This window comes from Choristoneura fumiferana, chromosome 8, assembly GCF_025370935.1.
Source record: "Choristoneura fumiferana chromosome 8, NRCan_CFum_1, whole genome shotgun sequence".
NCBI lineage: Eukaryota > Metazoa > Arthropoda > Insecta > Lepidoptera > Tortricidae > Choristoneura > Choristoneura fumiferana.
The window spans coordinates 14,167,833-14,239,921 of record NC_133479.1 but is presented as its reverse complement, the minus strand read 5'-3'; the positions used below and the strand labels follow the sequence as shown (position 1 = coordinate 14,239,921).

Genomic DNA, 72,089 nt, shown 5'->3' with positions numbered 1-72,089 from the left:
TAATGTTAAGGCTGATTGTATGTCTAGATTGCCAGTTAGTAGTGATCTTAGTGTAACTACTAATACAGCTAAAAAATGTGATTACATACATTTTGTAGAGGAGCAAAATGTTATTGATTTAAATATTGTCAGGTCTGAAACAAGAAAAGATCCAGTTTTGAGTTCTGTTTATAATATGATTAGATATGGTTTTCCTAAAAGTGTTACTGATGAATCCATTAAGCCATTCCTCAAAAGAAAAGATGAGTTGTATATTGATCAAAATGTAATCATGTGGGGTTATAGAGTTGTTGTCCCAGAAAAATTGAGATTAAAGTTGCTGAAAGAATTACATGCAACCCATGAAGGCATTGTGAAAATGAAGACAAATGCCAGATCATATTTCTGGTGGCCAGGGCTAGACAATTGTATCGAAAACATGGTAAAGAATTGTAACATTTGTATGTCAGCACGACCTGAACCACCAAAGTCAAATGTCATTTCATGGCCAAAATGTAGTATTCCATATGAAAGGGTTCATGCTGATTTTCTGGGACCAATTGACGGTAAAATGGTTTTACTAATTGTAGATTCATATTCAAAATGGCCAGAAGCATTTATAATGAAGAGTTTAGAAGCTAGGCTAACTGTTGAAAAATTTAGGGAATGCTTTAGTAGATATGGGTTACCATGTATTGTGGTAACAGATAATGCAGCAACTTTTTGTAGTAAGGAGTTCTCAGAGTTTTTACAAAAGAATGGCATAAAACATCAGACATCTGCTCCATTTCATCCTGCTACAAATGGTCTTGCTGAAAATGCAGTTAGAAATTTTAAATCTGGATTACTGAAAACATTGCAAGAAAAAAATCACGTGTCATTTGAAACATTGATGAACCGTTATTTATTTCATTACAGAAATTCTGTTCATAGCACCACTGAAAGTGCCCCGGCAACATTAATGTTTCAAAGAAAATTGAGAACTAGATTAGATATACTAACAAACAAAAATTGTACTAAGGAGGAAAAACTGAACAGTTATGGAGGACAAAGGAATGTAACTTTTAAAGAAGGGGAAACTGTTTATTGTAGAGACTATAGGAATCCAAATAAAAAAAGATTTGTAAAAGCTGTAATTGAGGAAGTCTTGGGAAAAAGAACTTATCTTTGTAAAGTAATCAATGAAGAGTTAGTTTGGAAGAGGCATCTGGATCAGATAATAAGTTGTTCTTCCCAAGACAATAATGATCAAAATGATGACCACAAAAACAGTAGAGATAATTATGATTTTAATGCATGTAGCAGAGAAAAAGTTATTAAAGACTTTGATAATTCTAAAGGCATGCAAGTGCAGAGTGAAAATAGATTACCTAATGAAAATGTACCTGGAGAATTAGATACTGAGATTGGGACAGATCAAAATTTAAATGATGTCATTACACCTACAGTACCTAAATCGCCAGTGGAAAGTAAAACTCCTCAAACATGTAGTAAGGATAATGATGTGGTAGTTAGAAGATCCTCAAGAATTGTTAAGCCACCCCAACGCCTAAATTTATAAGGGGAGTATTGATATGTATCGGAACGCACAGGTTTTGACAGCTAGAGAGAGAGAGACTTTTCGGCAAACAAGCACATGGCGTGTCCTGTATTTTAAAGTGTTTTTTTTTATAGAAATAAAAGTTATTAAAGCAGTTTCTGTTTATATTTTCTTGGTGCTCTGGGCCAGGGGCTCAGGACACAACAGGCAGCGTGACAATATTTATTAAACTTTAAAAGGGATCTCGCATATGTACTTATTTTTTACAACCTTGCTCAAAATGAATTATTGTTTACGTTCAAAAACCTTGTAGACATTTTATTTAACTAATTCAACTAAAAGATAATTTATTCTGTGGTCTGGGCATCAACAAAACTTAAGGCTTCACAGGTTGAAAGAGATAGCAATTCATGAGAAGAGATAGCGTGACAGAGACGCAGACATTGGATTGTTCTGTGGGAATCAAATCACGATTCATACCCAGCCGTGACAGGATCTCGGGACTGTTCGTATACAGCATGTTTTGGTTTAGTAGAATAGGTTTTCGAAATAAATAACTTTAACTAGTAATTAAGACACCTGATCATTATTCAATTTGAGCGTGCTAATGTGGAAGGAAAGCGAATTTTAGAAATGTCACACAAGCTTATAAAAGAGCAAGCGCACATTGTGATTAAAAAGCCAAATAAGTACATGACAACCAACTTAATTTTCCCAACTCAGACTGGAACGAAGTGTTGAAATAGGGTTATTATTACAGAGATTGTGGTTCAAACAAAGATAACCACAAGTCACCACATTCATCTCACCTATAAAATGTTATCTTAGATACCTACTCACCTAACGTAAGTAAATTTTACTTTAGTAAATGAAAATACCCTTCAAACATAAAATTTAATAACACCTATACGTGTTATTAAAAGTAGAAGGGCCAAGAAAGTGGCCTATAGGTAATCGATGCTGAATGAAAATACACACAAAAACATTCCTATTGTTATTATTTCCCTGTATTGCACCATTCCTAAAGGATTATTGTCAAATTTTGGATTTAATTAGCATCCTGTAAACGGCTATCGGAATCAGTGCGGCGAGCGGTGAAGGCCGCGAGCAGGTTCGGATGCACCTGAGTATTTCACGCCGCGACGAGCTGGCGCCGCCGGCCGCGGCCCTAACAACACGTAGACAAGATTCCAAATTTAAAAATAAATACAACAATACGACTACTGAAATTATAGTTTTTCAGAATTACATTTCTGTAATATACTGTAAGTACATTTCTGTATACCGTTTTGCAAATTGATGGTCTATTGGTCATTCATTACACAGTTCAATTTAAATACCTATCTAGTCTTTCATCGTCACAGCTTGTCACTTGACGGTATAGCTGAATTTATGCCACTCACACAGAAATTAGTAAGAGTATTTCATAATACAACGCACAGGACTTATCACGCTAACACACACGAGTAATATTTACCTCGACGTTTCGGCAACATTACGGCTATGGCTGACTTATTTATCTGGCGATTTTTAACAGCTGCAATATGTTCCTTAACCCTCTCAGCCATTGTTCTTTTCGTCTGTCCGATATAGGAACTACCACAACTACAATCAACCTTATAAACACCCGGTGTTTGGAAGGGAACGACATCCTTGGGTGTCCTAATATGCCTCGCTACTGTGCGTGGTATTTTGACTATGAGTGAAAATCACGAAAGCTTAATAAGACATTATACTTAAGTATTTCATAATTTAGGATCCGTAACTCCCCAGTGCACAAAAGAGTACCCACGGGGTTAATATTTTCCACTCTACTTAAAAACTTGGTGATCTGATTTAATATTTCCAAGGTAGTTGTAGACGATTCTAAAGGCACGTAATCCCTGCCGCCCACTCGGTAGTGTCGTGCGTGTCCCGTAATGGTATTAGCGCATTCCGATGGCGGCGACCGACCACTCGATTGTCATTGTCGACTCTCTGCTCTGCAGCAGACGGCGCGCTGTATACCACGATACAATGCGAGGGTATTCTGGCAAAACAGAATAAGTGTAAAAATAAATAAAAATTACATACATAGGCATACTCAATTTTTTCTGCTTTATTTATCTAGTCCTAGCAAAACCGTACAAGTAAATAAATATTGTGCACTTATCCGGTTCTGCCAGAATACCCTCATTATGCTTATTGGGCGTAAACAATTAAGCACTCCTGTGCTGTGCCCCGTTCAATTGCCAGACGCAGAAAAACACTTTTAGGCTATAAGCAAATGCTCCGTGATGCAAGCTTCGACGCTTTAAAAATTTAAGTACTTAATTAAATAGTCGAAAATAGAAGTTCATTTTACCACCAATTTCTTAGAGTAAGTTGAAGGATTTTTATCTGCAAAATTTGAATTAGATTGGGAATGAGTAAGTGATAGTCTTAAACTTTTTATAGACTTAAGTAGTTATTATTTGTACCTAACCACTGACTGCTTAAAAATAAATATATATCTGCAAGAGACGTGGAGTGCGCATTTTCATAATTCTTCACTGCCACCTGACTTCCACAGGTACCACCGACGCACATGTGCGTTCAAGATGTATGAATAATTATGACAGCGGCACTGGGCGAAGTTCCGAAAACGCATATATTTATTTATTATTCAATTTGTTTACACGGTATTAGGTACAGCGAATCAATACACCATCGGTGGCAGTGAATGTGTTATACTTACCTACCTTATGCAATATCTATCTCACAATCAGTGTACACAACGTTTCCTTAAATACTTGTCATCTCTAACTTTACATAAAAATAGGCAATTTATTAGGAATCGAGTTGTTACGGCCACTGATACCTTGTACTTATATAAGTAACTATAGAATTGTAAGAATCTACACTCAGAAGCCTTGGCCTCGTTATGGAGTTGAAGAGAAATGTGCTGTCCAATTTTGCTAAAAACTCAGGTATCGTTTTAATATACTTACATATAAAAGTAGAGTTGGATCGTTAGGCCCAGCCCCGTGAAACGGTTTATTTTGGAAATAAAACCACACGCTATCAAAAGTAAAAAACCGTTTAATATCTTCAAATAGCCCCAAGTATCACCAAGAGTGCTCATTTAGGTGCGTAATGTCCCTCATACAGTCGCCGCAGCAGCTGCTCCCGTGCCGCCGCCCCGAACGGGCGCATGGCGAGACCGGAGTCCACGCGCAGGCAGCGCGCCGGCGCCGGCGACGCCGCCAGCCGCTCACACCGGACCGGCAGCAAACCGTCTTCGGCAGGAGTTGGGTCCCTGGAAACATAAGACAATAATTTATTGAGGCGTTACTTTGCGGAAGTCCATATCAATGAACTGAAATAATTACTTTGCTCACCCGCGGCCTAAGTCAGGTAGGTTTAGGTCGCGGGTGAGCAAAGTAATTGTTTCAGTTCACTAACATGAGACAACATAAAATGAAACTTTATTGCGATAGAAAAATTACTAACGAATTCAGTTCTAATTTTATGGACACCGAGTTAAGTTACTATTAGCGCTTACCCAGAGCTCATGTAAATCATCAGATTTGGCAGTCGAATTTCAATTCTGTGATTTTACTAAATTCCCATATGAATTCTCTAAAATGAGGGCTATAGCGTATGAATTCGCCACTAGAGGCGCTAGTGTAGCGTGATGTCTCCGAAATATTAAATCTCGTAGTTTTTGGGTGAGCTACGCTTTATAATTAGAATAGTTTTGTGAATATTTTGCGATATCTGAAATTAATTATGGCAAATATGCGTTCCGGGGCAATGAATGTCTGTGTTTTGAGACAGTTTTGTCTTTCGGAAACCTTTGTCCTCCCTTTTTTCCGAACAAAACGGGAACTATGCAACACTCCACGTGCTCGATATTTTTATGGTACGGTTTTAAGGTGTATTAAATATGATTTTAATCTAAACTTTGTTTTCACGCCCGTAATAACAGACTTTGAAAGCCATACTTAAAAACCTCACGCAACAGTGCGCCATCTAGTGAGACAAAAAACGATAGCCCTCATTGAATCGCGATTATCATTTACGTTGTATGGCAAACACCCGTGCTAAAAATTTGTCTCTTAGCAGAGTAAACTGAGTGGTAAAGGTTTTACATGGATCTCGTAAAAAGTAACCAATGTGTTAATCTAGACGTCGAATTAATTTAAACCATTACATCGCCATTCGTATTATATCGGCCAGAAATAAGACTAATGTCCAATGTCTAAGTAAACAGATTACGTATAGTTCACGGCTTGGGCACTAGTGCCCTGGTTTTGATGTGTGTTGGTCATTGTCATTCATTATGTATTACCAAAAAAAAACAAAGTGATCGTTAGTGAAAAAAATGTGTTCAAGGAAATTCTACAAAAAAATGAAACCTTACCCGTATTTTGCAAAGTTAGTAAACATCGCAACCATCCGATCTCGAACCAATTTGTCTGTCTCAGAAATGTTATCGACCGGCAATAAGGCAGATGACATTATGTATCCGCCATCGTCGCCGTGGCACGCTCCGGGGGACTTGATCCCAAGCTTTGTTTTAAGGTAATTTAGTTTACCGTCATATGAGAACTCGTACAAGTAAACAGGAATACTTTTCGCTAGTAATACAGCAGAAACATACACTCCGCCAATAAAATCTATATCTGAGAAAAAGTCTATGGCGTATTCGTCGTCTTCTCCGTAGCGGCTCTCAGATTCTGAATAGACAGACTTTAATTCAGCCTCTAGGGCAGCCTTTTGAGCATCATCTACTGCAAACGGCAGGTGATCTAAAAATTTCTTATTCTGCTTAAATTTTTCCAACACGTGTGGTGAACAAAATTGCATCAAGAGGCCCTCGCGCGAGCAGAAGCCGGCCACGACAGGGACGTGGGCGAACTCGCCGCGGGACAGTAACTCATATGGAGATCTGTCTATAAACGGTTCCCAATCACCAGGTTTCTCAACTGTCGGCACAAAACGAAACAGAATGCCCCCTTTCCAGTCAGTTTCAGCCGCAACAGCCGCCACAGATGCCTTAATTAAGTCCTTATAAGGTAGATTTTTTAATAGTTGGAGTACTTTATCATCATCGGTGATATTATTTTCTTTTATTTGAGGTATTTTCATTATTACGTCTCTCATATGATCATTGCGTGCCCAATGTAGCAGAGATGAACCAGATTGCTTGAGAGCTTTATGAAATAGACCTCTGGCCATGGGCGACAGCAAGAGGTACTCGACCGACGCACCGCCGGCGCTCACTCCAAACACGGTGACGTTGCCAGGGTCTCCGCCGAATTGGCTAATATTTTTCTGGACCCACTTGAGCGCTTGGACTTGATCTTTGAGCCCCATATTACCGGGGGCACCTTTGCAATCGAGAGATAGAAACCCGAGGATGCCGAGACGGTAGTTAAAGCTAACTAAAATTACGTCGCGTTCAACGAGGTAGTCGGGCCCATGCTTGTCGGGGTCCGTGCCATCTCCATACATGAACCCACCACCGTGAACAAACACCATCACAGGTAGTGTACCCTCTCCTTTCCCCTTATTTGGTAGCTCAGGGGTGTACACATTTAGGTACAGACAATCTTCGTCTCCAATAACGACCTGGGTCGCTCTGTCGAACTGAGCACAGATGTTACAGGTCTTTGTAGCATCCCGTACCCCCTCCCACTGCTCTGGTGGTTCAGGTGCCTGTAAACATCCACATCGTATTCTTAAGCTTTTATCAAAATAGATTTCGATGTCGAAGTAACATAGAATAAATGAGGAGTGTCTTTTCTAAAGGGCATTATTTCCACTTTGAACTTTTTTTGGGAAATTGGGGAAAACAAATCCACGGTTTCCATTAAGATATTATTACCTTATTTTCGATATTGTATTTAAGTAAGTTGATATAAATTTTATGGCACTACTACATACATTGCTTTATCTACCTCTATAATTACGTAAATTAGTATACATTTTCAGAGTTAAGCTCTTTTGATGCGAACTTTTGGAATTAAGCCGTTTTGTTGTAACAAACCTATTTCGTTAGGTTTTAATTAAGCGATTTTCGAATAACTTACTATTTCTTTCTATTACCCTTCATCCAATTAAATAAGAATATTATATTGCTTCTATGGCTAATGGTTTCGATATAGCGATCATTGTTAAATCTAAAAGTGATTTTGGTGTCATAATCGTAATAAAAAAATTATACTACTTTTGGCAAATTCCAATGAACATCACGTTTTTAATGTTTTTTTCCTGTTTATTTTTTAGTAGTAGGATTTCGTATTTTATACGGAATCTTCCATAGTTTAGGTATATTTTATACCTTAGGCTGCTATTTACTCTTATAATTCTCAACCAAACTTAACCGTTATAGTTTTCCTTGATAGTTTGATATACTTACTACCATCCTGAATTTTTTCTAGTTTTTCCACCCACAGTTAGGGGGGGCGCTCGATTTTAATGAAAATTTGCACTTTAAAGTTGAATATTTCGCAAACAAATCACTAAATCGAAAAATCGTCTGAGAAAACCCCTAATGGTTAGACCTATCCAACAAAACCCCACACTATAGGGTTGGATGAGAAAAAAAATCACCCCCACTTCACATCTATTGGAGGTAGCCTAAAAAAATTGTATTTTTATTTTTTATTGTACCATTTTGTCGGCATAGTTTACATATATATTCGTGCAAAATTACAGATTTCTAGCATTGATAGTCCCTGAGCAGACAGACAGACAGACCTTGCGAAACTATAAGGGTTCCGTTTTTGCCATTTTGGCTCCGGAACCCTAAAAAGAGAAAACTGGAAATAAGCCCTTTTGAAAAGACAAACGTAACATCGTATCATGGCCTTTTTTTAATTCAATTAGGTACCTATCTATCTACCTAATGTTTTTGCAGATGGTGCTTTTATGGTGGGTTCGATTCCCGGCCGGGGCAGATATTTGTATGAATAATACGAATGTTTGTTCTCGGGTCTTGGGTGTTTAAGATGTATTTAAGTATTCTGTTTTATTTATCTATATAAGTACCTATGTTTATCCGTTGACTAATGTCCACAGTACAAGCTTTGCTTAGTTTGGGACTGGGTCAATTGGTGTCAAGTGTCCAATGATATTTATTTATTTATTTAATATTAGATTATAACTGGAGTTCCTTAAGGTGGAACGATTTCCATACTAATGTATTAACACAATCATGTGCGCTTGAAAGAATAATTTGAAATTAAAATCACATCTGTTGACTTTTATTTTGTTCTTTATTTGAGGCATTTTTTATTTACCTAAAGAAAGCTTTTGATTAATAGCTTAATCTAGATGATTATTTTAGTTATTTTTTGTCAATATGTGAGTGGACGGCGACAGTATCGTACGCCAACGGCTCGGTTAGTAGTGTGTGTTTCAGCTACGTTGTCAACTCGCTGACAATTCGATGCTAAGCGACGTTGCCAGATTTCGTTTGATTTGTCTGATCAAAATCACATAATTACCATTTTGAAGCTCGTTTAACTTTTTTTTTAAATATTTTTACTGGCCATAGGTACAAAGTCCGTCAATCAAAAGACTGAAGTGCAACAAACAAATGCATTGCCAATTCTTTGGATTTCCGACAGAAATTAGGAAGAAAATCACATAACATGAACGTATTAACAAATAAGTACGGAAAATTGCATTAACGGATTATAAATTAGTAGTGATAAAATCAGATAAAGGCTGCATGGCTTGTGGCTTTTTCCATAAATAAAAAAAAAAACATCAAGTCAAATGTCAAATTCGTCAAGTCATAATTTTTTGTTCGTTTGTTGTCATTGGTTGTCATGACATTTTAAACTAATGGAGTATTTTTTTCCTAAATTAAATTATCGCAATTTGTCCTCGAAATTGGCGGGATTATCATTATCTATAATCTATAATGTGAATGCAGTTATATTTTCAAGCATTGAACTGAATTATAATTCACATTGGAAACTATGAAGCCACGAACTTTGCGAAAAAGTTACCTACATAAAGCATCAATACTCTGGTCTCGAAAAAGACGCATTATAAGGAAATTAAAAAGTAAGTACAGTAGAGGCTGAGTACAACATACAACTTCCACCACCCCCGTGGGTACCGTAGGAATCGGCTGAGGGATAATATCAGAAGATGGGCAGCAGCGTTTTCCAAGCAACCCCACATCATATACTACGCTCGCCAACCCGCTTATCAATCGTGGCGAGTATTGGCAACACGGGAAAATATGGGGGAGGCCTAAAGTCTCTGTTTCCATGACTGTTTTTTTTTTCAATTCCCCAGCCCCTTGGTAGCGGACTAACTTTTGAGCCTCATATCTCGGTAATTTTGGAGTTCAGAGAAAAGTTCATTTGACAAAATATGCTTCTTCAAAATATGTTTTATTTTCATAATAAAATATTTAATTACAGAGTGAAAAAACACTGTCATAACATACATTGTGGGCTGGTAAGCTGTGTATGAGACTGGCGCAAGACTGGAAAAGTGGCGTGAAAATGCAAGAGGCACTCAGCAGTGGTTGTATGTGGGCTAATTTAATTGACTGATTTAAATAAATAAATAAAAACTGACTTAGTGATGGACTTTTTTTATTTGTTGTTCAATAGAGCCTTCGATTACTAGGTACCCAACCAATTAAATTTGAAATAAAAATAAACAAGTCTAATTTCATATTTTCACGTGTTTTTCGTTGAAGGAAAATATCGTGAAGAAACGTACACACACCTGCTAAATAATTAATGGTGTGTGCTATATTTCAATTCACACTGGGCCTGCGTTGAAAATAACGCCCAAGCCCTCATTGTGAGAGGAGGCATGTGTATGTAGGTATGTATAGGGATAATGATTATGACTAATTTTCTCATAGTATGTAAACTGTATTGTAAATGAAAAATAAATAAACAATCGTTGAGTTACGGTCAAGGAAACTGAGTCACGTACCAGGGTACCTATGTGCTATGTAGGGAACCTATGTGCTACTAATGTCATGTTGACATCCCATACACCTGCCAAAAAAATCACAGCGCAAATGAATATGAAAAGGTTCCACTTGGGTTCCACTCTGGTACGTGATTCGGTTTCCTTGACTTTGTAAAGGTGCACTTATCCCTCGAAGGGATCTCTACCAAGCAACCCTTGAGTGGATGTGAGGAATTATAAGTCTCATAGTACTTACTGTAGTTGTGCTGTGCATATTCAGATTTACCTAAAATTTTAAAAAAAATGTTTGTGCCTAAATTAGGTCTTATAAATTTTTAGCTACACATTTCAATAAATATTAACATCATTAACTAAGAACAATAAAAAAAAAACAAAAAAAAACTAATCTTACAACGGGTTTGAACCCGAACTTCCTAAGCTGTGGGTAGGGTAAACTCTAGCCTTATACAACTAGGCCAATCTGCTCTTTGATCATGAGAGCGAAATTAACAAAGACTTCTGTTTACAACAAATTACAAGCATGTGTGCGAAAATACCTCAGTCGAAACTGCAGCGATCAAGTGAAAGTATTTTCTAAATTAAAATACATCTGAAACTTGGTACGATATATCACAAATTTCACGCTATTGGCGGTATTTACATTATTTTATAAAAATATCCACGATTTCATTCCTAAAAAAAATAAAATACGTGGAATTTGCACACTAACGTCATCTACTGGCGCTGTAGTGCCTAGCTGACCGTGACAAACGACCTTAAATGTCAAAAATACGTTGATTCAACCACTCAAGGTGATTAAAATTTTAGTTTTAAATATGATTTGAAATTAAGGTTATGTAAGAGATTTGGACCCAATTTAAGCATTTAATTTAGGTACAGAAATATAACTTGCACTAGTGTGACTAGTTTACTGGAATCCGCGAACCGTGACGAGAATATCGGCCGCGCAGCCCTTTGGTGTGCTACTGCATGCATTATTTGTACCAGTATTTATAACACTGTCTCTACTGAACTACGATCACCGCTGCCATTTACAATAAAATATCTGAAAACAATTATGCAATAAAATATAGGTAGCATAAAAATAAAAATATACGCTCGTTACGTTAAACGTGATTAGATAAACAGTAAGGTAGGACTTACCAAAAATCTCAACTCGCCTGTAGGTGGCTTAGCGTACGGAATTCCCATAAATCCATAATAATTCTTGTTATTTAGTGTCTTTTTTTGATATCCCTGTAACTTCCCTTGGCTAATTTCAACTATAGGACTTGTCATTCTGATTGATTGACACAGGAATACAAGCAATAACCAGCAATAACCACTGTGATAATGTGATTGTAGCAGCAGTCTGTCTGTACTGTAGATTTTGTAATCAAGCTCCGTGGAGACCGAAGGCAAACCCGAACCTGATTGTTGCTACGGAGGGAACTTACTGATTTTCATCATGTACACTAGATGGCGCTGATATCAATTTTACATTTTGCGTATTTTTGCAATAAAGATCACAAATTAACGTGGCGAAAACCAGAACTAACGCGACTATCTTAAAGGTAGTCATTCACGATGAGTCGTGGTTCTTATTACAATGTCATTAATGTCTAATTTTGACAAAATCTCGCGTCTTCGTGGATGGCACTAAGTATAAAACTCTACTTTTACAGTTTGCCGTGCACTTGCATGTCGCTTCGCTGTGTATGGACCCGGTTAATGGGTCCATATCGGCTCGCATACTTATTGAAGGTCCGAATGTAATGTTCGTCAGAATTATCGTTTGTCATAACTCTTTTTTCTCTGAATCCAATAATTGTTCAAAATTTTTATAAACCAAACCTTACCTAACCTATAGTTTTTTATAGAATGACCATTTAAATTATTCAGAAAAATTCAAGGTTTCAGTGGGAAAAAAATATGACAAACGATGTTTCGGACAAAAAATACGGTATGACTAGCGAAGAGTATGCGAACTTTGGCTTTTTATATCATCGAATATTACAGTGCAGAGTCCGCTTAAATACCACGTACTTGCTCTCCGTGAACTTTTACAAGGAATTGGTTTAAATTCATATTTGTTTTATTTCAACGAATTTATTTGGAGAAATAACTGGAAATTTTTGTCGGGCACGCGAAATTATGAAATGGTAATTACTTAGGCGGGTTTACACTATCCCTGACGATTGTGTTCTTATTTAGTTTGTAATTGACTAGAGCAAATACGTTAGGTACTTGAATAACTTATTAACAATTAGGTAACTTAACTCTACCACACCGGTTCCGAAATACCTATACGTACCAATTGTGAATAAATCCGGCAAGCAACTCAACAAGCAAAAGCAAAAATTTAAATATAAGTAGCTCTACCTAGTATTTTATATGTAGTTCTATAAAAAAAATAACTTTAAAGCTACTTTCGAACAACAGCTGACCATAAGTAGGTATTATGCTATTAGGTCATTACTTAGTTAGTAGTTGGTAGTTATAAAGAATGTTGTATTGAAATAAATATCTAGAGTTAGACAGTCAGTGATAATGACGCTATTATTTAACACCCACTGTCTCTTAAACAGCCTATACCTAATGCAAAGCCAAATTTTAACCAAGCTCAACAGCTTATTTTTACCACATTAACTTTCTTCATAAAGTAAGATAAGTAAAGATTAGTATGTAACTGGTTGCCTTTAGGTAGGTACTAAATAAACAAATGCGACATGGTCTCAGCTGTGCAAACGATTTGTCGTACGGAGTGTCACTCACTAGATGACCGCAGCCTCCGCCGGATGCACACCTGTGAGGGACTCTACTTTTTATCCCAACGATATGATAATTTAAGATGTTCAGTTAGGTATACCATACCAAGGGGTTGTATAGCTAAACAGTCACACCAAGGGAATTTTGAGTAGCCTGTAGGTACATAATCCTAATTGGAATGTTGACGTTGAAAGCGAAGCTTCCTGTGTTCTACTAAGCTGTTTTATGAAGGGCGGAGTTCAGATTATAAGTTACTAGCGACGCGCCCCGTCTCTACGCTGCCCGCCGACACCTTCCTCTTGGATCGGCCTGTCTATTTTTGAAATTCCTAAAAACACAGACAACAATTCTTGAGTCTTCCACATACCTACTTAGTGCTACGTGCGACTACTTACATATAGTCTCCATCGTTCGACAAAGATTCCTTTATACACGCAAGGAACTATGTATTTAACTAAAGAAAGGTTCATCTTTTCATGGAAAAGGACCAGTTACTTTTGCTTGTTTGTGTAGTTAAGTGTGGTGGTTTAAGGTAGGTTAGGTACTACTACTACTAGGTATTTATTTATATTCATAAGTGCTTGTTATAGCCTAAATTGTATAAAGATATTTTGATTTTGACTTTGAATGTAAACCCCCTACCCTACTAAGCTGTTGGTCAATTAGCAAAAATATTTGTTAGAGGCAGCAACATGAAGAAAGATGTTCAATCGAAAACTTCGTGGTTTTAGTAAATATGTAAAGTCAATAGTTAAACGGCTGTTAGAATTAATAGAAATGATAACCATTTAATATAATTGATAAACAGAGAAAGGAGAGTCGCAGCAAGAAAGCCGTAAGCTTAAATTTTGATGTGGCTATGTACAGTCAGCATCAAAAGTAGCTGGTTACTTTTGTACTTTGTCGTTTTACAGCCACGTACTTAGCGCCATACAAAATTGACAAATGTGTTAATGTGACAGAGTAAAAAAGTAACCAGCTACTTTTGATGCTGACCGTACCTATAGCTGACAGTTATAATTACAACACTTTAGCTGTGTGAAGTATCTTAACCGTTTAACCCTTTTCTTGGCAAGTTGAAACAAGTGTACTGAATTCAAACAAGTGAAATGAATTCAAATGCCTTGTTGGATTCTTGTAGAGCTAACAAAAATAACTTGAGAAAAAAACACAAAAAGATTTTTTAAAGTTATGGATCATAATATGAATGGCAAGAAAAGGGTTAAAGACAGATCCTGAAGTGAATATAAATATTTTTTACACAAGAAATAAGTACACAAGACGCATTTTTCCGAAAACTGTAGATATCACTGTCACAAATATTGTCAATAGATATTATTAATGTTAATTTAAAACAGCTCGAGTAAATATTGAGATGAAATTCTCAGCATGTTTACACGCCGAAATGAAGGCTTTGTTTCGTCTCCATAATTAGAACGCTTCACACTAAACTGATTCAAATCCTGCGCCTGCGCCGAGATAGCCGGATGCGCACCTGTGCGCGTCGTGAGAACCAACCACGATTTGCTCCCGCGCCTATCTACACCCACCGAACCATACGACACTCCAAAATAATCCTTGTTAACCCTACCATAAGAATCAAGAGTATATATTCTCGAGCGCAAAAGAGGTTGGTCCATTTGTACATAAGGCTGTAGAACCTGGCTGTTTGTTGTGTTATTTTGTCCGCTTTGAACATCCGCGTACGGCTATTATCGCAACTTTTTACTGTAATGTAACCATGCTCCAAGTGGGAAATAACGTGATTACCTCGCTAGATGGTTTTTAAGACTATTAGGTTTTATAGCTTCCAGTAATATACGTATACCGACCTTCTTGTAACTCATTATATGTGACCTTTACAATACAATAATTTATGTACTACAATGACTCTTTATAGAAAAAGTAAGCAATACAGAGAGAAAATTACAAGGTAAGCAACTTACATAACTTTAACGTAACTATTGATAACTTTCCAAACGTAGGAGGACTAGCATATACATATAATGGGCTGCACTGTTTTCAGCATTGTGCAAAGCTATCATCTCAATCAATGTTTTATCAACGTAGTAAATATGTTCTAGTCCAAGAATAATATTCATCATCTCGGTCTATTATGTACCTATACATTCCACTGCAGGGTAGCAGCTAGGCCTAAGCTCTTCTTGGAATGAGAAGGCTTGGGCCGCAGTTCTCACGCGGGCCCTGTGCCAATTGAGAACTTCACACTCACTGATGTTTTCCCTCATCGTAAAATTCATGCAATAGTAATTTTAAATTTATTTTTTCTTAAATTTGGAAATACCCAGACCCTCTTCTTGAGAGGCCATTAGGCAAACCATTAGGACACCATTATTTATTTTTGAGATGATTTAAATGAGAATAATTATTAGATCTCGCAAATTCTACCCGAAAGGATTTTCAAGGAAAAGGAATCAGTTTTCTAATGCAGTTCTTTGTGCCGATGACATGGTCACCCTACAGTGAACACGTGAGCTGTGTGCAAAATTCACCTCGGCGGCCGTGTGAACCGTCTCTTTTTGGCCTTTTTGCATTTTTCCGCACTAAACCTACAAACTCTTTTTACGGGTCCATTGAATTTGCTTTGTCGATTCCCTAATCTTTCCCTCGGCCAATTATTTGTTATTGAATAAGTATAAGTTATCAATACAGCAAAACATAGAGCGCACACATTTTGGTTACGTGAAGCTTTGTTGATATTATAATAATCACTTTTCAATCACTAGCAATGCAGCATCTAATCTTAATGCCAGTTAATGCTTAGACCAGTGCTGGTTTTCAACCAGCGATATGCTGAGCCGGGATCTTTTTATAGCGGCAACACTTCTTATTGTTATTTTTACTAATTATGTGTCATTGCTGTTATAAATAAATTATTTTCTTTCTTTCTTTCTTTCTTAATGCAATATACCTATATTATGAAGGAAATCTAGAAACCAATCTGTATTTCCTCAGGAGTCTAGATAGGTATGCTCAGTGTTTAACTAGATTAAGGGGCTGTTTCACCATCCATTGATTAGCGTTAACCGACGGTTAAATGTGATGCCGTCTCCGTCTATTCGAACAAAACAAATAGAGACGCCATCACACCTAACCGCCAGTTAACACTAATCAATGGATGGTGAAACAGCCCCTAAATGAAAAAACCTTTACAAAATATCTATCTAAGTAACCGTTGAAAACATTTTCATGGAGAGGATTATATCGTCTACAGTGCCAATAAATGGTTTAGTCCATGCGGGATCATAGACTTTTCAGTTTGGGGCCAAAGAGCCTAGCAGGCTGAAAAAGGGTAGGCACAATGACTAGCAACTTACCATGGCGCATCAGGGCGCCACGGTGCACCGTTCTAAGACCAACAAATTGTACTAGGCCAACCAACTAAAAAAATAAAGTAAATAGAAACAGCTCTTTAAGGGGTGACATACCTGTGTGGTTGTCTATTGGTTTTTTTTAGAGAAAGGTATCTGAAAATTCTACGCAAAGTAGAATTAGTAGTCTTATATTAAACCAGACCGATAGATATATGAATTAGACCGTGATCAGCCATTAAAAATGTAGAACCTGTCACCCGAACAATACCAACAAAGCCTTCGCTGTAAACAATAACCCTCTTTCATGTTGCCGCATAATCAAGGCGGCCATAAATCGCGATGCGCGACACACGCATGCGTGTGCGCCCGTGTACGTACACGGGTTATTGTGCGTGTGTGCGTGGTGTTGTGTGAGTGTAGTGGCCAGCGCGCAGGTGTGCCCGAGACTGGCCGGCGCCGGCGCACATTCCAGAGGCGGTCACGGCGCCGCAGCAGTGCGCATGATGCGGACATGACTGTACCGGCCAGCATCAAATATATGGACTGCTTGGACCTCCGCCTACTCTGGTCTAGGTGGAACTTTTTGGTCGCTGGTATCTTCATGTGCACTATGCATTCACATTCACATGTTTCTATACAAGATTTTCTGATACTGACTGTACTTGTGGTGTGATTATTAGGAACATTTGATTTCGGCGACCGAAACAATCGATTCATGTTTCATTTCAAATTTAAATAAGGTAAACGTATGAGTGTTCGTCACTGTCCCAATAGTTGGCATCTTTAATCTTATGTCATTAGCGAAAGAAATGACAACAGTGTGCCATCTTTTGGGCATTAGCGTGTCGAGCACTCGGACGTTTACCTTATCAAACGTTTCTATAAAAATCAACGCATGATAACTTTTGTCCTGAAAAAAAAGAAAGGGCGCGCGAAAAACTAATTCTTCGCAGTCGCGGCCATCAGCTAGTAAGTATGTAAAACAAACTGCATTATTTTGTTAGTGGATATAAACAGATTACGAACAACGAAGGTAGGCTAATTTCGTTCGTTCCAATCCTAATGGATTCGATTCTGAACTAGGCTGCGCTTTTACTTTTACATTACTTACTTTAATATCTACTCAATTAATTAACTACTATGTATACAAACTCATATTTGAATTTACGAATTGTAAGCTCCATCTGTTGGTAAAATAAGTGACGTAAAGTTTTGTCGTTGATTCCGCCATCTGTTGTCAGTTTTTAGTACTATTAGGAAAAAGTTAGTTTTGCTACTCATCAGCAGATGTCTTCTGAAAGTAATGTAATTTATAAAATCTTCTACAGATATTTAATGATATATATTTGTTTTTATTGTTGTAACCTAATTAAAACTTTATTTCAATAATATTGTTTAGATAAATGTCAATAAAATATGAAATGGCAACCCATAAAACACATGGAGAATGAGGAGTGAACTATTTCCTTCCGCCCGTCAAAGTTCATTCGCTCATCCACCGGGCCGGCTTCCAATCCGAATTTTCTAGATTCGAGAAGATAACCAAAAAATTTTTCTGCACTTCACTTGTTTCATTTCTGACATTATAAGAAAGCACAAAAATGGCAGCTGCAGCGAAGCGATTAATTCCCCTGTTGGATCGCGTTTTGATTAAACGAGCTGAGGCGGTAACAAAGACTGCAGGCGGTATCGTGATCCCCGAAAAGGCACAGTCCAAGGTTCTGCAGGGAGAAGTGGTGGCTGTGGGGCCAGGATCCAGGAAAGACAATGGCGATTTCGTCCCTCTGTTGGTGAAGGTCGGTGACAGGGTGCTCCTTCCTGAATACGGCGGTACCAAAGTTACTCTCGATAACGAAGAAAAGGAATACCACCTCTTCCGGGAGTCCGACATACTGGCGAAGATCGATAACTAAATTAGTGCTAGCTTTAAATTTTACGTGGTTCGAATTGGTTAGTTATATATTTTAGAAACTCGTAGTGAATGAACAAGATATGATTGTGTAATATGTTGGTTGCTGATGAAACTCGGACATAATGTCTCCGTTGCATTTCTTATTATAATACTGTTACAAAAATGTCTCTGAAGTTTTAATTCCAAATCCCATCATTACTTTCAAATTGTTACAATTAATTACAACTTAAATTAACATAACTGGTACACATTAATAAACAAGTGGCTTAATCAAATGCAGTGTCAATAATAACATGGCATACCATGTGATACCAGTTTCCTTGCTAAAGCTCTAGATCATAAACATTCAAGTACCTGAATTTGTATCAATCGCTTGTGGACTTCAAAGCACAGAGCACCTAGTAGAGAAGATAACACTAGAATGTAATAACAGTGAATAACACTAACAACTTTGTTGCACCTAACTTTCCCATATACACATTATACCTACATAGCTGTTAGCAGGGCCAGCCTAAAGAAAAGACCAAGTAGCTAATTGAGGGACACCAAGAGTAAATTCTGATTTTCATTTTCAAAGGGCACTGCAAGAAATAGTCATTCAAAGGATGCCAAAAGACTTGCACAAAAGTAGAGCTGGCGCTGCCAACTAGTCACTGGAACTGAATAAAGAAAACAAGTTGTTTCAGTTCAAATTTTATTTATCACAGTACATTATAATTTCATTACGATAGTGTTGTTAGTAGAAATAAGTTAACACTGCTAAAAATTATATTCATTTGCACTTTGCTTCAATTATATCTCTTACTACACAAATAAAAAACTGAGAATTATTTTGTTGAGGGTTAAAAACGACTTTATAACCACAGGATGGAGGCGAACAGACTGGGTACTCTCTAATGTAGAACTTGTTGTACACATGCAGAAAAAATTATACATTACATTTTGTGGTACTCAACCAATGTCTCACTTCTTAATATTTGTACCTAATGCTAATTGGTTTTGATTCAGAAAGTATTAACTGTATTGTATAATATTAACACATGGGTGCTCATCGTCACATTCATCATCTCTTTCTGTTCTTATTCGAAGCCGAGTGACAGAATGAAAACTTGGAAATGAATGATTGTGCTTCCAAGTGAATTTGACTGGCTCAGATTTTGTATACAAAATCTGTCATTTGATTGGGATCTGGAGCGTCGGAAACCTCTGGTCTTAAATACTATTCAATTGTAAATCTGTCTTCAATTTACAATTATCAATCACCAAGTAGTCTGAAAAAACACTGAAAGCTGCTATCATTTCATAAAGTACTATTGACAAAATTTTATTATGCAAGTTCACATTCTTCTTATAAGAATGAGCATTTACGTAACTCCATAAATATACAAAAAAAAAACCTGGAGGGGCTTTGAAGTGTTTCAACCACCATTCCTGTGTTATGAAAATCATCTCATACCTATCACTAAAAATTTCCATCACCACCACCATAATGTGGTGTGGTGTGTAGTCACAGAATTGATTAGTTTTTTTGGTAAAAAAAAATCTATTTAGTCTGTAGGTTGTACTTATAGTATCAAAATAGTACATTGTGTCTTAAGGGTGGTAAATAAGGAATTACGAACGAGAGTCTATTAGAAGGCCGAAGTCGAAGACTGAGGGCTTTAATGAGTCGATGTTCGTAATTCTAGTACCGCCCGTGCGACATACAATGTTTTTCATCACATTTCACATTCGCGAGTAAAATTTTATATTTCTAAAAGAAAAAATATAATTCTTCCAAATATTGGCGATACCTTAGGCTGCGCTCTTGGTAGCGCCGCTTTCCCCCTCCCCCTCCCGCAGCATGCGCCGCAACGTGCGTGTGCATGTGGTCCTGCAGCAGCGCGCGCATGACGCAGCAGCTTCAGTACGGGCACGGACTCATTTACCGCCCTTGGGCTTCATGAAAAGAAAATTTGTACGTGCAATGACTCATGTACCAACCACGGGTTTCATGACAAGCACATTAAGGTTGAGGGTTTTATTTGGGGGGTTGCAACCAAGGTAGCCTGCATGTTTCTACACTGTTTACGAGCAAGTGTGATGAAAAATATAAAATACATATCTTTTAGATGAAGTGTGTTGCCTAGCAAATGTTGCATGGTGTGATGTCATTTGGAACTCGTGTGCGGAACTATAAAATTCCTGTATCTAGGGTTACCAGATGAAAAATACAAAATTCCAGAGAATAAGCCTGATTTAATTGAAAATTCTAAAAATCCTGAGATTTCTAGAGATTTCCAAAATCCAGCCGGAATCCTGAGAAGAATCTCAAACTCCTGAGATCTCAGGACAAATCCTAAGATAATTATGGTAAACCTACCTGTATGTATCTTCATAATTTTTTCTGTATTTGGCGAAAGGAAAAAATATGTTTCCAATATTTTTCATAATCTAACTGACAAACAAATTTTTTTTTATGATAGGTAATGTAATTGTTTTTAGATTGTTATAGATTTTTTTTATAACACAGGATATGGTAATTGCAATGCTTCTCAGCCCACCCATTTTAAACCCATACAGGCAGAACCAAAGCATACACTGAATTAAAATATCACCTAAAGCTAAATTGACAATGCAAAATAAACTCAGTAATATGCTTACAATGTAATAAAGGTACATAATAATGGCATATCAAAACTTGATTAAAATGCATAACTATTGTAGAGATATAGCTGTGCGACGCACTGCCGCTGACAGTGCGGGGTTGGGATCGGGAGGCTCTGTCAACAGTTGTACTGATGTCCAACAACCATCTTCACATGACTGACGAAGAGCCTCCATGGCAGCTTGCACCCGCTGCCCATCCTCAAATGTAGCAGCTGCTCTAACAGGCTCCTTAATCCAATCCATTTGTTCTTTAACAGGCAAAAAAGCTTCCTTCAATGCACTAATCATTTTACATAAACCTTTTATGTAAGGCTTAGGCACAACACTTGAAGCACAACTAAGATCTTCTACATCCACATAAATAACCTCTTCTTTCTCATGGCCTCTTTTGCTTTCCTCTTCATTATTTTTTATTGAATTAGATTTGTGCAATCTGCCATGTAGATCACCACCTCTCACAACTAAATAGCCTTTTTTGCTGCACATGTAAATCTCTTGGTTGAAGCAGGGTCCCGGCAAATGGTTGTTCAACGTAGCTGTCACTAACAATCCTTTATCCATTTGCAACTGAAATGTGCAGAAGTCTGGTGCTGTTATTTTTCTTATACCATTTACTTTAGCAGTCTCCTCTACAAATGTTTTCAATACTCCATGTACTTTCACAACTCTCTGGCCAGTTAAAAATGTGACTAAATCTATAACATGGCTACCAACTAAAGTGAGAGTGCCGCCTCCCATTGTATCATCACACAACCAATTATAAGTGTCTCCCAGAAGTGAGCCCATTTGTACTCTCACATCCATCAACGTCAACTCATCTGGGCATCCAAGATAGCCATCGTGGATGTATTTTCTCATGTGGCTGAATGCAGGCAAGAATCGTAGTGAATGATTAATAATTGATATAAGAGTGGGGTAATACTGAGCAGCCCGCACCATTTTAAGAGCCTCGGCTTGGCAAAGTCCGGCGGGTTTGTCACAAACAACATGCTTGCCTATACCTAAGGCTTTTACGGATATTTGAGCATGTAGATTAGGCGCACACACAATGAAAACGAGGTTCACATTCTTCTTCAACAGGACATCATCGATTTTATTGGTAAAGAAAGGTATTTTGAGTTCTTTGGCCACTGTTTCGGCCTCTTGCAATGTAACTCCCCATATTGCTTCAACGGCAAATCCTTTCTCCCTTAAAAATGGCACTAGAACTTTGGCTACTGAGCCGGTTCCGAAAACTCCTATGCCCGGTAGCATCCTAAATTCCTAACGGTTGTATGTAATACAACAATTATTCACACATGACTGCCGCGCACCGAGACATATTTAGGGTAGCTGACCTGTTTTGCTTGTTTATCATTTGAGCACATGTGAATCAAAATTTTTTACTTGTTTTTATCGATCAACAATAATATAGGCCCATAGGGCAACTATCGACTTTTTTCAATAAAAAATTGTAAATACGTAAATACTGTCAAAAATGACAATAAAATAGAAGTGTCAATGTCAGTAAGTTTGTTCCAGGTACCGGAATCTGGCTATTATGATAGTTATTACGGGTTTTAAAAATTAACAGTAAATTGAGAAAATAACGTAAAGGAAGCGTAAAGGTACTACGAGTAAATACTACAACTATACAAACGTACAAAAAAATCCGTGATATGGGACATAAGACATAAATAATAACGAGGCCAGAGCCGAAGCGTAGGAAAATACCTTTTCACTTCTCATGCTCGTAAAGTTCGTGTTTATGCTGTATCTAGGCGACATAAAATGACTTTTTATGCTCTAGTGTATAAAATAAAATTTTCGTCTAAGACCAACTTATGACCAAGGTAATCAGGTGTCAACAGCCACAAACAACAACAATATAAAACTAAAAATCATTCAAATCAATCGTAATAAATCAGTAAAATAAAAAAATTTAATTATTATAATAATGCATAAAAAATAAATGGTACATGGAAAGTGAATCATTGTTTCCAATGTTGCTATTTCATTTCTTCGCATCGAAGTGAAAAGCAGAGTGTAAAACTCGAGCATTAAACCGATTTTCCCCTCGACGTGTCTATCTACCCTCGCCGTACCGGCTCGGGTGGCTATATGAACGCCTAGGGTAAAATGGCTCGTTTTATGCTCTTGTTGTACAATCTACTATAGACTAGATAGAGATCCTTCCTCTTTGGAAAATACATAAGGGCTGAAGTTGCTGAAGCTGTGATGTTGAGTTCAAGTTCTACTCAACATAGGTTTAATATAAAAGTAGTAAAAATTAAATACAGGTTGACTTCAAATTGGTAACACAAAAATCATCAGATCCTCAAAAACTCCTACATTGATTAACATCGAGTGACAGGGCACAAGACAGGGTATGACCGTTAGGTTTTAAATCTCGATTTATGGCATAAACCAGATATATATACAGCATAAGACAGTTCTTGTATGGATCTGACAGGACTTAAGCCCACTTAAACCTAGATTAAAAAGACTGCAGCTTCCTTAAGCTTAAGTGTAACCACACTTCGGAACTTTAATTATTTGTTTTACTTATTAAGGTAACGGCGCCTATTACCGTCGTACTTAAGGAAGTTTTCAAATGAGTCCCAAAAATTAAGGGTATCAAAGCTCCTTAACAAACGAGAATATTTTTTTTATTTAAGAGCGATTATTGAACTTTCAGTGTCTTAACTTTTTGGGCTCGTTTTAGTTATTAGTATTTGATAAAATAATTATTGAAATCAAAATACCCAAATCTTCTATTACCGTGGTAATGGACAGGCTGTGATTCCATTACCGCGAATTGAGCTTCTATTACCGAGGGTATAAAAAACGGCAATTTTCTACCATCGGTAAAAGGAAACCGACACATGTTTTGGAACTTAATACCGAGGGATTAAAAAAGGATAATGGCTTTGGTTCTGTATAATATATTGTACATCAAATATTTTTCGAGAAAATTTAAATAAAAAACTAAAGTATGATTCGAATAGTGTATCCAGCCCATCCATTGTATTTTATTATGCTTATGCCACCAGTTATAGTTTGATGTATGCATGCTGAGTAAAAGTCACAACTTTATCAAAAAAATCTGCACTTACGGTATCCTAAATGTGAATTATTTTAACAGAAAAATAAAATGTCACTCGGTAATAGGGACTTCTTTAAGAATCTATTACCGACCCAAAGACAATTGAATGGGTCGGTAATAGATTCCCAAACATTCTATTACCGAGGGTTATGCGATCATACCATCGTTAATTGGCTTAATTTGGAGTATTGTAAAATCTAATTCCGACCTATAAAAACTATAGGATAGAGTTGTGTTTGAATTACAAATCAAATATACTTATTACATCCTTGGCATATAACCAAAATTACATAACTGGTAAGTAAATATAAAATTTCATCGCAATATTTAAACAACTTGGCAAAATAACGGTTTTTATAGAAACTACAAATTCAGTACTGAAGTTTTTGCTAAAAATTAAGAGTTTGTTAATACTTTTCATACCACGGAAATAGTTTTTTAAAAGCGTGAATAGATCAAGATTGGAATAACTGTAACAAATTATATAAACGATAATTTATACCAAAAATAAAGCTTGAAGAACCAAAACTACCACTTTAACTATTACCGTGATATACCCCGGTATTACAATCAATAGTTAAAAATGGCGCCTATCGCCGCTGTATTTTATTTTCCATTTTAATCGTATTTCCGGGCCCAAAAATGTACAAAAGTATTCAGAACTTGTACAAAAAACTATAAAAAGCCATTTAAAAACCATAACATTAGTTCAATTGCCATAACTATTTTGTAAAACACTAAATAAGATTCGAGTCTGCTTGTATGTGGTGTCACGCGTTAGTATGGCAAATCCTCTTCCGTCGGTGCCATTTCGGAAAATCACGAATTGCGAGATCTTTGATTGATTCACATACACTAGCGCTAATAGATCCGTGAGTCGACTAAATAAGCTTTTATCTTGTAAAATATATTTTTTTAAGAAATCTATCGGTTTGGTTATAAAATGCGTATTTTAAATTGCCGCGGTGATGGCCGTCGATTTCGATACCCCCGGTAATAGGCGCCGTTACCTTATAAAATTCGCGAAAAATAAATATACTTAGCTAATTTTAACGGATTACAAATGTATGGGCAAAAAACTTTTCCCAAAGTACTTATCACATCCCAAAATGTTTTACTCAAATTATCACTTGGCAAAAAATCATTTGCAGCATTGCAGCTAAAACAACTTATTGCAATTTTACAGTTAGTAAATTTTTTTTGGCCAATTTGTGTTTCAAATATAATTACTTAGTCATGTTTCAGATTACCAAGTATTATTTAGTCAAATGTATCGTTTCGCATAAAGCACTCTTCCCAAAATATTGCATGGCATAATAACGGCATGGCACAGCGCACGATTAACACGCTCAGGGTTCAATGCAATAATATATTCAGGATGCTGATGAAGCTGCCGCGACGCTGCATGACGGCTTCCATCCATGGCATCAGCAGGAAGAGTGGCGTCTCTGCTGAGCAGAGGGGCTAGGTACTACGAAACTCGCCAATCGAAGTTCGTATCTCACCGTCCCTTTCACTCGCGTATTAAATGACATAAGCGTCAGCGGGGCGGCAACATACGAAGTTCGAGTTTTGTACTTCGTGGTAATGGGCCAGAGTGCGCGGCAGCTCCAACACCATCCTGAGCATGTTTGCGGACCGCCTGGACTGCCCCATGACAAAGCACTGGGTAGACATCATCACTGGACAAATCAAGTGATGATCTTTACCCAGTGTTTCAATTGTTGCATTTGATATTGAAATGATGTAATTTAATTTAATTTTAATTTGAGTTTCAATTATTTAATTGAATGTAGGTAATTTAATTTAATTTGGTTTGTTTTATTTAATTTAATCTTATACTTATTTATGTAAAAATATGGGTTACCAAAATGACCTGAAATAAATGTTTTTTTTATTATTATTTTATAACCTACGCACACGGGGATGCAGTTTTAACCTAACTTAACCTACTTTTCTGGTAGCAGTTGGTTTGTGTGGTTGGTTCGGGTGCGAACTGTCATTTTGGAATATAATATTAGCCAAAAGAAAACGTTTGTTTATTATTAAGCAAACGTTTGTCATAATAAAACTTGACAATGTAAAATTATGCTAAATATGATATACTAGCTTTTACCCGCGGCTTCGCACGCGTAAACTATTCGGTGTGGTAGCTGCAATTTAAATTTTCGGGATTTTACAAAATTCCCCTGGAAATTTCCAATATTTATATCGTGGTCTTCATTGAGGTTGTGTTGTGAATGACTGTACAAAATTCAAGACTCTAAACCCAGTGCTGAAGTTTCAAAATTTTTCCCTATCCAAATTCAAATGCAAAATTCAAATTCAAATCATTTATTCAGTAAATAGGCCTTACACTTCATTTTTTATACTACCAGCGCTTTCGGAAAGACCATCATTGCCAAGAAGAATGCGCCGCAAGAAACTTGGCAGAAAGTAATTTTTTCAAAATAAAATAATTAGAAATAAAATGCTTAAAAACTACAGTATACAATTAAAGAAAAAAATACGAAATAATAATAATAATAATAATACAGGGATGTATGGGGTCCCTGAGTTACAAAACTATACCGTGGGAATATCGGGATAAAAAGTAGCAAACTTATAATACCTATGTGTTATTCCAGACATACGGCTACCTACATCCAAATTTCATGCCTCTAAGCCTAGTGGTTGTTATTTCGACATTTTATTCCTAGGTATCCCGTGGTAATATCGGGTCAAAAAGTCGTCTATGTGTTTTTCTAGACATCCAGCTTCCTACATACCAAATTTCATGACTCTAAGCTCAGCGGTTAATATTTCAAGATTTTATCCCTATCCCGTGGGAATATCGGGATAAAAAGTATCCTATGTTTTTCGCCAAATTTCATCCAAATCCGTCCAGCCGTTTCAGCGTGAAAGAGTAACAAACATACTCACTCACTCACTCACTCACAAACTTTCGCATTTATAATATTAGTAGGATGAATAAAATGCGAAATGTTTATAATATGCTAACGATTCGTTTGGGAAATGAAACTACTGCGATAAGTTTTTTGGGAAGTTAAATTTGCCGAAAAATATTTTGCCGAAACGGCAAAAACCACACCAATTTTAACAGCTGGGTTAATGTATTTAGTTTGTATTACCAATTTAAAGTCACTCTGTATAAATAGACCGGGGCGGAGTGTTTGTTCTGGCGGAATTTTCAGGGGACGCTACTTAAAACACATTAATTATTACATTAGATATTACTTAGGTACCTACCTACAACGAAAACTAGCCATTAGGTAGGTACCCAATCTAATCTTTGGCAAGAAAAGTTATTGTTTTCGTTGGAATATAATTGAGTAGGTAATTTATTTTCCTTGTAAGTAGGATAAAGATTATTATTTGTTGAGAAAACAGTATAGCGCAAGTCACAAATACTCGATGGTGCTTAAGGCGGCGGTTAAACTCAATGCCGTGATATCAGCCACCTGGACTCAGTAGGGTTGGCACAAACACATAAATAAGTACTTATTTGTATAACTTCAAGGATAAATTTTCACAACTGTTATAGTAATTTACATCTCTGCAGGAAGGTACATACTAGTCTGCAAGTTGATAATATGGATAGGTATTTAACTAAAATGTAAGCAAAACAACGTCAATTGGTGTCTTAAATATTGAAATTCCCCCATTAAACTATCTTATACATTTATGTATTGACATACACTAGTCTAGTTTGTTTGTTTTCTTCATAAGTAAAATGTTTAAAATGCTTGAATGTAGGTATCAAATGTGGCAGCTGAAGTTTGTTAACATTTAGTTAATTACCTAAACGTTCCAAGTATAATTTCTAGTTTTGCAAAAGCTTCTTAACTTCTTAAGGTGTGCTACGGATGCAGGCGGTCGGTTTCTGAATGTGTAGAGTAGAGAGAGTGCGGAGGAGATGGAGTATGGCCGGTGTGTGTTGGTTTGAATAAACATTGACATCGAAAAACTGCAACACATCACATGCAATGCATATTTTCTTATAAACTCTACATTATGTAATTAAAGACCTCTGTTCTTGTTAAAATTCCGTTAGATGCATTTTAACAAGGCCATACATAGTATTTATCTAAAGAATTATGTTACTAATCAAATCACATCCACTATTTGTAATAAGTAGGTCTTTTTATTGACTACGTGTTGTTTTAAATTAGAGAAATATATGATACCTGCAGAAAATATAAGTAGGTATATGCTTTCTAATTTATCTTTTGATCGCAATACTTAGAAATCTCAATTCTTTACAGCTCCAAGCGAATGAGGACATCGAATACTTATAATGTCGAGGTTCTTAATTTCAACTGCAATTTTCAAGTCACTTGATTTACAAAATCAGTCTCCTGGATTTTGAAAGGGTCCAGAAAAATGTATAATACAAAAAGTAAATTTTTCTGAAGCAACCCTACTCGTCCTATTTACGGCAATACTAACACCTCGCGTGCTGGAGCCACTGATCACTTTTCAGAATTAGGGTTGCTAGGCAAGAAGTCGGAGGAAAATGGAGGAGCACCGTACCGCACGTTTTGAAGACTCTATACTTTTAAATTTTCTTTGAATATAAGAGATTAACCTACCATTTGCTTCCAGTTTGTCACTCTAGATGTGTTTGTGTCCTGCGACCCGCGATATTGTGATTTCAAAGTTTAATATCACAAAAACGGCTAAACCGATTTTAATGAAACTTAGCTAAGGACGATCTCTATTAAATTAGCTTTCGGTTAAAAAACGAAAATCAGAATTAGTCCATCTATTTCAAAGCTATGATGCAACAGACACACACAGTCGTGTGTTAAAATTAAATATAGTGCGTATGAGTCACCCATTTTTGTTAAAATTTAGTGATTTAATCAAATCAATTGTTTGTACCCCGAATCAGGTTTCCACGTGACAGGCTTAGCCTAGTGTGGAACCAACGGAAATCCTTCTTGTAATTTGTTTTTGCTTTTAATAAACCATTTTTTTTTTAGCTTTCTGTGGTCCTCTGTTATTATGTTATGAGGTCGTAGTTCATGTCAAATATCTCTAATTGACAATAAAATTGTCCATTCCGTTTTTTTAAACTTCCTTTGGGATGGTGCTGGGGCGTCAGCACATGCACCCCAATGTTAAAGTATAACGTGACACGGAAACCCTCCTGTCAATCTTCTATCTCGCTTATGACGCCGCTAATTGGTTTAAAAGTAAAAAGTACGACTTAAATTTCGTATTGGAACTTCCAAAGTGGCAAAAGGTGTCTAGAATTGAGTTAATGCGGTTTTTACCCATTGACACTAAGTATGTTTTTTAAGAAAGCAATTAATATCGTACCTAAGACGGTACCTATATATTCGGCTAAGTTAATAAATTAATGAGTTCAATAATAATTTTGTCATTACACAGGTGGATAACTTAACCACTTTATATTTAAAAAAAAACGAAACGAACGGTACGTAATGTGTACCTATGTGTATCGTAGCGTAGGGTAATCTAAGATCCATAAGATGCGAATGATTATTAATCCTGCATTTTTTATCGAATAAAAAAACTTTATACGTATATTAATTTACCAGGTCAATGCATAACTCCTTAACAAAAAGCTCGGCTGATTATTTGTGCAACAAAAAGACTTGGATTCCATGTATTTTGATTTCACTAAACAGGGAATCTCATTTGTCGAGCAACTCCGGCACAGGAGGGGCGAGCGCGGGCACCGCCCAACTTCCCGCCCGCCTTGCGCGTACGCAGCGCATAAGATAGCTGTCATTCCAACCTACAGGACCCGGAACAAGAAACATAAAAAATGTTTTAGTTAATTTTGTGTTGTGCCGTGTGTGAGATGCCGAGGAAACGCGTTAGGTCCCCGCCGGCGGAAAAGCGGTCGGACGATGACGATGACTTTTTCTTCGATGACTCGCAGTCTGGTTCTGGTAAGAATAAGTGCAAGGCGTCAAATAAGTGCATGTTAAGTGACGGAAGCGCGAGGGTAGGATAGTTTTAGAGCGTATTTTAGTGAACTGAAACTTTGCACACCCGATACCTTAGCGACCTCACCTGCGATCGGAGGTCGCGGGTAAGCAAAGTAATTGTCCTTCGAAAAGTAACGCCTGATTCAATAAATTAGGTATATTTTGTGTTTTTTTTCTTATCAATTGCTAGTACCTAATCTACGCTCTCTTTTTAACCCCGGACGCAAAAAGAGGGTTTGAGCGCCATGTGTGTCTGTGTGTCCGTCTGTCTGTCTGTGGCACCGTAGCTCTTAAACGTGTAGACCGATTTGAATGAGGTTTTTTTATTTGAAAGCAGGTTTTCTAGCGATAGTTTTAGATATGTTTTATCAAAATCTGTTCAGCCGTTTTTGAGATACTGAACTTTGAAGTGACCAAGTCGGGGTTTTCCAACTTTTTATTGGTTAGGTTAGGTTATAGGTATCCAAACTTTCTTATACACATTAAATAATAAATAAATAATGCATAGGCAGGCTTTGCAATTTATTATGTTCTCTCTCTATTATATCTTGCAATTCGTAAAACGCTGAAACAATTAAGGTACTACTAGCAGATAGAAGTGGGTAGGGTACCTAATTTAATTTCATTTAATGATATGTTAAATTTTGCTTCATTTGTTTCGACCTTTTCTAAGCAATTAAACTTTTGTGTAGTACAAATTTTTTATTAGTATTTATAATTGCGATGGCGACTATAACAAATACACACACACACACAGTAACAAATATTGTTTAACTATACAATTACCTACCTTACCTATAAACAAGGTGTTAATTAAATACCTAACTATACTAACTAACTGCTATACTACCTAACTATACCTTCCTAATAAACAAGGTGTTAATTAAATACCTAACTGAAAATCGAATACGCTATTATACTTTACGAGTAAAGCCTTTTTAAAGCAGTCTAAGGGGCTGTTTTCACCATCCATTGATTAGTGTTAACTGGCGGTTAGGTGTGATGCCGTCTCTATTTGTTTTGTTCGAATAGACGGAGACGGCATCACATTTAACCGTCGGTTAACGCTAATCAACGGATGGTGAAATAGCCCCTAAATGTTACGAATGCAGCATACGCCAATTAAATGTTTTAGCGAGGTGGCATACTATTTAGATAACTGGCCATTTTTCTGTCAGTTTAATTTTCTTTTAAAAGCGGCGAAGCGCTAGTGGTCTAATTTGTACTATAATTGTGAGTGTAGAGTTGGAAACCAAGTAGAATTACTGTCTTAGCAGAACTATTAATGTTATTAGAATGTTCCTAAGTATAATAAACCAACTTAAAGGAAAAAACATAACCCTCCTTCGGGCAGTCGGGTAAATTTCGAGCGTATGTATGTATGTCCATTTCATTGGTCCTCTCTGCAGCCTAAATGGCTGGACAGATTTTAACATATGAGGTATCATTGGATTTGTCATAACTGTCGGAGTGACATAGGCTATAAGTAATATAATATTTTAAAATGGCGTCTGCAAAAAAAATATGGCGTAGGAATGAAAAATATATTTTGTATTGTAACATTTGTAACAATATGGGTATCAAATGAAAGTTAATAATTAGCCCATTCTAAATATATATATGAGTTATTATACTTTTAATCTACCATTTTCACAGAAATATCAAAAAAGTATAAAATAAAACATTACATTTTAAAAATCACAAAACCCAACTGCCTTAAAAACTAAAAGGAAGAAAATAAGTCTAGTGGTCTAGAGTTCTGTTCTGTTAAGATCAACAGTCGGGACCCATTTAAATCGTGACCAGCTCAAAAATTCTTAGTAATGGGTCCCGACTGATGAAATTAGCTACTTGACAGAGTTCTAGACCACTTATTTCTTCCTATTAGTTTTTAAGGCAGTCGGGTTTTTTGATTTAATTTTTTTTTGCTTAAGTGACTGCACTATAAAAGTAGAGTTAAAGTCTGGTCGCGGAGCACGAAGAATTTCGTACAATGACCTTTCACCATGTGTCTCTGTTGCTCGCGCGTAAATATTTGCCGTCGCGCTCGCAGAGATGAATTTTTAAGAATACGACGTCAAATATTGACGCGCGAGTGACAGAGACAAGTATTGGAGGTCATTGCGCGAAATTTTTCGTGCTCCGCGACCGTACTTTAAATGTTGTTATACTTATGTAAAGTTGGTATGCAGGGCGCGGCAGTCAGGAGCCTCAGCACAGGAACGCCGCCAACGCCCGCGAGCGAGCTCGGATGAGGGTACTCTCCAAAGCATTCTGCCGGTAAATAAACTATCTAAACTCACTGTCTAATGAGCGCCCCATCACAATTTAAATCACCATTTTTATCCATGTAAAAAGTCATTTCAAGGAAATTATCACCTTAAATTAGCTGATGTGTGTCTTAATTTTCATTATCTGTTAAAAACTTTATCATCCCAGCCTATAATCGTCACTACTTGAAAAAATCTCGTATCTCAAATCAATACGTCAACAAAATTTAACCTTGAGGTAATGGTCATAAAGTGCAACTCAGAAAAATTATCCATTTTGAGATACGAGTTTTTTTTTAAGTAGTGACGATATGTACGTCTACACACACCATTGAATTGCTCCCAGGTTTGTGCAGGTTTACTCACGATGTTTCCTTCACCGTAAAGCTCGTGGTAAATTTCAAACGTAATTTCGCACATGAATTTCGAAAAACTGAGAGGTGCCAGCCGGGGTTTGAACCCACGATCCTCTGCTTGAGAGGCCATAGGTCAAAACTTTATAATTGTGTGTATTTATTGTGTTTATCGTTATAAAGCTCCCTTTATTTACCCACTTGCTACTGTAAGGCCATATATGTAGCAACTTTCGACGGCCATTTTTGCACATACTTATTGTTATTGCTCCTTCCCACTACACTCTACACGCCATACAACACAGTTAACGGTGCGTAACTGGTGAATCTGAGCGACTGTAAAAAACATGCATGAATATCGTCATCACTTAGAAAAAAAATCTTATCTGAAATCAATACGTCAACGAAATTGACTCTTGAAATATATAATCTTTATAAAATTTTGTCATGAAATTTTGACATGACGAAATTTCCGACAAAATACGATGGAGAAACATTATTCATCAAACAAGCGGTCGTGGTTTTAAAATTTTGCAAAACTATTTTTCGACCACTTCTAGGTATTCATTTATTAACTTAAGTTTGGTGACAATTGAATAATCGGAACTTTTCAGCTGTTAATGACATCGCCGTGTAACTTGGTAGGTACGAATGTTTAGTTTGGAGGACAATGCAAACTACATATTCGTATAGTCAACATTAATACTTTTTGTTGACTGTAGGTACTTGCAATATCTATGTACATGCACCTAAACTCCGCAAAAATGACCCACCTTACCTTGTTTTGCATTGTTGTAAAGCAAAAAGCTGTTCTGGCTGAAAATTAATTAACTACTGTCCTCAAATCAAATAAAAAGTAAAGATGGAGCGCGGTGAAACGCCCGGTGAGGCCGGTTTTATAAACATGTGTGCGTTGCCATAATAATTCTTAGTACCCCGATACTACAAAAATATCGTTACCGTTGAATAACGTTTTAATAGGCACATAATAAACAAGCCTAAAGGTTCGCCTTCGTCGGACACGACATGGAGGACATCAGTCAGTCAATAGCGTTTTAATTACTTTCACACGTTGATACCGTTACTACAATAAAAAATGTTGATAAACTTTTACAAGAACCAAATAACTACGTTGCGTGTCACTTTCTCACGTTTTAAGCCGTGTTAATAAAGAATAGAATTAATAAAAAAAGATTATATTACATAGGCGGCTTTTACCCAATACCTAATAGGGTAACTACAATATTATAATGGCAACACTAGTGTTGACGTTTTATGTTAAGTAATAAGGTTTTGGTGTAGTTTGGTTGCAAGTGTGTGCGTGCAACTGTGTTAGCACACGGATTGGTGTAGTTTGACCGGCCTCACTTCGTTGTTCGCAGCGCCCTATCTTTAGTTTTTATTTGATCTGAGCTACTGTCGCGTTTCGTTTGGTCAGAGCGAGTTATATCGTTAAGTTATGAGTGATGGTGTGTCTTATCTGTGTGTATTTAACTAATTAACTTTTTTTCAGCCTAAAAACAACCCTCCCTTGGGTCCCTGCGGATACAAAACTGTCTAAACTGGATACCCTGCGATTGGCCGCTTCCTACATCGCGCACCTACGGACGCTGCTGCATGAGCCGCGATCGGCGCACGCGCCGCACCCGCTTAGCCTTGTAAGTGACAGCCTTGGACAATCCCACTAAAATGCGAAAGTTTGTAACTCTGTTTGTTACTTCATCACGTCTAAACCACTGAACCTCTATGAATCTGAATTTAAACGATGAAATTCGGTAAACAGATAGTTTGAGTCCCGGAGAAGGACAGGATATACGATAATTCTACGCGGACGGAGTCACGGGTGACGGCTAGAGGTGTCCACATAGACTTCGATTTAGCGCGGTCTGTGGCCTCTGTGGGTGTTTAGTATACGACTAGCTGCTGCTATTCTGTCAATTGTCAATAATATAGTAAACACTGCATGGGATCTTAAGGTACCAGCTGGTTTGTCCTACTCAAAGAGAAACTAGACTTAACTTTTCTGAGTGTTAAGTTAAAAATTTAACCCGCAACACGAGGGGTATCACAAGTGCGTTGCTGGCCTTTTGAGAGTAAAGTTATTTTTTTTTAAGTTTCAAGATTGTGTTGCGGGTGTCTATGGGCGCTTGATAGGTGACTCTCATGCCGTTATCCCCATCTTACATAAAAAAGTTGATAATAACGAATATAAATACCTAACTCATTTGTACATTTGTACCTAATTTACCATGAGTTTTGCGATGAAGGAAAATAAGAAGATATTCTTCACCCAAGAAGAAATTCGCCTCGTACTTATGTAACGGCGGCATAAAAGACACTGTTAGTTGCAACAAGTCCTAGCAGTATTAAAAGCTATAGATACAAAACAACAGCAAGAAAAAAGTTATTACAATTACAGTTAAATCACCAATGCTCTGTATAATTTTAAAAAATATTTTTTTTTCATTTTTTTTTATTTAAATAGTACAAAATAAAAATAGCTACACAAAAAGACCTAAAAGACACAAAAATGCCATAAAAGAAAACTTATTAGGGATTTTTGAAATGCGTCTCGTCGCTACCCTAAAACGACGGAACACCACACCTTCTAGCCTGAAGTCATCTGCTGGTGCTTGGCAGGCACTTTTATAGTCTAAGGGGCTGTTTCACCATCCATTGATTAGTGTTAACTGACAGTTAAATGCGATGCCGTCTCCGTCTATTCAAATAAAACGAATAGAGACGGCATCATATTTAACCGTCAGTTAACACTAATCACTGGATGGTGAAACAGCCCCTAAATGAAAAATGTGATTCTTACCTCTGTTTTCAGTGACGTTGACACGCTACCACACCTCTTAAATCATTAAAATCTGCTCAAAACCTGGTCTATAAACGCCACTCAACACTTTACCGTGATAAAGTTCCGCCCACATGTCACACGGTATAATTGTTTACGATTTATCCCCTGTCACACTTGTCATCTGTTAATTCGTTGAGAACCGCACGCGACTGTACCGCCATGAATCAGTCAGACACGCTTGCTAATCGACTCGTTCAACTAAAACGTCGTATGTGCGTTTGTAGTTTGAAGGGACATACGACCTTTTAGATTAGTAAGTTGTAAACGCCAGGCCTCGTTGTCATCGCGGGATTATCAAGACACGTTCCACGAAGGCTCCAGCGTGATCGATGGACGGATTAACGGTTTCAAATGCGTTTAGATTTTGGGTTTTAATTATTTATGAACAGAGTTAAACTTGATTTGCTTGTGTACCTAAATGTTCAGATGATCGAGTTGCGTGTCACGCAAATACAAGGTACTTATATAACCTAAGCTAACTAACAAAAAGTTGGGAAACCCCCGACTTTGTCACTTCAAAGTTTAATAACTATCTCAAAAACGGCTGAACCGATTTTAATAGAACATGTCTAGAAAACCTGCTATTAATTAAAATTAGGAGACCTAAATACACCGGCGCCGTGGAATTGCGACAGCCAGTTTGACCACCCTTAACTTATAACACTATTAATTTAAATATTAGGACCACAAAAAGTCTTAGGTTCTAGTGAAGGTATAATATTGTACGCAACAACAAACTGGCTTGCAAACAAAATAAATTATTGCCTCATCTTGTGTGTTCTCGAAATACAGCTCTTAAAATAAACATACTTTTTAATTTAAAAAAGTCCTTCTGCTATAAGATAAACCGAGCTCAAGGACCAGGAATAAGGAGAGATAGAAACAAAAAGGTTAAAACAACAAACATCTTTACGGGCGGCACACGCTGACCAAAAGTTTGCAGCTGTTACTGGTATAAATAAAATTTATCTCCGGACGTTGATGTTCCAGTTTTATTGTTTCGATGTTTACCCCCTTTGTTTCACTCGGTTTTTCACTTAATTGCGTACTTTACATGACGATTATTCATATTTTCCACTCTTTACAAGCTTTTATTTAACTTGTATGCTCCTTGTAATTTTCTCTCCGTATACTGTTTTCTGTATCGCTTAGGTACTATTTCTGGTGTACAATAAAGAGTCATTGTATTGTATTGTATGTAGTAAGTTGTAGTAAAATCATGCAAGTAGGATTTCACCCAACAAGAACGCTTGTATTAAAAGCTAAATTAACTTTTTAATTTAAAATCATGATGATGTATATATAGTGTAGGGTGATAGGAAGTATAGTGAATTTCAAAGGTAAACACTATCATATTGTAACTAGTAGGCTTTACAAATTAGCGAGTAATAATACTCGTAGTTGATCAAAATTTAATAATTAAATATGTGCCGCATTATATGCGTACGGAATGCTAAGTACTTACACTACACTGCGCGTGGGCCGACTGTTCACTGTTGGAATGCATAAAATCAATATCGCATAAAATTGTTACGCATACTTTTTTTAGCTGAAAAATCGATATACCTTATCATCTTTAGGCATAAATTATTACGCATAACATTTAAAGCATAAACATTGAAAGCATGACGATTACGTCACATGAATCTTGGATGTATTTAGTAAAGGTTTCTTTTGTAAGTTTCTATTTTAATTTTGTAGATAACTGATATGGAAATTAAAATTGTACTCATAAAATAAATAAGAAAAAATAATAATAATAATTTGTACATATAATATACATTAGTCAAATATATATTAGTTCAACTAAAATTATTCTAAAACCGTAATATTCCAAACAAAGTAGTGGCCAAAGTATTACTATGTGGCTGTACTATTATGCCAGTACAAATTGTGCGAAATAAATTATGCCAAATTAAAATAGATCTAAAAAATGCAAAAGAAAGGGATCCCTGGACCGACACGGACTTGGCCGGTTTTTGCTAATAGTGTCCGATTATGAATTTGAGTTAATCTATTTAGGTAAGTAGGTATCTACCTTACTCCCTGGCACAGACTAAACTGGTTTTCTGATATTACCATTTTTCAACTGAAAAAGAAATAGTACCTAGACCATTAATTTATTAAATTTAATTAATCCTAAGATATACCTCTACATTACAAGTTCTATTTTTTGCACAAAAACGTAGACGGCTCCGAACACGTGTGTTTGCAAAGTGAGTGTGCATAAAAAGTGCAGTCAAGTGTGCTGCAATAAACAGATTCACACTTGTTCCGATGTTTAGACGATATGGGGGGTCCTTGAGGATGTGATAATAGAATTTTAAGTTTGAAGGTAGTGAAACTAAATAAACATATTTTATAAGACACATTAGACATGCCCAATTATTATAAGCAGTGATCAGAATAACATGTAGAGTCAATTTACCTACAATTCGCAAGAAAAAGGGATTATTTGCGGTAGTTCCTTTGGCTGCTCGGAATCGAAACTACGTATTACGTTTTTTTTCGCACTAGTTCCTTCACCAGAGATGAAGGAAGAACTACGGTTATTTTTTCGCCCTTGTTCCTTTGCAAGAACTAAAGGTGCCCCTGCGAAAGGAACAAAGGCGGAAAAATGAACGCTGTTCTTTCTTCATCTCTTGTCAAGAAACTAGTGCGAAAAAATGCAGTAGTTCCCTTTGAAGGAACAGCCAAAGGAACTACCGCGAATAATGCAGAAAAAGTAATATTACTCGTATAGAGTTGTTAGTACCTTTCCGGGATTTCTATAACTTCTATAAGCTAGGTTAGGATAAGTAGGTACGTAAATTAAATACGTTTTGTAAGTAGTAACAATAAAAGTTAATCGAAACAAAACTTTTCTATACCTAGCAAAAAATAATCATAGTATGTGATCGCAACATCCGTATCCCAAATTTTTTTGTTAAATTTCAGAATCCCGAGATTAGGTGGTATTAACAACTCTATATTACTTTTTCCCGTAAAGTGCAGGTAAATTTATTCTGCCTATTTCGATCACTGATTTAGGTGCGGATAAGAAGTTCAACTAATAGGTCGGGTTTACGACTCTTCGCTCGCTGCAAATTATTTGACATAGACTCTACCACACCAACCAATTTTTACACTTAATTAATTGTTCATTTATTTGATTTTTTATTTCATTTCAGGCCTGGCCTTTCGCCTTCCAACATGGTGGGTCGCTCAGTTGTTCGATCTCACAGAGGTGGAGCGTCACCACCCAACCTAGTGAGCCTCCAAACAGAACCCAAATTCAAAACGAAAACATACAAAACAACGTGAACTGCAACGACAACTATGGACAGAAATACTCAGAGAATGACTACGATGATAAAATATATGAAGATATGACTACAAACGAAACTAACACTTGCACCCCCCTTCAGTATAGTAATTACGGTTATAAAGGAAATTATTACGAAATGAGAAATTATTCTTCAGATAGTATAGTAAACAATTAGCTATCACTGCAGCTCTTAAAAATGCATAAGAACCGGAGGCCTGTTTTCTAATGCGTTCTAAATCATAATCACTTTGACCTCTTCTTTCTGTCACACGGTATAGTATGATATGAGGGTAGAAAGAGAGATGACAAATGTGATCGTGAGCGCCCGCGCATTAGACAATACGACTTCGAACGTGATTGACACACTTTGTTAACGAATTTACATACTTACCTACGAATTGGCAAATCCCATTTTTCGGTGATGTAACCTTTCTCTAGATCGGATACTTACTGTGTTTGTACTTAATTAAATAAATTATATTATTTTCTAAAGCTGAAATCCTTAATTATAACTATTTAGTTTTAGATTACGTATTAGATAAGTATAATGGGGCCCTAGATAATGCCCTATAGGGCTGTGGTTGCTATTAGATCAGTTTGGCACAATGAAACTGATTTTATCCGTTTTTGGGCATTAACAAAGACAACCATTAATTCAACCATTTTACATATTAAATTAAATATCTTATTACTCATATACGTAGTTCTTAAAAGCATCTAATGGACCTGTCATACTTCAAAGCATAATATAAAACGACACTAATATGAATTTAGTACTTTCAAGCATATTAACTTACGTTCACGGATTATTTTTACTCCACTCACTCTATTAAATATTAAAATACATTAGCGTTATTATCATACTAATTGTACAACGATTAATTAATTATTAATAAAAATCTATTTTTGCATGCGACATTCTCTGCCAAGAATTCGGTTATCACTTTCTGCGGGAACTGCAATTTTCCGATACAAAATAATCCTCTATCCTTTCCTACGTCTCAAACGATGCAAGGTATCTGCATGCCAATTTCATCTAAATCGGTCCGGCCGGGGCTCAGTTTTTCGAAGCATATTAGTCTAATAATAATAGTGTTTTGTCTCATTTTCTCATACAAATTATATATGAGATAAAACACTAATATTATTATAATGTATTCTTTGAGAAACAGGGCCCAGCGATACAGACAGATTTTTTGTAATTGCTTTTTCATTAAACATTTTCGAAAGACCGTAGGATTTTGCAGGGCTATAATTAAAATTAAGTAAGAGTTTTACTAACTACTGCCTGAATTCCTTAATTTCTACACTAGAAAATTAGTCTGTGAACAATAAATTTGGCATACTTATTTTATTATCATTGCTGGAAAAATTACTAAATCTCAACCTGAGTAACTTGTCCTACTGTAAGTCAGAAGGTAAACCCACGAGGGGGCTCAAAAATGTTTTTACTGAGACAGTGGAAGGAAATACAATATTAGATAGTCTAGCACGTGAGTGTGAAATGGTAACACAATACTTTAGGCGCGCCGCGTCGGCGTCAGAGCTGACAAAACAAACACGAATTAAGTGCTTGACATCCGCAAAAATAGGCATCCTTGTCCTGGGACGTGACGGAATTGTTTAATTGCTCAACGTGGAGTTTTAGTCAAAGAAAATGCTAATAGATAGAGTGTGTGCGTATGTTTGTTACTCCTTTACGTTAAATGAGTTGGACGGATTTGGATAAAATTTGATAGCTAGATGGCAGGAATACCTAACACATAGGTTACAACTTTTTATTCTGATATACCCATAAGTACTCGTCGGATTGGATATAAGTGTAGTACATAATTTATTTAATCAGGCATAACTTGGCGGAGGTCCATATCAATGATCTAAAACAATACTTACTCCACACTGGTCTTACAGTTTGGAGGTGGAGGAACAGCATGAACACGCATTTCTTGCATAAATGTAGCTATCATAAGGTCGCGGGTGAGCAAAGTGATTGTTTTACCAAAAGCCTTTATTGTTTAACACTTTGGAAACGCAATCGTTTTCACTTCTTTCTGTCAAATGGTATAGTATAAGGGTAGAAAGGACCGGTGAATGCAGTCGCTAGCGACCGCGCATAAACAATACGACTTCGAACGTGATTGACGCAGACACTTTGATAACGAATTTACATAGGTATCTATTACTTACGAATTGGCAAAACCCAGCATTTTTCGGTTTTGTAACCTTTCTTTGGAACGAATATTAACTGTGTTTGAACTTAATTAAATAGGTAAATTAAATTATTTTCTACAATTTAAATCCTTAATTATACCTATTCAGTGATACACGATGTATTAGATAAGTTATAATACGTAGGGCTGTAAGTAGCTGCTCTTAGACCAGTATGGTCTTGTGGCATAATCATTTACGTAATTTAGATACAGTTCCTTCTTCAGAAAATAATTAATGAATTAAATGAATGAAAGCTGATTTGATTCGTGAGACGACGACGACACGGGAATAGTCTTTGATTAAATATTTGAACGATACAGATTACATTGAACCGTAAAGACCATAGAATGGTAAAACAATATATCGGTCGTCTCTACATCCATATACTAATATTATAAATGCGAAAGTGTGTGTGTTTTACGTTTGTCCGTCTTTCACGTCGAAACGGAGCGACGGATCGACGTGATTTTTGGCATGGAGATAGTTTATGGGTCAGAGAGTGACATAGCCTACTTTTTATCCCGGAAAAATGCACAGTTCTCGAGGGAACAGCGTGCCATAACCGAATTCCACGCGAGCGAAGCCGCGGGAAAAAGATAGTTCCTTTTATATGTATGTAGGTATAGTACAAAAAATCAATCAATTTTGGGTTACCTAAATGGGTAAAAAAAAAAAACTTAGCCAGTGAAAAGTTTATTTATAAATATGTATTTCGTTACAATAGATAGGTATGTATTATTATGCCAGAGCACAAAATCATACTGTTTAATTATTTACAACACATTGTAATGTAGGTAGAACTTAAGCGAGGCAATGTTTTGGTAAATTTCTTTTAAATACATAATTCTAAACTTATAACTAAAGCGATGGATCTAAGATAAGATCTTGAGGACCTTACTCGTACTTTATTGCGGCAGTTAACTTAGGAGACTTACGGCAAATCGAATAAAGCAAAGTATAGTCCTAGTCCTCTCTCACTTTCAACCATATTGCCAACTTCTAATGTCGTATCTAAAAACAAAATTGTACATCACGTAGGAAACATTAATTCTTTGCGGTAAATTCATCTAAATGCTTTACAACTCTTTTAATTTCACTATCAATTAAAACTAATGGCTAGTATGATAATAAATTGTAAAGCTACGTCTTAATTGTAGCTATAGATACATGAATATGTAGAAAATTATTGCGATTACATTTAATTTAATTACTATTTTTTCTACAAAATGAACGTTTTGGACATAAGCTTTAGGTTACAGTGCAATGAATTGATCTGTTTACATGGTTATTTTGTAGAAATTATACAAGGTATAGTCGATCAAGAAACTACTTTACCATCTGTGCTCACGTACAGTTGCCATCAGATATTTCGGAGCGACCAATGTGATCAAAAATATCGGAACATGAACTTAATACCTTAATAATAGAGTGCATGTGCCGATATTTTTTGCCACCTTGCCCGCACCGAAATATCTTTATGATTAAAGGTTAATAACAATACACATATTTTCTAAGGGATTTTTTATCCCGTTTTTATGACGCTCTGATAGATATATGCGCCGAAACTATGATTTTGTAAGTAGGTAAAAAGTTGCGTCATAATCATATATCATAATACAAAAAAAACATCATTTCGTGACAATCAAAACAACAATTCAAAACAATGTGACAGTTTGCGTCTTTTTTCTGATGCAGGTACATACGAACTGCCATAAAAACGGTAGGCAGCACTTTGGTCGACAACACAAGAATAATTACCTCGACCAATTCTACTACTACGATGTCTACCTACTCGTGACCACGACCACTGTGGTCGAAACGTCGAAGGATATTACTCTTGTGTTTAGCGTGACAAGTCCCGATTACGGTATTAACTATGAAGACACTACTGCCCATCAACAAGCGGAGCGGAGTCCCTACGAAGCCCGATTAACTCGCAAAGGCGAACTCCATAGATGTGCTTCCACTGAATAAGGTGATGAATGAAGAATCAGTGAGATCACGAAATTTTAAGACAGTGCTGTCTTATCCAAACTATATCTATTAGCGTCTCAGGTAGCGACCATAACTCAACGAAGTGATTATTTGTTTCTGCAATGTGACTGCAGTGTTGCTAATAAGAGAACTAACCATGCCAACTGATAAGACTAAATAATGACGGTAATATCTGATGTAAATGCTATTCTAATCTGGCCCTAATTAAAAATGCAAACACTCAACACTCCACGATACATACCTTAGATGAATTATATTCATGCACGTTAGCGCTAACTTACCCAAGCTATACTCCTGTATTAGTATTACATAGTATACCGTTACAATAAAATATTAATCCTACCTTATTTTTGGTAGTCTCCTAGCTTCGATTTTAAATCTTTTTAATGTGATGACGATAACAGAAATTAGTCAAAATCAAAACACCCAGATACTAAAAACTAAACTGTCACCGCAAAAAACAAAGTATTGCTAGGTATGGTCATACAAATATACAAACATACTTAAGAATTCCGTTGGTTACGTGTGGTCTAGCTTTAAGAAATGATATTTGAATTAAATTGACAATTATCTTCACATAAAAATTAATCATTGCCAATCTTTACTCCAGATGTCAAATATTAGTCTAAGATTTAAGAATCTCCTCCACTGCTGATGTTAAAACCGACAACAACAATTAGTTCTACTTTTCCAACAACATTTTTGGGCTAATGCAACCTGGCTAAAATCAATCACTGATTATTTTAATTCACAAACGACTACTCAAGAGAAAAGCTAAATATTTTACAAGCATTGCTTGTTAAATTTATCTAAAATCTTAAAATTTTACTTGCCAAATCAAATTCCCTGCTTAGCTTACTTAAAATATTTGTTTAAATACAAGCTAATTTTGAGCTTATTGTATATGTAATTCAAATAAAATAATAAAACAATTTGTAAAACTCTATGGAAATCTATTTATGGTCGTGTTTTGAACAGGTATTTGTAATTATTCGAAAACTTTGTGATAGCATCGGAGAATCGAACCACAAGTCAATCTGTAATAACGTTAACCTTACAGGTTTATGTTCATACTTCACAGCACACCTTGCTGTGATGATTTCAGAGTAGGTACCTATTTCATTTTACAAATAGTTAAAGTTAATGATATTTTAGGTTACGGTGGCACATGTAATGTGATCCTCTCTGCAACGCGCTATAAGTACTTACTTTTCGAAATAAAAGCGATTAACACTAATTCAGTACTCATTAACCCTCGTATTTAAAATTCTTAAAAGGGCTTTCATGTAAAACATTGAAATTAGGGACTAATCCCTCATAAAAACTAATTAAGCTTTCATTAGTTTATAATTAATCGGACTTTAACTGTCAATTTGACATTTGTTTTGCCAGAAAAAGACAACATATTTTTTCTTATAAGAGTCCATCATACCGGCCAGTTTATACCTTCTTATGAATAAGGTTTCACTTTCGATAGTCATAATGTTTTGGTGTACAGCCACAACTTTTCATCAACCAAATGTTAAAAAAGAGTACCTAGTACCTATATAGTATAGTGCTTGAAAATTAAACTATACGATGTTTTAAATATTTACTAAATATAAGACTGCTTGCGCAGTCTATTATTTTTGCATTGCTTGTTGCGTACACTTGGATGTTAAAATAATTGGTTATCATTGTAAAAAATATATAAATACAAACATTATATGTGGTTGCATATCTGAAATAGAACTACATTTATAGATAGGTACGGGTGAAATTAAATATTTAAAAACAAAACTGGGTGACTTTAATAGAGGCATTCTCCATACGAACGAGGCAAGTCTTTGAAATGTAAAGAAAATCGATGAAGACGTCGGCTGGTCTTAGAAAACATATAGTTTTAAGCTTGAGGATATTACATGTTCTACAGCCCTGCTGTTCAAAGTCACCCCAGTTAACAACATTAAAAAAAGTAAACAAAAGATAACTGTGGTCTTTGCTTGAGAAAATAAATAAAATTATGATTAAAAGTTCTAGAGCACAATAACAAAAAGTAGAAATTAGAAAATGGTGCCACTGTCTGTTTATATTTTATTTATCTAAAGGTCAAATGTTTAGACGTTCAATGCTACAATATGGCAACTATTTTTTATAAAATCTTGAGTTCCTCTTTCATCCATTTTCTATTTTTTATTGTTGAACTCTAGTTTTCAATAAAAAAAAAACAGTTTGCCACACTGTTAAACTTATCCTTCATTACCTAAATATAATGATGATTATATCTTAACTTAGTTATGATTGGGAATATCACAAATAAATTCAAAGCGATATCAACTTACAATTAATATTCAATTCAGAATTATTGCGTACGAATATATATTTTTGATCAAAAATTGTTTGTATGTATATTATCGCTTAAGTATAATTGTAATTATTCATGTTATTCCCATTACTACATAACTACATTTATTTAAAGTTATTCATTATACAAAGTCCCTGTAGAATGTCTTTTAACCATGATGAAGAGAGCACAGTAAATATAACAATTATGTCCAATTAAATGTTTAAATACGATAAAGACATTATTAATGTCAACTTATACTTCAAGCCTTTTTTTATTTAAGAGTCCCTTTTGATGAATGTATGCCAGTGTTAAGTACGGTTCACACTAAGCGGACCGGGCCGGACAGCTTACTAGCGCACTTTACAAGATGCCAAAGGAATTTAGAACGTCTGCTCAGTACTAACATCACACATTCGAATAGAATTTAATTAACACAGCTTGCGGCCGGTCGGCTCCTCGCGCATTCCGACAGCTGCGTTCGGCTGTCGTCGAGGCCGGTCCGCTCCTCACGTACCTACTCCGTCGGCAACGTTCGGCTGCCGTCGCGTTCTATCGGCTCCGTTCGGCCTTTGTCGCGTACCTTGGGTATTTCAGCTACCTACCGCTTTTGCGGCGTGCTCGAAGAGCCGGTGCCATGCCGCGGCAGCTGACTCGCGCCGTCCGGTTGAAGGACGCCGGTCGGCTGCCTCAGCGTGCTCGAGGAGCCGGTGGAACGCGGCGGCAGCTGAGTCCGCCCGGTCCGCTTAGTGTGAATCGTACTTAATGCGTTAGGACCTTTATACCATCAGCCAAATAAGTGGTCTATCAATTTTTAAACAAGTTCCTATCAAATGAATATGTCGCTAAAGTCGAACTTTCAAGTTGACAGACACGACTATTGGCATTATTGTTTTATGACATGCAAACGATTATCAACTTTAGGGTGGAAGACCACATATTTGGGTGATGGTATATATGCACCGGTTTTTTAACACACTGTCTATGGAGAGAAAAACGCGTCTAAAGCGCGTTTGGGAAACGCGGTGTGCAAAATCTCTTAAACGTAATTCAATCCAATGTTTAAAGTATAGCTCCAAAAACTCACTTATCATCAGTTTTTATTTAGCCGTCATGTGGTAGCCACTAACAGAAGTCAAACTACTCAAATAGAAAGTATTCAAGAATTTATACAGGATTTCAATGTTACAATTTAGGTGCCTACATGCATTACAGATGATTTAAGTGTTGAAATTATTTGATGAAGATATTTAACATCTGTTGTGCGTTTAGCCAGGATGCGTTAAGACAATAACGACAAACGACACGCATCTACATGAATTAATAATTGAACATTCAGTCCTCCATGTGTGAAAAATAATTTAATACCAAGAGCAAAAAATATTTATATAACACATGATTGTAAAAAACTCGTATATGCATTACAAGTAAATGTTAAAAAGTGAAAAATATAAATTATTTAATCTGAAGACAATAAAATTATATATAGGTAGATATATTGTATTTCAATCCAAGTTATGAAAAGTGTAAACGAAGACGCCATTTAAAGCCTGACCAGGAACATTTTAGTGATGTGAAAACCTAGAACCTATTGCAAAATAATTAATCTGTTCAGTAAATCGATTAATTTATTAATTGAATAGATCACAGTATTTTTGTCGATTTTATTGTTTACAATACTTGATTTAATTCCAGACTGATTATTCAATTATAAAAGTAGTAGGTAACTATTTTTTTTTTTATTTTAAGGTTAGTAAATAAAAAAAAAAATGTTAAATTTTCCACCATCTTCTACGCTAGTCTATGCCAATACAGATTATACAAAATTAAATGTTTCATTCAAGAAATAACGTCAGATTTTGACGAAGATTTTTCAAATGAATATTAAATATTGAAATCAAGTGAATTTTGGTGAAAAAAAGTGATTAGACTTCTAGTTAAAAGACACGAATTATAAATGAATGTGTTATTGATTCGATCCAGTGGGTGTTTATACAAGAATTTTGATGAAATCGGCTTGTTTACACTTTTTATAAATTGTATTGATATAAAGCATACAAGTCAAGTCATATTTGTGAGTTTTTCAATGTAAATAGTTATAAGTTCAACTTTTGTCACCGGCCCAACGACATTGTATAGTATACAAAATTAGGGTAGATATTATTCTTAAATAATTTGACGATTTGAGTTCCAATCCTGTTTTTGACACTCTAAATTTCATTCCGTCCGCGGCAAACTTGTGTTCTGTTTTAAATAACTTTAACTACACTGACAAACCACCTCAAACGCTCACACAAATAAATTAACGCAATTATCAAATAATAACCCTACGTGGTGGAAAAATGAAGCATCGGTTCCTCTTACGACTAAAGCATAAAAGCGGAAAATGCAACTACCTTCCGGAGAATATGCTCATTGAGTTTGATGTAGTGCGTTTGCGGACGAGGGTCGCCTCAACTAGAAAAGAAGGATACAACAATGTTAGACCTCATTATAGTTTCACATACGACATAAATTCTACGAACTACTACTAAAAATGCTCGTATAGTAGCTACCTAAGTACCTTCTTCGAACTCTTTGCAATAAGTTATCATCATCATCTCATCAGCCGGCCTCCCCCATAGACTTCCTGGCCGTGATCGTCTAGTCTAGTGTTTAGGAATCAAGTTATGTAATAAATTATTTACACCTGTTGCCGGTATTTGAGACTGATACAATAGCCTATAGTCTGGACTATTATATTGCTGACTATAAAACTTACTGGTAGAGTCTTGAAGCGACAGCGGCCGAGATCGCTGCGAGGCAGTAAGTCCGGTCTGGCGTCACCAGGTGGAAAGGGAAGCGAGCCTCTTTAAACCCATTACCGGTATTTGAGACTGGTGCGAGGCGAGGGCCTATAGTCTGGACTATTATATTAATGACTATAACACTTACTGGTAGAGTCTTGAGGCACAGCGGCCGCTTTATCGCCGGCTACAGCACCGCGAGCCAGCCGATGCGATCCTCGTGCGAGATCGCTGTGATGCAATAAGTCCAGTCTGGCGTTACCAGGTGGAAAGGAAAGCGGGCCTCTTTACGCCCGTTGTCGGTATTAATGACTGGTACAATAGCCTATAGTCTGTATTATTATATTACTGACTGTAAAACTTACTGGTAGAGTCTTGAGGCGACAGCGGCCGAGACCGCTGTTAGGCAGTAACTCCGGTCTGGCGTGACCAGGTAGAAAGGGAAGCGGGCCTCTGTACACCCGTCGCAGGTATTTGAGGTTGATACAATAGCCTATAGTCAGGACTATTATATTACTGACTATAACACTTACTGGTAGAGTCTTGAGGCGACAGCGGCCGCTTTATTGCCTGCTGCAGCACCACGAGCCAGCCGGCACGATCTTCGTGCGAGATCGCTGCGAGGCAGAAAATCCGGTCAGGAGTCACTAGGTGGAAGGGAAAGCGGGCTTCTTTACACCCGTTGCCGGTATTTGAGACCTTGATGTAGTAGCCGTTTGATTCGTGGCCTGGAAAAATAAAAAAGATAGAGATAGATTAAGTTGGAAAATACAGCAATACAGGTTATTAAAGGGTTGGGACTAAAATAGACGTGTTACGCGCGTTTTAGTGTAGCGCGTAGCTATTACGAAAAAATTAAGTAATATTTTTCTAAGGATTTCGTATTTTATACGGAATCTTCCATAGTTTAGGTATATTTTATACATTTAGGCTGCTATTTACTCTTAAACTACTAATAATTCTCAAGCATACTTAGCCGTTATAGTTTTCCTTAAAAGTTTGATATACTTACTACCATCCTGATTTTTTTAAAAATTTTCCACCCACCGGTTTGAATTTTAGAGGGGGGGGACGCTCGATTTTAATAAAAATTTGCACTTTAAAGTTGAATATTTCGCAAACATATCGCTGAATCGAAAAATGGCCCCCCTAATGGTTTTAAAATACCTATCTAACGATACCCCACACTATAGGGTTGGATGAGAATAAAAAATCACCCCCACTTTACGTCTATGGGAGGTACACTAAAATTTTTTTTTAATTTTTAATTGTACCATTTTGTCGGCATAGTTTACACATATATCCGTGCAAAATTACAGCTTTCTAGCATTGATAGTCCCTGAGCAAAACCCGCGGACGGACGGATAGACAGACAGACAGACAGACATGGCGAAACTATAAGGGTTCCGTTTTTGCCATTTTGGCTCCGGAACCCTAAAAATGGTGAAGTAATAGGGTTTGCTTCTATCAAGGCGATGTCTGCTGAAATCCCTATCTCAATCCGCTTCCTTTATAATTATGACTCCGCACAACCGAAACACACCTTTGAGTCACCATCAACATCATGTCAGCCGAAAGAAGTCCACTGCCAGCAGCTCCCATTTATGAATGACTCACCAACAAAAATCTCTCCTTTCGGGTAAGCGTCCAACGGCTCATCGTGGTACATCAGTTTCCTATTATCCAGGGTAAACCATCGTCGGCGGTGGGCATCAGAAGATCTGGGTCCCGTCTTCCACAGCCAACCCTCGCGGGCGAAGTCTTTGGGCAGTCTGAGGATCAGATCTGATTGGGGGGCGGAGGGAAACGCGACTTGGAGGAGGTGGAGCTTCGCGCAGCGTATTGCCATATACCTGAAAAAGTAAAAGGGGTTAATAGTGAAGTGGAGCGTTTAGGAGGGTTTAGGCCACGAGGAGAAAAGGTGACTACGTAGTGAGAACAATTACTGTTAGGTACTAAGCGAAAGTTACTCGTCTACAGGGCTGTTGGGGCCCTTTTGGAAATTAAAGGGATTAATTAATACATTTTATTGCTGTGAATGTGTATTTTATTTAAAAACACATATAAGTATGATTAAAATACTAGATTCCGAGATTTATTTTGAGCAAAACTTTTTGTCGGATTAAAATAGAAAAAAAGCGAATATATCAGCCGTTCGGGGGCCCCCTGTGCCCGTATGTTAAAGACCGTATTGCTCCTCTATGTTTTTAGTTAGAGTATCAAAAAATGTTGCTAATTAGCCGGTTAAATCAGGGAGTGGGGGTGTCGTAATTCTAAAAATAATATTTTTAGTTTCGCGATTTCTTTGCATTTATCCGTCCGTTCGCTTAGCTTGGAGAAGGGTCCCGTATAGGTCTTTAAAAAAATTGTGGGTTTGCTAAGATCATTCCTTAAAGTGGGTGCTTAATTTTTGTTTGTGCCAAATGCCCCTCTCTATAAGCTAAACTCTTCGCTTGAATAATCAGTTGTTCATATGAATTTAAAAGGAAAACTATCCTTATGACGACGACTGTCGAAAAAATATATAATTAGCACCTCGTCAAAAAACTTTACATAAATACTTAGCCAATTTAGAGGGTTTTACAAGTTTAGTAGATAATATTGCTATATATCCATGTGGTATTCCCATGGCCCACATCGTGCTGTTTTAAATGTGCTAGACCATGAAAACATAATAATAAAACTTGCATTTTTATTTACTCATTAAAAACAATCCCGCTAGTGGTTTTCCCTCAAACTATTCATGAACTTAGTAGTACCTACCTAATGCGATGAGCCAGACCTTTTGGTACCTATAATAATGTATTATTTATGTAAGTATGTAGTTACTAGCATTTGCTGAGTCAGCATGACGTACTATTACGTAAATATGTATAGGTATATGGTTGCAATCATGTTGATGTAACTAATATCTAATCGGTTACTGCTATTTTTCATGATTTCATGAGTACCTGACGCAGCGTAACTAACTTGTCCAGGGGCCGTATCGCCTAACGCTTCTGACGCTCGCGATCGCAAACAAATGACAGTTTTCTATGTAATTAATCTGACATTTGATTGCGATCGCGAGCGTCAGAAACGTTAGGCAACACGGCCTCAGGGCCCTATTTCACCACGCTGACAATTTCACTGACAATTCTTACGTAGGTGAAATATAGGGCCAAGGTCATCTATTTTTCCGTGGAGCACGGAAAACCCACTAACAGATTATTACTAACATTGGGGGCTATCGACGACGGCATTATTTTTACTAACATAAAAGCGTAACCTATAACCTATGCAAAATTCAATTGATCGCTGCGGTGATTGAACGGCAAAAATGTTGCTAATGTCTGCATAATTTTCTTCCGTTCAAACAGCATTGGCTAAATAAACTAAGAAACAAGCCACTTATGTAATGTATATTTAAAAGTGATATTCACCTACCTACAATCCTACATATAAACTTCCCCATTCATCAAATAAAGCAGATTAAACTATGTATATGATTTCATCAGATGTACATCTTAAGTAAGACAGGGATGACAAACTTTTATTGGTGAATAGAACGGGGACCCATTAGGTAATAGAAAAAATGAATTATTACTCGATTCCTGTGGTAATTTTTCTTGTATGGTTATTACTAACATTTTTTCCCTAAATGGGGCTTCATTTCGCTGCTTTTTGAACGGCAAATGTGCAGTTCATGTATAGTTCTTAGTGCGTAATTTTCTTCCTTTACAAACAAAATATTGCCACTAAATAAGTAACTAGATAGGTAAACAGCACATATGTATGTAATTTAAAAGTGATATACCTACCTACAATCCTACATATAAACTTCCCCATCATCAAATAGCAGATTAAACTATGTATATGTTTCATCACTGTACCTAAGTAAGACAGGGATGACAAACTTTTATTGGTGAAAGCACGGGAAAGTGCCATTTTTAAGAAAGAAAAAATAATCTGACTAAGATGTGCCATTAACGATTCCTAAGCTGGTAATTAATTTCTTAGTATGGGTTCTAAAGTCTAGGTTATGGACGAAAATAAAACTATCAATGAAATAGTTCGTAAGTTTTCGCGTTAAACGGCAAGTGGTAGGCCAAATGGTAGGTAACGGTAGGTTAGCACCTGATACCTGGCCTTTTGCATTATATAATAATATCAAGCCTGCACAGCTTATTCTGTTCTTCATATCTGTCTAAACCGAGGTTGAGGCAGTCAGTTCAGTGAGACGAGTTTCATGTTACAATACGACAAAAGAAATATGTCTTTCCTAACCTTCAGGATTATCACTCGGAAATAAGATTAATAATTACGAAACGTATTAAATGTTGGACTGTAAATGCCTAAGTACCTATTAAGCAACAAGTTCATCATGACTAATCATTAAACAGTTTAAAAACAGGAAACTCTGCTGCATGGAATTGCATGCCGTTTTCCTTACTATCAAAGACAACAGTTACAGAAGCAAGGTCTGTTTTTTTATTAATTGATAGGTACTACTGACTTAACACTTAATTTAGATTTAATCTTAAATTTGAGCTATAGACAAGATGCACAAGACAAAAAAATATTAGAATAGAGGTTGGCAATCAAACGTACCTACGCCTCTGAAGAAGAAGCAAATTCTATGTCTGCTCATAAAAGTAATAAAGCTTTGAAATATTGAAAGCCGCGACTCGTCTCTACCCTCGTCATATTAATGGACATAATATCAATTTACGTAATATTTGTCAGTTTTCCTTTATCTGTTGCTAATTCAGATAGCAGAAACTTACGGCACTTCTCCTCTCCCTTTAGTAAAATATCAAATCCCATCTAAGTCGACATCTTTATTAAATTTAGCCTATAAAGAGCAAAAAATTATATCTCTAACTAAACCATTTAACTTGATATTAGAAACTGAATTCGAGTTAGATTAATTTATCAACGAGAATTTAATACATTTGGTTTTCTGAGGATTTAGTAGGTAAGAAATTATTGGCATGCGGATTAGAGATTGCAAACCGGGCCCGCCCGGGCCATTAACGCCCGGGCTCTTAACGAGATCGGGACTGATCAAATAATTCCTACTATAACACCAAACCATATAAAAATGTGAAGCCAATTCGACATTCGTGGTCGATTTTACATTTTGCAAAATGAAAATAATCAATAAACTTACCAAGTATTGATGATCTCTGGATCGTCGTGGTAGACGTAAATATGGCGCGTGGATCCATCTTTAATGAAGGTGAGCTGCATGGAATTCATTTGACCAATCTTTGAAGGGGCGAATGCGACGTTCAATTCTGACAGTTTGAGTATACCCTTTGGTTCTTTGTTTTCTTTTACATGATACCTGAGAAAATATGTAGACTTTATGGTTTTTGGGTCACATTTATACACTATCCACAATTGAAACTAAAAACTGTTTGTTTTAATTATTTCCGCGAATTCACTTCATAGTAAACAAGTATAGCTGCAGTAAAGAGATTTGCAAAAAGCAGTAATGAAGATGCATTACATAGATTGTCTCATTAATAATGATGATGAGCCTATTTGAAAAGCAAATAATGATGGCTAATTGTACATTGGAATGAATAGTGCTTTAGATAATTTGTGACAGTGAAACTGTGAATTGAAATAACTGTTTACCTCGAACCGTATATAGATTATGCACAGAAACCGCGTTGGTTTTAGTTTTAATTGAGAGACCGTCCTTACCTCGAGCGACCAAAGTTTTTGATATGATCGCGGAGCCGAGCGAAAAACCGATCAAGACAACTCGCGGCAGCGCTACAGCCGTCTGAAGGATGCTGATACCTAAACAACCAGTGCGTATAAGTAGCGAAACCTATGTATACACTTTCAGGCATCTAGATACAATTTTAGTAACTACATTTCGTCCATGCTCACAATCTTATAACGCTTGGTAACGACGAACCACGAGCAAATATTAGTATTTATTTTTAACATAATAAAAAACTATGTTATAAACAACAAGGTATATTAAGACATATTGACATAATTTTAACCGCAAGGATTGTGTGACGGAAACATCAATTTTCCCTTTATGGCGGCGTTATCAAATGTGTGTATTGTTAGCATTCAGTACATTCAAGTTTGACCAGAATTTAACTGAACAGGTAAAGATAGCGATGAGATAACTTCAGTGGGATCCAACGCTTGAGGGAAATTCACACGAAAACAACTCCCACGCTATCATAACAATAACAGTTACAATGACTAGTAAATTTTCAACTGTTATTAGGTACCTGACGGAATACAATTCTAACCATCTATGACTTCACGTGAATCGTGTCAAAAGTCTTAATTATCAACGTCAGAATTTCACAACAGTCGCTAATGCCTTATACATGCCATGTTTGCTATAAAATTAAGATGGGCGTGCCAAAACATGACGTCGCCGTCATCTCGGCATACATATCGTTAATGAGTGCAAAGTTACGTAGTCGGTCCATATTTGAACAGTTTTTGACGTAACATTGTAGCAGAGGCGTGGAAGTTTTTCCGATGGTTTTGTGAGGGCTACGTCACGAACTTACCCGTAGCTGTTGACCTACACGTATGGTTTAATCTTTCCTATGTTAATCTCTCTTATCAAGTACCTGAGCTGAGACTCCAGTAAACAAACTTGATATTGCCACTGCGGTCTAACTAGATACAGTTTCAATTGTTATTTCATCAGCTTGTTATTTTTTACATCATCATTATGATTTATTTGGATCTATATGACTTTTACGTTTTTATTGCATTGTACACTTATTTTATAATTTATTTTTCCGCAAACCTTTGTACCACGGCTTGGTTTATTATTCCGTTAGACGAAGTTGGAATCCTTGTAAATAATATGGAATATCTTTTGTAGATTATAGCAATTAAAAAAAGAAGCATTACCAAAATTAGTGAGACATCGTTATATTTATCACAAAATTAAATTATATTTTTAGAGAGTAAACTTCCCGTTGGTACGTATGGTTAAGACTAAAATAGACTTTGAATAATAAATGAATCATGATGACATGGAACGAGTTGCGCCCATTAAAAAAAAATATGATTGTGATGACGTAGTTTTTGAATAATGACAAATGAAAGACATCCATTGCTGTGCACTAAACAGGACCACTGCCCTTTCTTAAACCAATGAGATAAAATAACAAAGAAGGGCCGGGTGACATTCCGTGACTAGCTAAGCTACTTAAGGGATAGATTTGTCAGCAAGAAAAGCACACAAACAAGCAAGGTTCGCGTTAAAGTTGGCATAAAGTAACTGTTCGATTATTAAATAAAACATTTGATTTATAAAAATAACTCTTTACGCCAGCTTTAGCGAAATTCATAATGTTTTCGGCTCACTTAAGTGTGTCTTCGCTTTCGTTGAGTATGAATTTCCTGAGCTGATAGCGGTTGTCTTCCTTCCCTCGCTTCATTAAAAAGCCTTCCATAGACCCAGAAAGGTAGTTCTGGCGGTCATTGTGCGTGAATTCTTCGCGTTGGTATTTTGCACGGATCCATTGCTCGATTAATACTCTAAAAATAAAGCAGACACATAGACAAAATTAATTAACTTATCCAAGACGTCGGCCCTATGCCTTTATTGCGCATGGGCACGATACCTTAACTCAAACTACTTAACACAAAAGGTAACGTCTAGACTAGTCTAGTCGGCGTACCTACCTAACAGTATTACATTGTGATGAAGGTAGCAATTAGCTGTGAGTCATAATCATAAAGCACTAACGTCGGGTTCTTTGTACTTCAAAAATGAAGAAGTACAAGGTAAAAAATACCTTTCTTAATTTCCTTAATTTTATTAGTCGAAACTTAAGCTCAAGCGGTTAAATATTTTACAGCAATAACTACACAGATTATTGTTCATTGCATACTATATCCAGTACAGAAAAATACACAAGTTACACATATTTTTTTACTCTACTGAAACTACGTAGTAATATGTAGTTTAATATCCCTCCGGCGTCTTACATTATCAATCACGAGAATAACTTCGAAAACAGGCTGTTTTTGCTGAACACGAGCTGTTTTAAGCGGCCCTCAGCCTGTGCATTCTGTTACAAGGGAGGTAATAAGTTAAAATCGCAACGAACAATGTGAGTCAGGGTTTTTCCACCCCACCTTCAAATATTCTCACGCTTTCTCTTGGAACTACATTACTCTTGAGTCACGTGGTGAATCACGCATGTTTACAACATGCGCCCCTACTGGGTGTGATTACGGGGACGTATATTAGCGACTTTCAACATACTGTTTACGAAATTATCCAGTGTTTGCGAGTAGGTACTATTTTTTTTTATTATAGACATTTAATTTCTTTATTTCTTTAGATTAACATATTATGCCTGCCAGTATTACTTACAAATTGTATAGGTAAGTACTTAAGAGTTGGGCTCAGAAAGAGCCTTGCGGTCTAAGAGGCCTCACGCATCGAAAGTTTCATGTTTTTTTTGTTCAATAAAAGTAAATAAAGGCCACGTTGTAGGTAGTTGTCGGGTATTTTAGCTGGAATTTAGGAAAATTTAAAATGAATTGCCAAATCTAACAATTCTAGAGAGCAAAGCCGCGGCTAAAGGCTAGTTTGTCTATAATTACCCTGTAAATATACAGTGTGTGTGCCAGGCTTTTTTAACAGAGGTTAAAGTAACGTATTACTGTAACTTAACCATGACATTAATTTAATTAATAAACTAAAATTCAGACTATTAACTTTCTAACAAAATTATAATTGGCAGCAACGTAAAGCACAGTAAATTGACAAGCTAAGTGTAAATGACAGCAGAAAGATACTTTGATTATTACTTGTCAATTTACTTTGCTGTTTATTTAACTTACGAGTACGTAAGTATATTCTTAGAGGCTTACTCTTATTTTTAAAACGATCGCTAAGGTACATCTTGACCGGTTAGGTTATTGTGCACGAATCAGCTAAACATAGAAGATACGTAAGTCAGATGGATGTTTGCAGGAAATGGCATTTGTACAAAGCCAACAGGAAATGCCAAAGGTTCTAAGACTGCGTTTAGAATAACAACGCAAGTAAAACGTATTTTTAAACCGCATTATTCATAGTTTTGAAGAGCTACAAATGTCTACGTCTTATTATTTACTAGCGACCTGACCCGGCTTCGCACGGTCAAAATAAAAAAAAACGACCAAATCGATTATCAATTAACCGATTATTTCGCCATCGGTATTACCATCCCTACATCACCATGCTATTTTTGAAATTTGTTAAACCTTTTATTCAGATATATAGTTGTCAAAAACACTATTTACCCACCGAATTAAGGAATCAATCGTAAATAAATAGATAAAAACAATTTATAAAATTAACTATAGGTATTTACTTATTTCTACGTTCTCCTATTAGTAAGCAAATTGCTTTTGCTGGTCATACTGACCCTAAAATTTACCCTTAGCTAAGTTAGCTAGCTAGCACCAGTGTTGCCAACCCCATCATACAGTAGATATACTTGAAAAAAAAAACTAGAAAACTGTAAATATCAAATAAAAATAAAAAAAAAACAGTAAATGTACATAATTCCTCTCTCCTGCTCGATATTAATAAGGACAACAGTTAGTTGCTTGAAATATTCACAGAATATTTATTAGTATATTCATTCACTTTAAAAATAAATAATTTAATTAAAATAAAATAAATATTTAAGGGGGGCTCCCTTACTACAAACGTGGTTTTTTTGCCGTTTTTTGCTAATCATTATACTATTAAATATTAAATAATATACGTGTTAAAAGTTTGAGCGAAAATTTTTTATGAATGCCCTGTCTGTTAACTAACCTAACTCAACATTTTATGGAGATAAATATTTAAAACTGTAATATTATCGCTCTCTTGAATGACGCACTTCTAATTAGGAATCGAAGGTGTAATCTGATAAATCTGATAATATTGTCAGTCAACCTGGGTACACAGAGTATTAAATTACATTCTTCGTGTCCAACAGTTAAAACGGTAGCTTAAATAATATACATATGTAGTATACCTAACCAACTTTTTTGTGCCAAATTATTAAACGCAATACACTGCTGCTCGAAAAATCAGAAATTAATTATAATTTGGTAGTTGAAGCGTCATACCACTAAAACCAACGTCTGGTTACAATTTGCGTTAAATAAATAAGTATATTTCCACAACAATACAGGTCCAACTAAGGAAAAGGTATATTACGTACAATAAAATTAAATAAGCTAAAACTAATAATAAATCTAAAAATGGACCCTGCGGCATGGTACCAAAGATGCTGGCAGCATTTCCCCGCTGGACCGCAAGACTGATGCGTTGAGCGAGGAAACTGCCAGCTCTTCGGTCTCCTGCGTTTGCATACAAAATACACGAGCGTGTAAAAAGCTTAAAGAGCTAAAGAGCGTTAAAGAGCTTTAAGAACAAAATGGCCGCAGTCAAAATATTGCGGTTTGTCATCAATAGTAGCATCAGGGAAATGTTTATTTTGTTGGATTTGACGCAGTTGCCCTAGTGTTGCAGGTGTCTATGGGCGGTGATGATCTCTTACCATCAGGAGACCCACTTGCTCGTTTTCCATCTAGTCGAATAAAAAAAAAGGTAATTTTTTAAAATAAAATAATAAAATAACGTTGTCTATCTGTATGCTCTAAAAACTTTTGAGAATAAGAACACCATAATTTTAAATTAAGTTGAAACGCAGTTCCAAAATATAACAACGAGTATGTTAACATCACGAACTCTCACAATATTTTCAAACACCCATCGACGCTCCGATATATGGCTAACCAGAGGTAATCTCAGTAATTGACGTACCTAATCTAAGGTAACATACTTAGTTATTCTAAAATTTGTCCAGGTGTAAGTGCATTTTGCAGATTTAATCGTAGCATGATATACCAATACGAAGTCCTCTGTTATTTTATAAAACCTATATAAAACTTATATAAGTAACTTACTGTGGATCATTTTTCGTAGGTCTTCTGTAGCAAGGCGGCACCCGTTCTTCGTACTTATTCTTCGCCACGATGTTGCCAATATCTCTCATTCTCTGAACCTGTGAGTCCTCCCAGCGATCAAGCTTGAGATGTTTCACTTGGCTGATATGCGCGCCCATGCCACGGTGTATGCTGGCGCACCGCATGCATATAAATATGCCCAGATTATACGATGCCCAATCTGGATCTACGGAGAAAAATATTCCATTAATTTGACTAGCAGTACTTTGTCATACATATAAATATGTACATATATACCATTTGTCATCACATACTCATTCAGGCCTATGCGTCTGTTTCAGACGAAATTTGGCGTGTTACCTGTACAACGTCTTTTTTTTTTTTAACTCTTTATTCAGACAATTACATAGTCCATGGTCTTAGTTATTAAATCTTATACTAATGTTAGTAATAATAATAAGGGATCACGTGCATATTTAAATTATAAATTTATTTACTATTCTAGTTACTTATTAACTTATTTATTTCAACCACACGTGCTCGTTAAGGTTTACTATTAACCAACACCTATGGTTGACATGCTTGAGGAACGGAGAATTGTACTTCTCCGCAAATACTCGGAGGATGGTGTTTTGGCTGTCCCACATAACATTTTAGAATACAAATAGGGTGAATAACCAATGCAACTACCAGGAAAAATATCACATGTTTTTTTGTATGCCTCACATACCTATTTAAGTGCTAGGATTTACGAGTATTTGCGAAAGTTGAATAAAGAAAGATGGCGTTGGCTCAGCTCGATTGACGTACAAATAACGATATTTTCTCTATCTTCAAAACCATATTATGGCACTTTTTTCTAGCAAAAATATATAGTGACAAGTGTCAATATATCAACAAGTAATTTACATTTTTTTTTTCAATTACCACGAAACTAGATTCATATCTCTAACGCGACAGATAATCATTGGTTTTTGATTAGTTTTATAATAAAATTACATCGATATTGTTTTTATATCACGGTATATAATATATTTTAAAATTAATACCTCCTCTGTCATCGTTTTTAAGATTTCGTAGCTAAAATGGCAAAAACGGAACCCTTACAGTTTCGCTTTCGCCATGTCTGTCTGTCTGTTGTCCGTTCGCAGCTTTGTTCAGTGACTAAGTACATATCAGCGCTAGACAGATGTAATTGTGCACGGAGATATGTAGCAACTATGCCGACAAAGTGGTAAAAAAATGAAAAAACTTTTTTTAGGGTTGGTAAATCCACTCCCATAAACGTGTCCTCTATACTTAGTGTGGGGTTGTGAAGACGATTTTTCAATTCAGTAATCTGTTTGCGAAATATTCAACTTTAAAGTACAAATTTTCATTAAAATCGAATGTCCCCCCTCTAAAGGCTAAACTATTGCTTTGAAAATTAAAAAAAAATATTAATCATTGGCAGTAGAGAGCACCGCAGTTCTCTCTCACATAAGGTCCCTTGGTGGTCTTTGCGGCACCTATTAAGGTTTAGTACCTAAGTATCTATATTTCTGTTCAAGCATTTATGGTATTTATTTATCAAATGACGTCGCCATTCGCGATAAGAATCGAAATCACAATAACAACAGTGTTATTCGAATACCTACAAGGAAAACGTAAACATGACAACAAAACATACATGCATCTATTAAAAACTTTTTAGGGTTTCGTAGCCAAAATGGCAAAAACGGAAACCTTATAGTTTCGCCATGTCTGTCTGTCCGTCCGCGGCTTTGCTCAGGGACTATCAATGCTAGAAAGCTGTAATTTTGCACGAATAATATGTAAGCTATGCCGACCAAATAGTACAATTAAAAATTTAAAAAAAAAAAATTTTTTTAGAGTACCTCCCATAGACGTAAAGTGGGGGTGATTTTTTTTCTCATCCAACCTTGTAGTGTGGGTTATCGTTGGATAGGTCTTTTAAAACCATTAGGGGGTTGCTTAAACTATTGAATCGAAAAAGTGAGTAAGTGATTTGTTCGCAAAATATACAACTTTAAAGTGCAAATTTTCATTAAAATCGAGCCCCCCCCCCCCTCTTAAATGTAAACCAGTGGGTGGAAAAATTTGAAAAAAATCAGGATGGTAGTAAGTATGTCTAACTTACAAGGAAAACTATAACTTTAACTCATCTACAATATAAATGTACATGTTAATAGTTCAATAAATATATTATATAAATAAAAAAATATATATTAAAATTTCAATTTAGGCATATTACTACTGAGTCAAAACATCAAATTTATCTAGGGATAATGAAATGAGCACCCAAGACTGTTTTGGTCTGTCTATAATTAGAAATGCAATCTACAAGCAATTTTCTTACGTATTTCCAATTTGAATTTTGAAAGAATCCAAATAATATTTATTATAAATCCAAAAGTATGTATGTGTTTGTTACGCCTTCACGCTAAAATAGCTGGACGAATTTGGATGAAATTTGGTATCTAGGTAGCTGTACGTCTGGAATAACACTTGGACCAATTTTTAACCCAAGGTATTCCCACGGGATAGAGATAAAATTTCGAAATAACAGCCGATGAGCAGTCATAAAAAAATTACGGTTGAATTTTTAGGAATTGAGAATTTAATTCCCGGAATTTCAATTCTACTGCCATAATCTATGGATTAAGCGTGCGAAGCCGCGGATAAAGTCTATAGTTATACAATGACTCTTTTATTGTACACCACATAATAAAAAAAATATTATTGTTTCGTTTAGTAGGTACAGTCACCTGCATTAATATCTGCCACAGTATAGCGTGCAAAAATATCTGACACGTCCCACCGGCCCTAGAAATACTCGTAGGTAAAGTCGTATCAGATATTTATGCTAGAGATGGGTAAATCCGGATCTGAAGATTCAAAAGAGACAGATACTCAAGCGGATCCGAATCCCTTAATGACTCCTTTCAAATCTTATCGACTCCGGAGTTACTAACTCCGACCAAGTCCGGCCGGATCGAGCGGCTCGTGATCGCCGTCACACTCACTCGCTCCGCTTTCACTCTCGGCTCGGATCGGATCGGATCTTATTACGTTTGGTCGGGTGCTGAGTGAGCCGGTACCTACGTCGGTACTCGGACGAACTACTCGCTCGGTTATATTGGAAAGAAATGAGATACAATTTAAACACAATATAATATGACCGAAGCGGGCGACGCTTATTTTAATACTGTTTTCAAGCTTCAAAGAATCAAACAGAAAACTAGTAGGTTCTTAAAGTAGCCCATAGATCTTTAAAAAATACACAATTTAGAATTTTTCAACATTAAAAGGACGAAACGAATCGGTACTTCAGTTCAGTACCTTGACCTTGGTACCTACCGAACCGAGCCGGGCCGCATCGGCCATAGATAAATTAATAATCGCTCGAAAGAAACGGAGTCAATAAAGGAGTCTGATTCAATAAGCAGATTCGGTACCGACACCGGAGCTGGATCTAGTGAGTCAGATCACTTCGCGGAGTTGAGATTACCCATGTCTAATTTATGCACGCTTTATTGTGTCAAATATTAGTGCTGGTGATTGTACTTTAATATCCTTGCGGTAAAGGCTGTCAAGTTACGAGAGGGGATATAAGTCCTTTAAAAACCAAGTTTTCAAAAGAAAGAGTTTTATAAACTGAAGTAGTGTAGAGATCAAAATAAAAAGATTGAGGTCAGGATTATTTTAGTAAGAACTGAGGCCATTCCTTAGTCTTAAATAATTTACGTTTAAATGCTACCACAGATACTACATAGGTATATTATATGTAGATACGCAGGCAAGTACAATCACCTGCATTAATATTTGCCACAGCGTAGCGTGCACAAATATCTGACACGTTATACCCGCTCTAGAAATAGAGTCGTATCAGATATTAATGCACACTTTGTTGTGTCAGACATGGTGCTGGTGACTGTTCTTAGTAGTCATCTCATCTTCGTCCCACTGCTGGGCACAGGCCTCCTCTCAGAATGAGAGGGCTTGGGCAGTAGTTCCCACGCGGGCTCAGTGCGGATTGGGAACTTCACACACACCATTGAATTGCTTCGCAGGTTTGTGCAGGCTTCCTCACGATGTTTTCCTTCACCGTAAAGCTCGTGGTACATTTCAAATGTAATTCCGCACATGAGTTTCGAAAAACTCAGAAGTGCGAGCCGGGGTTTGAATTGAACCCACGATCCTCTGCTTGAGAGGCCATAGGTCAAACCACTCGGCCACCACGACGGTTCTTACTAGTATATAAAGTACAACACAAAGTACAATTTGTGAAAATAGACACTTTATCTAACCAGACAATGACATTGCATGCGGTTTATACAATACTAATAATAAATCGAGCTTCAAGTTACTTCGTGTTTTGTTTGTTACGCATATATTAACCCTAAAACTGTACGCCGCGATGGCAGTATAAAAATAATCAACCCCCGCCGAGTTGAAACTTGGAAGTTAGTCAAGCAAAGTCAAAGATCTAATGCTCCGCTTAGGCTTTTAAAAACTTTTAACTCACATTTGAAAAGATTCCTTTCAATTTTTATCTCTTTTTAAAACATTTTAATAGTTTTTTGGGTTCCGGAGCCAAAATGGCAAAAACGGAACCCTTATAGTTTCGCCATGTCTGTCTTTCCGTGGCTATGCTCAGGGGCTATCAATGCTAGAAAGCTGTAATTTTGCAAGAATATGTATGTAAACTATGTCAACAAAATGGTACAATAAAAATTTGAAAAATATATTTTTTTAGTGTACCTCCCATAGACGTAAAGTAGGGGTGTTTTTTTTTCTCATCCAAACTTGTAGTTTGGGGTATCGTTGGACAGGTCTTTCAAAATCATAAGGGGGTTGCAAAAACGATTTTTCGATTCAGGGATTTTTTTGCAAAATATTCAAATTTAAAGTGCTAATTTTCATTAAAATGTTCATAAAAATTCGTGGAAAATTTTGAAAAAATTCAGGATGCTAGTATGTATATCAAACTTTCAAGGAAAACTATAACGGCTAAGTTTGCTTGAGAATCATTAGTAGTTTAAGAGTAAATAGCAGCCTAAGGTATAAAATATACCTAAACTTGGAAGATTCCGTATAAAATACGGAATTCTTAGAAAAGTATTACTTATTTTTTCGTAATGGCTACGGAACCCTATTTTGGGCGTGTCCGACACGCATTTGGCCGGTTTTTTCCCGCCGGTTCCTTAGTTAGACTATATTTATTTTATCCCAAAAAGCATAAAGGAAAACGACTCTACCTTTAGTGTTATTTTACCTTATCGGGAGACTGTAACTTTACTTTAGGTATTTTTATTTCTTAGTAAAAGATAGATAATTAATTGTCTTTAGTATTTTAACAATATAATTATTTAACTGGCCCTTATAACCGTATTATGAAACAATTAACATTTTGATTGCCATATTGAACTAATAAATATGTACCTTACTTAACTATAATTATCTAATGAACAATTATTAATTAGGACTTCTATTGACCTTCTTGGACATTTCAAAAATATTAAACTCAGATGAATGGGAAAGCCAAAACGTAAAACGACTCTACCTTTAGTGTATTACCTATTTTGGGAGACTGCAACTTTACAATACAATACAATACTCTTACTTTAGATCAATTAAAATGTTTGTTTTCTTAGTAAAAGGTAGATAATTGACTTTGCCACTAACAATATAATATAATTATTTCAATTACTAACGTGATTGACATTTCGAAACAATAGCTAAGTAGGTAGCGGTAATTCGTTTTTAATTTCCGGAGCCAAAATGGCAAAAACGGAACCCTTATAGTTTCGCCATGTCTGTCTGTCTGTCTGCCCGTCATGCTAGAAAGCTGTAATTTTACACGGATATATATGTAAACTATGCCGACAAAGTGGTACAATAAAAAAATTAAAAAAAAAATCAATAACCCGCCGTAATGGCTACGGAACCCTATTTTGGGCGTGTCCGACACGCTCTTGGCCGGTTTTTCATTAGGGGTTCTATTGTCGATGTTGGACATTTCAAAAATATTAAACTCAGATGAATGGGAAAGCCAAAACGGATTTTTAGTTACATTTACGTAACGAGAGGCAGGTTGTGTCGCGCCCAAAGATGATTCATCAGCAACACGGAACTTACACCGAGTGAATGTTGCATAAAGCCTGTTTGTGCTTAGCTTACTTTATCTGTGCAAGTGGCTACCTAAGGCATTGTTTGTTAAGCCCTGGCTGTGTACTCTTCCTTGGCTATGCACCCCTGGTACTCGCCTGCCTTACACACATCCGTGTTCACCGACACAAACAACGATATCGACAACATTGCGAGACGCAACGCAGCTACGTCATCTACGCACACACGCACAAGTGGCCTCTGCGCCATCGTAAATAGCACCACGCTATGTTTTGGTCATCATAATCAAAACAGTTGTGTAATATGTACTAAACACTAATAAAACCAACGTCTTTCTACAACTAAAATTAGCGTTGATGCCTGTTTTATCGTAAATGCGACCGAAACTCAAATGAGTGAGTTGATGTAGAGCTCTAGAAATTATCAAAGCTTAAGGAGAGAGCAAATTTAACGAAGCTTCGGTAACTTTCCTTCGTGATAGATAAATAATAATCTCTACACCGGCTTGCGTTCGGTTCGCGTTAAAGGTACAAAAAAATCACACAAGTACGTAGCAGAGTGGCAGGCAAGCAGCTCGCCTGGTCACACAAAATCAATTTTCAATTAGCGTGCACCATAAGCGGAACCGAGTACGCTTACGTATCCTTCTTCTTCACTACATTCACGTTACACCAAATTTGTATTGAAATATTTTTACGTTCTTCATAGGTCATCAACGTGTTGTGCTACTAGGCATGCTGATTTTCATTGAATGCATTTTACGACGAGGTCACTGAACTCCAAAGCATGGACGCACTTACGCCCCCCCGCCTATTCACCCCATGAAAATACCACGCTTCACAAGGAAAACATTATCACAATTAAATAACCACTTGTTTCCACGTACCATCGGCTCCACAGTCGGCACAAACATTATTTCCACTTTTCGTTTGCAACTCATGTAACAATCTCTCGTTATGATCTACCATCGTGGAACTTTTGCATCAATAATTAAGACATACACGCTACCGTACGGCGACGTTCAGTTCGGAAGGCGAACGCGTTCTCTGCCAATGCGCGAGGGAGCGAGACTTCGACCGACCGCCGACGACGCGCGGCGCCGCGGATCGGTTCAACAAACGCCATTTCGTGTCATGGATTCGCCTATTCACTCTAACACTGCTCGCGTGCAATTAGTTGAATGAGATAGAAAGAGAGGTCTAGTTTCGGTACATGAATGAAACCAGTGCGTAGTTAGATCTCGTAAATCGTTTAGGTGTGTGAGTATGGCGTAGTACGTGATACAATACAAGTCAAAAAGAGACGTCTCGCGTAAATACAGAGAAGCTATCGTTGTGTATGAACGTAGTTGTAGTTTACGCGCTGTATATAGGTACCTATTTGTGCCTAGGCAGCTGGCAAAGTTCCGTTTGTCTAGCTTTTGCTGTTGTCTGTCGGGTGGGGTGGGTTTTCCAGTCCGATGCTTTATGATTATGAGTAAATGACGCAGTTAAAAATTTAACTACTTACGGAGTTAAATCTGATGAGCTCTTCGATATTTCATTCATTTACATAATTAGGCCGGGAGGACCGCGTCAATTCATAGAGAAACCACATACTCGTAAATATTAGATACCTTTAAGCAGCAGTAATTAATAGTAATTCGTTTCAGTCTTAACGAATAAGCTAATTTTTTACCATTGATCCAATACTCAGGTCCGTTCATGACTGAACCAACCAATAACAGTCGCTGTTAAATGGTTATTTATTAACAATTGTGTCAATCAAGAAGACCGTCGAGATACCTAGTTCATTGAACTCTATCTGCGTTTCCATGTATTTAGTTAGGCCGTCGTCAATATCCCACGTGATTTTCACGCCAAGGTTAATTATTTATATGTGATAGGAAAGGCAGTTAATGACATATTCGTTACTGTACGCCTTAAAACTTTTCGCATTGTATTATATACTTACCTACTTACGTTACTCATTTCGCCATAGTGTAATTTTCGACTTATTTGTTTTCGAATGTTAAATTTTTGTGGCGTATTTTCAAAGTAGTAAAATACCTAACTATAAGTACACTACTGCGAATGCCACGATTGCCGTTGTTTTTAACCCTCGACGCAAAAAGGGGGTGTTACAAGTTTGATGCCAATGTCTATCTGTCTGTGGAATCTTAGCTCTTAAACCGGTGGACCAATTTTGATCCAGTTTTTTTCTCGAAAGCTAGTTTAATTGAAATTATTCTTAGCTAAGTTTAATTAATCATTAACACCAGAGGGGCTACTACGAAATTCAAAAATCGAGATTCGTATCGTACCATCCCTCTCACTCTCGTATTCAGCGTCAGCGGGATGGCAAGATACGAAGTTCGAATTTTGCACTTCGTTCGTAGTAAGTATAGGCACAGAATAACTAATAGTACTACGTTTAGGGCCAGCCAGGATAATACATGAGACGTCCTTTTTTTTCAATCCCGCAAACGGAAACAAGTTTGCTATTAGGGTGACTTTGATGTAGATTGTTCGTCTCAAGTTACCTAAGCTTTGCTGTTAAGTTCGTCAGACTTGTTTTAAAGAGGATTAGCTGCGTATAAACACAGAATAAGTTTAGTATAGTACATAAGTAGTATAAACCTAATAAAACTAGACGCTCTAAAGTAACTTACTTTATGAATTTGCAAGGCTGGCATTTAAAAAAAAAATCCAAAAATAAAATAAAAAGTGTCAAGTGTCCAACAATGAAACACATACAATTCAAATCTCATAAATCTTTTTTTTTCACAGATAGAAGGCTGAATTTTTTACCGTAGGTACTTAGGTAATTTTATTGGATTTCGGGTGACATATACAGTATACAGTATTCTTTAAGAATGTGTAGTAAGCCAAAAAAATAAAAAAGTAAAAAATGGGAAATGTTTCACAGTGTCCACAGTGGTGTAGTACAGAATGAAACACTGCAAAACTTAACAATGAAATATGAAAACTAACATAATCTGCGTCATAATTTTGGGATGTATTAATGCAATAGATTAATAAAAAAAATGCACGAATATAATCAAAACAGTTTTAATTACTTTAACTTTAATCAGTCTCATTAGGTGTGTCCCATGCATAAATGTTTCATTGTTGACTACCTACGTATTTTATCGGTATTTTATATCAGCCTTAAATTTTGCCCTGCTAAATTGTCACCTAAACACGTGATGAGTCGACTATAATCTACGATATATATTAAATATTAGGATTGTATCAAATATATTGATTTTCTAACCATAATTTAACGAAAAATCTACAAAAAAATACTTAAAATATTTACTTTTGTGCCAATAATACTGAAAAAGCTCTGTAGACATATCTTCCTCCACGTGACGCCGATGCAAACTGGAGTAGAGGTGGACGTTATTTCACGTCACCGTATACAGTACACTGTAACTGGTGCTGAATAACCAAATCACTGGTTTCACGTCATGCGACAAGTGGTGATTTTTTTAATGAGCTATTTTATTAACCCCCGACGCAAAAAGAGGGGTGTTATAAGTTTGACCGCTATGTGTGTATGTATGAAGGTGTGTGTCAAAGTCAACGTCAAAATATCTTAATTCGATTTAGGCTATAACAAACAGTTATTAATGTAAAAAAAATCTACTTACCACGTGTGTCTGTTGCCACAGACAGTACGGTACGGTGCCCCGTAGCTCTTAAACGGGTGGACCGATTTGAATGCGGTCTTTTTTATTTGAAAGCAGGTTTTCTAGCGATGTTTCTTAGACATGTTTTATCAAAATCAGTTTAGCCGTTTCAAGATCATCAGCTCTTTGGTTCGCTGCGGTAGGCATCTTAGACGCATAATGGGTATTTGCTTTCAAACATATTTGGGACCTAAAATTTGAAACACCCATGTATGCTATATAACTATGCAAGATTATGGAATTTTCGGCCTGATGCTGCAGCCAGGATATCCAGAACACTAGTGGTACACTCTTGATAAAACCATAGCAGATATATCGTGTTTGGATTCGTTTCGATCAGTATTTGATTCTACATACAATGTAATGGTGGCAACAGGATGAGCTGATGCTGCAGCCAGGATATCCAGCACACTTTAACACTAAAAAAATAATAGCACATATGTCGTGTTACATTCCTTTTGATCAGTGTTTGATTTTACATACAATGCAATGGTTTATGATGGCAACACGATGAGCTGATGCTGCAGCCAGGATATCCAACACACTAGAACACTTCAAAAATAATAATATACTTACCAGTTTAAAAAACATGAAATAAAAAACTTATTTTTTTTTTAATTTCGATTTTCTTAATAGCCCTGCTGAAACGGAGGCGTTTCAGTCGCACTAAGTTTTCGTTCGGTCCATAAACGCAACGCAACGTTTATTAAGAAGAGAACAAATTTTTGTCGGGGTTTTTTTTTTAATTTTTCATCACACTTGCTCGTAAACAGTGTCGTAACATGCAGGCTACCTTGGTTGCAACTTCCCAAATAAAACCCTCGACCTTAATGTGCTTGTCATGAAACCCGTGGTCGGTAAATGAGTCATTGCGCGTAAATATTTTCTTGCCATGAAGCCCAAGGTCGGTAAATGAGTCGGTGCCCGTACTGATGGCGCTGCGCCGTGCGCGCGCTCCTGCTGCAGGACTACATGGACCACCACATGCACACGCACGTTGCGGCGCATGCTGCGGGAGGGGGAGGTAGAGGGCGACGTTGCCAAGAGCACAGCCTAAGGTATCGCCAATATTTGGAAGAATTATATTTTTTCTTTAACAAATATAAAATTTTACTTGCAAATGTGATGAAAATCTTTTCTAATAGACTCTCGTTCGTAATTCCTTATTTACCGCCCTTAAGACACAATGTACTATTACGTCCACTTGCAGGCTTTTTTATCTAGGTATAAGTGGTCTTAAGTCCTGTCAAATCCATACAAGAACTGTCAGTTTAAGCCTGCAATCGAGATTTAAAAAAGCCTACAAGACGTCCTTAGTAATGTGTGGTAATGTGAATATTTCGAATTGTGTCGGTTTCATACTAAAGGTGCGAATGCACTTCCTACCTAGCTGTGGCCCGTGACTTCATCTGCGAAGAATTCGTTTATCCCTCCCTATCCCTCGGGGACTATGTTGATTTCCCGCAAAATTAGCCTAATTTAATTTAGTATAAGTACCTAGTAATATTTTTTTATCTAAGCGTCGTCGGTGTCGGGAGACCGCTAAGGTTAATACTTTAAAAAATACAACATAATAATGTACTTTAGTTTCCTGTTAATCTTAGCGGTCCCCCGCCACCGACGACGCTTAGATAAAAAAATATTACTAGGTACCTACTTAAACTAAATTAACTAAGGCTAATTTTGCGGGAAATCAGCATAATCCCCGCGGGATAGGGATAAACGAATTCTTCGCAGATGAAGTCGCGGGCAACAGCTAGGTAGTGCATAATTATATTTTTACTTTTTAGTTGTCTTTTTTTGTTCTAAAGAACACACTTCAGAGGTTTTTGTAGTCGGTTCCATTTTTTGTTAAAAAAGTTTTTTTAGAATTTATATGCGAAACTTGAAACATTTTTTTTATACCGGGTGTGGCCTGTAATATGAGAAAATAATTACAACTTAGATCATACTCGTCAAACTGAACAACATTAGTTCAGCGATTTTAAAAAATAGTTAGTTTTTTAATTTTTATTACACTTTTAAGTTTATTCGAAGAAGCAATTGATGTTTGTAGCGTGACAGGCGACGTCAGCTGTGTTCAAGGATGGCGTACATTGTTAGCATTCTTAGATGAATGATTGGTCTCGCGCGGTCGCTCGGCGTACTATTTGTTGCCGCATTTGACAAGTACGCCGGCGGTATCTAGTCGAGCGAGCGCGCGAGACCAATCATTCATCTAAGGTTAGCAGTATTTAATTTGTATGAAAAAAGGAAAATTCAGACTCTATTATTTTATCCGGCTTCAAAAAAAAAGGAAGAGGTTCTAAGGTTCTATGTTCCAATGTTTGTATTTTTTTCATGTATGTTCGCCGATTACTCAGTCAATTGTAGACCGATTTTCAAAAATCTTTTTTTATTCAAAATCCTTGAAAATATTTTACTAGCACTAGATTAGCTCGAAGTCGGTGACTGAGCACGACCTAGCAGGATGGATTGAAACCCATAGTATGTATGTAGGTGAGGTAGACGACTATTGTTCCATTCCTGCTGGCTCGTGCTGAGGCACCGACTTCGAGCTAGTAGGTATCTAGTGATTATGTACATGTAGGTTATTTTTAGGCCATTTGTGTTCGAAATACCGAGAAACGTGTGTACAATTTGACCTTTAATTCAAACCTTAAATTAAACGGAGTATAGGTGATAATATTTTTTTTGTAATATAATGATTTTAAGTATTTTAAGGTAAGTTGGCCAACAAATGCATTTAATTCTTGTAATCTAGATGCAACTCGAGTGCAACGCCTGACACTCACGCTAAAATTAAAAAGTTTTTCGTTTTCCCATTAAAGCCGATTAGCTATTTTACTTAGGTATTACAAGAAAAAAAATTTTTACTTATTTCAAACATTTTTACTCAAATGTTAACTTTTTACCCGCTCACCGAAGGAGGGTACGTTTTCAAGCGTAAACAAAATGTTTATGCGTAACTACAGTATGTATAATTTTTAAACAATTACTTTTATTTTAGTTTACTTACCTGTAAATTTATATTAATTTTAACTAAGTGCAACGTGTTAAATAAAAAAAACTTAGTTGTGA

General features: G+C 36.4%; 6 protein-coding genes across 12 annotated transcripts in view; 3 read left to right on the top strand and 3 right to left on the bottom strand.

The window, feature by feature from the left end:
- LOC141430050 (uncharacterized) overlaps positions 1 to 1,674 on the top strand; it is a 4,273-nt gene extending 2,599 nt beyond the window's left edge. For all 3 annotated transcript variants that reach the window (XM_074090594.1, XM_074090593.1, XM_074090592.1), the window contains one exon: positions 1 to 1,674. This exon is cut by the window's left edge. The gene's annotated coding sequence lies outside the window, so the exon portion shown is untranslated.
- Positions 1,675 to 4,561: 2,887 nt separating this feature from the next.
- On the bottom strand, positions 4,562 to 11,850 carry LOC141430588 (juvenile hormone esterase-like). Its single transcript, XM_074091364.1, has 3 exons — positions 11,600 to 11,850; positions 5,904 to 7,201; positions 4,562 to 4,796 (listed from the first exon to the last, which is right to left on the bottom strand). Exons 1-3 carry the CDS (start codon positions 11,732 to 11,734, stop codon positions 4,619 to 4,621), a joined length of 1,611 nt encoding a protein of 536 aa, XP_073947465.1. The 5' UTR covers positions 11,735 to 11,850; the 3' UTR covers positions 4,562 to 4,618.
- Positions 11,851 to 18,008: 6,158 nt separating this feature from the next.
- On the top strand, positions 18,009 to 18,615 carry LOC141430587 (10 kDa heat shock protein, mitochondrial). The gene has a single exon (XM_074091363.1). It carries the CDS (start codon positions 18,141 to 18,143, stop codon positions 18,450 to 18,452), a length of 312 nt encoding a protein of 103 aa, XP_073947464.1. The 5' UTR covers positions 18,009 to 18,140; the 3' UTR covers positions 18,453 to 18,615.
- Positions 18,616 to 20,961: 2,346 nt separating this feature from the next.
- Positions 20,962 to 22,586, bottom strand: LOC141430586 (glucose-fructose oxidoreductase domain-containing protein 1). Its single transcript, XM_074091362.1, has one exon. The coding sequence runs from the start codon at positions 22,352 to 22,354 to the stop codon at positions 21,149 to 21,151; it is 1,206 nt and encodes a 401-aa protein (XP_073947463.1). The 5' UTR covers positions 22,355 to 22,586; the 3' UTR covers positions 20,962 to 21,148.
- A 7,272-nt stretch (positions 22,587 to 29,858) lies between these two features.
- Positions 29,859 to 40,553, top strand: HLH54F (basic helix-loop-helix domain-containing transcription factor HLH54F). Its single transcript, XM_074091376.1, has 4 exons — positions 29,859 to 30,109; positions 32,341 to 32,428; positions 34,285 to 34,429; positions 38,805 to 40,553. The coding sequence occupies exons 1-4, from the start codon at positions 30,019 to 30,021 to the stop codon at positions 39,114 to 39,116; spliced, it is 636 nt and encodes a 211-aa protein (XP_073947477.1). The 5' UTR covers positions 29,859 to 30,018; the 3' UTR covers positions 39,117 to 40,553.
- Positions 40,554 to 41,834: 1,281 nt separating this feature from the next.
- Positions 41,835 to 66,621, bottom strand: LOC141430593 (arf-GAP with dual PH domain-containing protein 1-like). Of its 5 annotated transcripts, none has more exons than XM_074091371.1 (9): positions 66,222 to 66,621; positions 59,204 to 59,429; positions 55,604 to 55,777; positions 53,951 to 54,049; positions 53,409 to 53,585; positions 49,874 to 50,109; positions 48,790 to 48,984; positions 47,867 to 47,927; positions 41,835 to 46,215 (listed from the first exon to the last, which is right to left on the bottom strand). In XM_074091371.1, exons 1-9 carry the CDS (start codon positions 66,301 to 66,303, stop codon positions 46,161 to 46,163), a joined length of 1,305 nt encoding a protein of 434 aa, XP_073947472.1. In that variant the 5' UTR covers positions 66,304 to 66,621; the 3' UTR covers positions 41,835 to 46,160. The 5 variants fall into 5 exon arrangements, with proteins under 5 accessions (XP_073947472.1, XP_073947475.1, XP_073947473.1 ...); XM_074091374.1 differs by lacking the exon at positions 66,222 to 66,621 and adding an exon at positions 65,345 to 65,572; XM_074091372.1 differs by having other exon boundaries at positions 41,835 to 47,927.
- Between the last annotated feature and the right edge of the window lie 5,468 nt (positions 66,622 to 72,089).

Coding starts and splice junctions, on each gene's coding strand:
- LOC141430587 (XM_074091363.1), top strand. CDS start 18,141: ATGGCAGCTGCAGCGAAGCGATTAATTCCCCTGTTGGATCGCGTTTTG.
- HLH54F (XM_074091376.1), top strand. CDS start 30,019: ATGCCGAGGAAACGCGTTAGGTCCCCGCCGGCGGAAAAGCGGTCGGAC. Junction 30,110..32,340: donor TGACTCGCAGTCTGGTTCTG/GTAAGAATAAGT, acceptor GTTGGTATGCAG/GGCGCGGCAGTCAGGAGCCT. Junction 34,430..38,804: donor CGCCGCACCCGCTTAGCCTT/GTAAGTGACAGC, acceptor ATTTCATTTCAG/GCCTGGCCTTTCGCCTTCCA.
- LOC141430593 (XM_074091371.1), bottom strand. CDS start 66,303: ATGGTAGATCATAACGAGAGATTGTTACATGAGTTGCAAACGAAAAGT. Junction 54,050..55,603: donor GAAAGCGAAGACACACTTAA/GTGAGCCGAAAA, acceptor CTGGTTGTTTAG/GTATCAGCATCCTTCAGACG. Junction 48,985..49,873: donor GAAAGGAGAGATTTTTGTTG/GTGAGTCATTCA, acceptor TTATTTTTCCAG/GCCACGAATCAAACGGCTAC.
- LOC141430586 (XM_074091362.1), bottom strand. CDS start 22,354: ATGCTACCGGGCATAGGAGTTTTCGGAACCGGCTCAGTAGCCAAAGTT.
- LOC141430588 (XM_074091364.1), bottom strand. CDS start 11,734: ATGACAAGTCCTATAGTTGAAATTAGCCAAGGGAAGTTACAGGGATAT. Junction 7,202..11,599: donor CAGGCGAGTTGAGATTTTTG/GTAAGTCCTACC, acceptor GGATGTTTACAG/GCACCTGAACCACCAGAGCA. Junction 4,797..5,903: donor ACTAACTTTGCAAAATACGG/GTAAGGTTTCAT, acceptor TTATGTTTCCAG/GGACCCAACTCCTGCCGAAG.